At 42.8% G+C, this 72089-nt stretch overlaps 3 protein-coding genes across 5 annotated transcripts in view; 2 read left to right on the top strand and 1 right to left on the bottom strand.

Annotated features, from left to right (window-relative positions):
• agap1 (ArfGAP with GTPase domain, ankyrin repeat and PH domain 1) overlaps positions 1-13237 on the bottom strand; it is a 160089-nt gene extending 146852 nt beyond the window's left edge. For both annotated transcript variants that reach the window (XM_036540218.1, XM_036540219.1), the window contains exon 1: positions 12264-13237. In XM_036540218.1, the coding sequence (XP_036396111.1) occupies positions 12264-12426 (163 nt within the window). In that variant the 5' untranslated portion in view covers positions 12427-13237. The remainder of the gene's footprint in view (positions 1-12263) is intronic.
• Positions 13238-21827: 8590 nt separating this feature from the next.
• Positions 21828-50314, top strand: LOC118785507 (glycogen synthase kinase-3 beta-like). 2 transcript variants are annotated; one of them, XM_036540203.1, is made up of 11 exons: positions 21828-22709; positions 42253-42446; positions 43459-43542; positions 43985-44095; positions 45649-45779; positions 46183-46289; positions 46636-46733; positions 47193-47300; positions 49237-49423; positions 49947-50045; positions 50230-50314. In XM_036540203.1, the coding sequence occupies exons 1-11, from the start codon at positions 22622-22624 to the stop codon at positions 50292-50294; spliced, it is 1272 nt and encodes a 423-aa protein (XP_036396096.1). In that variant the 5' UTR covers positions 21828-22621; the 3' UTR covers positions 50295-50314. The 2 variants fall into 2 exon arrangements, with proteins under 2 accessions (XP_036396096.1, XP_036396097.1); XM_036540204.1 differs by having other exon boundaries at positions 21830-22709; positions 47193-47288.
• An 11049-nt stretch (positions 50315-61363) lies between these two features.
• LOC118786207 (OX-2 membrane glycoprotein-like) lies at positions 61364-70240 on the top strand. The gene is made up of 6 exons (XM_036541305.1): positions 61364-61432; positions 62938-63264; positions 64180-64509; positions 66654-66938; positions 67905-68006; positions 69619-70240. The coding sequence occupies exons 1-6, from the start codon at positions 61414-61416 to the stop codon at positions 69621-69623; spliced, it is 1068 nt and encodes a 355-aa protein (XP_036397198.1). The 5' UTR covers positions 61364-61413; the 3' UTR covers positions 69624-70240.
• The last annotated feature ends 1849 nt before the right edge of the window (positions 70241-72089 follow it).

Here is a 72089-nt window from a genome sequence, read left to right as displayed (position 1 = left end):
TTGCGTGGAAAAGCCCAACACGGTGGTCTCATATAATCATTATGAAAAACTGTAATCTGCTTCCCAAACACATTCTTCTCACGGCCTACGAGCTGCGAGGACCTCCTTGTGAGGCCTTTATTCATAGCCTGAACAGAGTTCTTGAGGGAAAAAAATCGTTTCCTGCATCTGGAATATGGGGGGAATTCCAGAGGATAATTTAGTCAGCGCTCATAGCACCACTCGCGTAGAAACCCCATCTGCCAATAGACCACTGCAATGTGACGGGATCTTAAAGTAAAATACATTTAATGGAAAGAAAACAAGTTGAATGCAAACATATGACCGTGCGGCACACTGCCACTTCAAGGCGTCACGTACGCAGATGTCAACATTTTCATTATTGGTGACGATGGCACGGGGACGAGCGCCACATGGCAGTCACGGTCCCAGCATGCACCGAGAGGGGTCGTGAGAGCCCAACCAGACTGCGAGTGACGGACGGCAGTGGGAAGTGACCATATTCCCGAGGGAGCCGGTGGGAGCGGAGAGGGGGGATGGCCCTCTCAATGGCCCGCAGCAGGAAAGCCAAGGTTCGGGGGCTATTTTTTACCTCCGGAGGATCTGCTGCGGACTATTGTTTGGACCGGGGGTCTGGCGCACAATCGGCGCTTCCTCTGGCGAGAGGAGTCTGAGAGCGGGGAGGGAGCGCAGTGACAGCGGGCAGGCTCACCGCGCAGCTGGCCCGGCCCCGCCTCTTCGGTGTGAGACCAGTGTCATCAGCACTGAGAACCGTCTGCACTGAAAGGAGACTTTCCCTGGGTTTCAGACAGAATCAGCAATTACATGCCTTCCACGCTGAACAGAAACTTTCCCTGGGTTTCAGACAGAATCATCACTGACACGCCTTCCACACTGAACAGAAACTTTCCCTGGGTTTCAGACAGAATCATCACTGAGACGCCTTCCACACTGAACAGAAACTTTCCCTCGGTTTCAGACAGAATCAGCGCTGACACGCCTTCCACTCAAAGGGGTAATGCACCTTATTTCTTATGCTTATGCCAGAGTGCATTGTAGGAAATGAATGTGTGAGCTGTCTGATGATCAATGCCACTAAACAGCACATCAGTAACTGTGACGGTCCTTGATGTCCCATGTGTCTCACCCCTGCTCCGACAGAACGTGCCCTTTGCGGACAGATCATTATGTTTGGTTAAACTAGCCAAGGGATTAGCACTCACCTCATTTATGTAATTGGCTATGCGAGACTGACCTCATAGATGCCAACAAATTCCACCACATTTTCTGTCCTTTTCCCCCATGTCTTTTGCTACTGAACACTGTCTTGAAATGCCACCTTAACTCCTGCTTTGCAGACTTTAAGCACCAGTCAGCATCCGTGTCATTGCAAGGCCAACCTCCCACAGAGGACGGATAGCAGAATGGGAAACTAGCTCTCTCTGCTACCTCAGCTGCGTCTATCTGAGGACATTGTTCTTCAGAGGCCCACGGCTGTTTTCCTCTCGCGCAACAGTAAATAATTGATGATATCGCAATCTGTTTCCATCTGTTACATGTTGGCCACTTTTTGGGTTAGCTCAATCCTCCAATCAGCAAAAAAGATTTTCTCTTCAAGTTTGTTTGCTTGCAGAAACTAAATTGACTCACACTTGCAGGAGGATTTTTTGATTGTCTATCAAAAGCACAGTTCGTACTGTCACTGTTCACTAGTTACATAACGGCAGCTCCTCAGCCTGAACGTACCATTATTTTTCAAATTAACATTTCAGGTGCCTCTCTTCTATATTTACTGCCCTTATTTGATTTTTTTTCCATGTATAACACGTTACACGTGTCATAACCAGCAGTTTCTATGTAACGCACTACGTCATGCAAACCCATTCATTCTCCCCTTTACATTGGAACATACAGGTGATTAGTCACTTCCCTTCAATTGATCTCCACTAAGTGGGCAATTTAAAAGACAAATAAAGAGCAGCCATTGCTGTGCTTTCGATTCTAACCTACAGGGCAAATATTGACATAGGGGCTATTGTGAGATAAGAACGAAGATAGCTAGCCCCACTGCTAAGAACAGCCCATTGTTTAGCAATACAGCCCTATTCAATGGTCGAGCACGTGGGCTGTGAAATTCATTAGTAGCGGGTGGGGGTATGGGGGGTGATGGTCCCAGGATGAAACTGTATAGAACACATTACTTCTAAAATAAGTTGTAACATCACTGCTACATACGTTCTTATATCTCCACCCATGTGAAAGACCTCAAGCAGACTGAGGTGTGCTTGCATTGTGAAGTGGTCGCCCCCATGCAGGTGCATCTCCATGGACTGTGGGTGCTGGATGTGTCTACGCGAGAGCTCTGCAGCCTGAGCGAGGTGTGGGAATCTGCGCTCGGAAGCTGAGGACACACCCACGTGTCTGCACGCCTCTGCCGCAGCCCTGCAGACTCAACGAGTCGATGTATCCATGGCGATAGCATGGAAGAGCAGGACCCTCTTTTCGATAAAATGAAGGACCCGGAGAGGCTCCAGCTCCCACCCACAATCCCTGACATCTGCACAATGGCTGTGTCTGGGCATGACTGTACATATGAACAGAGGTAGCAGTGCAGTGTAGTAGTAAGGAGCAGCAGTGCGGTGTAGTGGTAAGGAGCAGCAGCATGGTGTAGTGGTAAGGAGCAGCAGTGCAGTGTAGTGGTAAGGAGCAGCAGTGCGGTGTAGTGGTAAGGAGCAGGGCAGCAGTGTGGTGTAGTGGTAAGGAGCAGGGCAGCAGTGTGGTGTAGTGGTAAGGAGTAGCAGTGTGGTGTAGTGGTAAGGAGCAGCAGTGTGGTGTAGTGGTAAGCAGCAGCAGCATGGTGTAGTGGTAAGGAGCAGGGCAGCAGCATGGTGTAGTGGTAAGGAGCAGGGCAGCAGTGTGGTGTAGTGGTAAGGAGCAGGGCAGCAGTGTGGTGTACTGGTAAGGAGCAGCAGCATGGTGTAGTGGTAAGGAGCAGGGCAGCAGCATGGTGTAGTGGTAAGGAGCAGGGCAGCAGTGTGGTGTAGTGGTGAGGAGCAGCAGCATGGTGTAGTGGTAAGGAGCAGCAGTGTGGTGTAGTGGTAAGGAGCAGGGCAGCAGTGTGGTGTAGTGGTAAGGAGCAGCAGCATGGTGTAGTGGTAAGGAGCAGCAGTGTGGTGTAGTGGTAAGGAGCAGGGCAGCAGTGTGGTGTAGTGGTAAGGAGCAGCAGCATGGTGTAGTGGTAAGGAGCAGCAGTGCAGTTTAGTGTAGTAGTAAAGCAGGGCTCTTGACTAGGACTGCAGCAGTAAATTTCCTTACAGTGGTATTCGAAGAATGCCACCTTACGGTTTGCGGTAATACTGCAACCAAAACCCCTGTGTTTAATTGTTCATTCATTTGACGTTACTATCGCTACCACTATCGCTACTATCGCTAACACTACAGGCCTAAAAGCACTGAAAAAAGAACCAACAAAGACAGGACAAACTGTTTATTGGCTTTGTTGTTTCTTGTTTCTTTAAAACCTACAATTATTTTTGTGTTATTGTAAATAGGCTAATTCAGGCTTGAATTTTATTAAAAAAAAAACAAAAACAAACTAGGCCACCCCCTATTTTGACTAATGAACTGTTACACAATATAGCTAACCATCGCAGACTTGTTCCTGCCTCGTTCGCAATAACCAGCAAGGGATTTCATTTACGAGAAGTGGGGACACTAGGTCTATTTTAAAATGGGCTATATAAATTACTCACAGTTTTTAACTCCTTAAACTCCTTATGCTCAGCAGCTGCTGGCAATTTCAATGTAACAGAAGCAGAAAATATCTGTATTAAACAACAAATACGCCAAACCTAAAGAGTCATACAATCATTTGATGCGCAAACATCATTTCTACTGTTTTATCGCTTTCAAAAGACAATAATCCATCGATTGAGTTCGCCTAGGCTAATTGTACTAGTTTATTCATGGCGTGCATTTCAAACACCATATAAGATGCTAAACATTTGGTTGATTAATTTAAAACTAAAGAAATAGTTATTACACACTTTTAAAAGCATTTTACATGAATTTTGTTACGCATTATAATTAATAACCACGGGTATGGACAGGGGTTATCATACATTGAATGTTTTCCTCCATAACATTATTTGTTGACAGTTGCAGTTGCTCTCTAGTTTTCAACACCAGACTCGCAAACCGCTTCTCCTCAGTGTCAGTCATCTTGATCGATTTGACTGGTCTGTCAACCAGAAGGTTACAATGACGTGATGCGCTTGCTAAATGTTATGTGTATGCGCAGTGCAGACTGAAGAGGTCTGGGTGTTTTAGAATCGTTTTCTTGTGCTCATGTGGAAAGATTAAAAAAAACGTATGTACTGTGGACGTGATCCTTTTCAAAACTGATAGAAAAAAGTGAGTTTTCGAAAATATCCGGATACATGTAGATAAGGCCACAGACCAAGCCAAAAGCTACATGAGGATAGCAGCACTCTCAGATAAGGGGGAAAAAAAGCTGTTATGACGGTAATGGCGGTGACGGGCTCAACACCCCGCTACACCTCCTAATACCACGGTATGGCGGTGATGCGGTTATTGTTGCAGCCATACTCTTGACTAGGGGTCGACCAATTATCGGCCTGGTCGATTATCGGATCCGATATTCAGCATTTTTACGATTGTCGGATTTTTTTTTTCCCAATTGCCAATAAAATAAATTAATTTTCTACTTTGGCTCTGATGTAGCCACCTCTCTCTGTCTGTAGTCACCACTCTGTGGTCTCAAGCAATGTCCCGCCCACAGCACTATCTGATTGGTTACACACCATGAGTAACAGCCTATCAACACCGAAGGCTACTGTGCCACAGACAGGCACAGAGGAACGCATTTGCAGACTGGAGCAGCTCCGGTGAGTGAGCGGAGCTGTGTTTCAAAGGTAAGGCAGCAGATATTGCCGAAGTTGCAATAAACATCACAATCCTCTACGCTGAAGTTGCAAAAACACCACAATCTTATGATCTATTTCTATGATGACAAGCATGCCCAGTTCCCTAGTTACACTGAAAATGCCCAAATAATGCACTTTGTTGCAGTGATATACAGTTAACTATTACAAAATAATAGTTTATCTATGTAGCGATAGCTATATCTTTGAGTAGCGTTGGTGCCAGTGCAACTGGAACTTATTTTAGCTACCATATTGTGAACGTAACATTACTCGCCATATGAGTTGAGTTTTTACATGTTATGGGGTAGCCGATGGTCATAATAACGTAAGCTAATGTTGAGTCTCGTAGAGCTAACTTGAATGTGAACGTCAACAAGTTCATTTGTTGATCCATAATTTAGCCAGCGTAGTGGCTGAGCACGCTGAGCAGCTCTGCTTTCTGCACCACAATCTGGTACTGCTGAATTGGGACTACTAATTGAGACTCAAATTTCAGTACAAATTTAAGTTTTACTAGCTTTATTTATTTTTACTTTATTTACTTTATAAAACTTTGGGGAGCTATTTTGTTTATTTATTCATTTATTAAAATTTTCAATTGACTTTATAATAAATGCTACTGGGAGCTCCCTGCACTTTTTGTTTTAAGATAATGTTGAAAAGTTCTCTTTTAATTAAACATATGCTTAAAGGCATTTCAACAAAATTTTGTGTTGGAGTTAGTGTTATTCTAAATTTAGACACCAAGATTTTCATTTTTATTGCAAATGTATATCAGTTCCAAATATCGGTAATCATAATTATTAGTAATCCTTGATTACTAATAATCGGTATCGGTATCGGCCCTGAAAAAACCTTATCAGTCAACCCCTACTCTTGACTCCAAAGGTTGCTGGTTTGATTCCCAGGTGGACCACTCCTTTTGTATCTTTGTGCAATGTATGTAACTATAACTGCCTCAATATAAGTGTATAAGATATAAAAATGGTAAGCTACGGCTGTTAGTGTGGATAACAGCATCTGCAAGGCAAATGTAGTGTAAAGATATGGTCCAGCCTCTTAAACAGCTCTACAGTCAAACACAGACACGACTGTGATAAGAGCTCTTGCATGCCATAGGACTCATTTTTCCCCAGCAAAGGGTCCCCTGCATATACAGTTAAATAAATGGCTCCCCAGAAAAATCCCTTTCAACTGGCCACGCTTATGATCCTGTGAGATCGGGGCTGGTGCGTGGCCTCCCGCCCACCTGCTCCCCTTTCAGATCCACGTTTGATCTGGCAACCACAAGGTGACCAGTGTTCAAGGACAAATGCTGACGGCGCTCCTGTGAGTGCCACATTCATGTACTGAGTGCCTGGCAAAGCACGGTACTTTGGTCCTTGCATTTTGAGGGTCTAAACGGCCTACAGCGGGGCCAAACTGACCTCACATGAGTGTAGAAGCCTATTGTATACAGAAATTGGGCATTGTTTTCAAGCAAAGTGTGACTGCCGTTTCAGGAAATCAATGATTAACTAGTTTACTGGTTTACACTTTAAGGGCTGTCTGACTGATTGACTCAAAGATATTCCTAGAAACCTAAAAACTACAATGAATCTGTACATACTGAAATACAATCTAAAACTGTGATGTCTGGAAAGTTGCATGCAGATTAATAGCAGACCCTGACTGTTTGTTTAGCCAAGTTTATGAACTATTGTAAAAGTAAAAGTTATTTTATGGATACAGTGACAAGGTGGCACCAGGTAAGGTAAAAACATAAAATATGAACAACAGTTCAGTTGTTATAATCTGCAAACAATTACAATTCAAAATGTAAGTGTAAATAAAAATGCTTATCTAAGCTTTCCTGCATATTTTAAGACCTGTATCTGACATATGAAAACAAACAATAAATATAGCTGCAAGCAGCGATGAGGGGGCCAAGCAGTCCAACAGGGCAGAGTCGCCATGGCAGCTTGATCTAATCATGTTAAAACGCCATATTTGATGAAGATTGGACAAAATTTGTGGCCTGTGAAAATTTTCTTAATTTTTTTTCATAAAAAAAAAACAAAATGGCAGTTTTGTCAATTAAGTTGACCTGACAATTTGTCATGTCTCATCTTTGGGATCTCCAAAAATATCACCTGACACCACTGGCGATTTTAGACTCTTTTTAAGGGTACTCAAGCACACCGTCTTGATCCAAGGAACCCAATGCTCATTTTTGAAAATTGGGCGTATGGTTGAAAAGTTACGTGCGTAAACGTACCTCCAACTTTGAGCTGTTGGTGGCACTAGAGTGTTTGAGGCGCTAACGTCAAACTTGGTGAACAGAATCATGGCACTGTCCCCAATCAGTGTGCCAAATTTCAAAACTTTTTACCATACGGTTCTAGGGGCTACTGTAGACACCCTAGCCAGAAGAAGAAGAAAAACAATAATAAGAAAAGCTACAAACACAATGGGTGCCTACGCAGCTTCGCTGCTTTGCCCCCAAATAGGACTGTGAAATCCAAATCATTAAAAAGAAAAAGGAAGACATTAAAGAGATCTCATAGGATCCTAGTCTTAACAAAACAGCGAAATCGCACTAAAATATATATTTATATACATTGTTACTCTCCTTAAAATTTAATAACAGTGCCAACATTTCTCCAGGGAAATCCTGTAACAGTCATTTAATGCGTTTATGAAACCATTCTTCAAAGGGTTTATTATTAGGACCTCCCCGCTGGGCAACTGAAGTGACAACTGCAAATAAGTTTTTATTTCTCTTTTTTTCCAGCCATCAGAAACAGACGAACACAGGCTATCAGCAAGCACAGGAGGGATGTTATTACGAGGAAATTGGACTACATCCTCATTTGCTTTGAGATTGTGTTTCACCTTGTTTAACAAGAGGAAACGGTTTCATAATGAGATGTGTACAATGTTTTCCATTCCAGTTTCATACTCTAGCTACAATATCAATTTACTGCTAAACACAGAAATTTACTGTTAAAGCAGCCGTAGCATTGAGCTGCTGTTGACAAAGTGAATGATATTCACCCGAGTGCAGCAACTATAGGTGGTGAGAGCATATTTTTTAACGCTGAACTCAACTTTTATGCATGTCAGTAACCAGTTCATTTTTTCCAATTACATTTTCCATCATTATCTGCATCTCAAATCCCACTGTGCTGTGTTTAAGCAGAGCTATCATGTTCTTCGTATCAGTCTTTGGGGAACCTCACATGACAGCACTAGGGGCCTTTATGAACATGACTCCACTATCTCAGCATGAGAGAGTCTGGGAAGAATTTGGTGATGGGGACACTGGCTTGGAAGAGAACGCCAGCTCCTGGCTCAGCAGAAAGGCCAGAGAACTAAGACGGACACACTCTCCTTTATTGAGACTAAACTTCAACGTGGAGCGTACCTTCATCAGACTGCAACACACGACAGAGGACAGATTCGACTGCATAATGTCACCTGAATGAGGATCACAAGAGAGTGCACTCCTCCTCATTGCTTTATCAGCTCTGTCTGCATTCTGTCGGTCATCGTATCGAGAGCCTTCAATCCCTCTTTCTTCTGTATCCAAGCAGGGCTGAAGATCGGGACGGATGGTCCTGCTATGACACACAGGCTTCTCTCAGATGCTTGGAAACTGTAAGCCCTTGTGGTTGTGTAACACAGAACGTGGTTTAATTATCTAAAAGCACCTCTCGCATTCTCAGGCTATCGGCAGGCCATTACATAAACGGTGATGCTTGGCGTGTGATCGCTCTCAGTTCCGTGAATCTGCTGCGTGATCTCACTTTTTTTTTTCCACCTCCTCCCCCCCACCCCGTCCGCTCTCAGAGCAAAGTCACCCACCGCGGTAAGAAACACGCAGCTGTCCCGGGTTACAGCGCGAGGGATGCGTTTTATATTCGCCCGGTTTTGCAGATCAGGATTTGCCATCTGTCAATCCGAGGGATCAGAGAGGAGTCGCCGAAGGTCTCCGCGGTGAACGGGATCCATCTGCGCGGAAGGGCGCACCGTTACCACACACCGGGTCCTAAGCCCGGCACTGTCTGCAGTGATTGATTATTGGGCTTCTCATGCTTAAGCCCTGACGGTCAGAGCAGAACACAGTGCAGCTGGTTCACTTACAGGAATCACCTGTAAATTGAGAATGACAGCAGGTGGAGAGCAAACAGGAGCTAATCCCCTCTGAAAGCCGCAGGATAGCGAGCTTTTCCACTTCCCTGAGAATGATGGCATCACTTGCATTTCCACTGTCATTTATGAAGCAAAAATAGAAGGTTTGAGAAGCGAATGCAAATTTTATTACATGCGAGAGCTGTCGTCAATTTAATCCAGTGAACCATTATTTGTTATGCGTTACCAGTTAGACAATTGTTAACAAGTAAGCAAAAAGTCAGAGACTCCTTAACACACACATCCATGTATGAGTGTTTAAGTAGCACCGGGTATTGCTGTAGTACAGCTAAACACAAACAAAGGCATATGTATTAAAGAAGGGTAAACATCTTGCTTAAGGGTGTAACTGCACTGCCACTCTGAGGGATTCAAAACTGCAATCTCCTTGTTCCTACCTCAGATACCTGAATCCAATTCTATGATGACATCATTCCCTTTTTGAAGGTCATTCAGTTATTGCGTTCCTTTCTGTAGAAGGAGCAGTACACCAGGGGTAAAAGCAAGCCTTCATTATATCTCCCCATTTGTACCAATTATGGAGATTTTCAAACTGCAAAACAGTCAATGTTGTGCTTGAAATTGTAGCATAGGTGATGAAATATTTCAAACATGATACTTTTATCAAGACCCAACACTGCTTAGCATTTGCCCAGCCTCTGAAAGTCTAAAAAAGCCCCTACAGCATAATGTAATGCAGGAGGGGGGGAAAGCTTGCAACAAAAGGCTTCAGCCAAATATCACAACTCTTGTTGGGTGCAACATATCTAAGCAATGTTAGATAAACCTACCACACCAACACTGCAAAAAAGTCTATTTATATCACAAATTTAGCGAGATACGACCAAATCTGGTGGCGCACACTGAAGGACTTCTTTCTGAGAAACATCCAATTGCTTTTGGACTTTTTCTGGCAATAAACTTTCATTTCGGCCCCTGTGCCTCAAAGGAACGGCTCTGTTCCGAAACACAAGACCTGCTTTGAAGAGGGTTAACCCCGTTGCACTCAAGGAGCATCTGAAACCGGTAAACAAGCACGACTTACAAGAGCATCCATCTCAACGTTTGGCAAAGCCTGCTTGTGACCTCTTCAGGCAATCCAATTAAAACATACATGAGGGGACGAGATAAGCAGCAACCATACCACTATCAAGCACTGCAACAAAAACCCTACTCAACTGATTGATAAATGCCCAATTCCAACTGGAACAAGAACCATATCATTAGGCTTTTGAGGGTCCTTTCTAATGGATTGTGAAGAGTTTACATAATTTCATGCACTTGTGATATGCATTAGAAAAGACGCTATACATTTTAGTATATTTTAAAATGTAATGGGTGGCTATTTGATTATTTTCTGATAAATACATTATTTAAGCAATCTTTTGCACAAGCACTGTAAAAGTTTGAAATCAGTCTTGTTTGATGTAATTGCATCCATGGTAGGCTCTATTATGACAATATTTATTCTAATTAATTACCTGTTATGCTTAGGCCAACTATCATTACTCACATTTTTATATATATGATCCACTTTCAGCTGGATACTTACTGAAGCTCATACATTTTACAGTGGTACAACTGCAGTGCCCACCTTGGGATCTGAACCCAAAACCTCTTAGTTATTAGTCCTACACCACCACTGAACTACTGCGGTTTACCATAATACCCACTTCCTCCTCTGCCACCGTTCCTGTTCTATACTGACCCGCACATATTCTTGAGTACATTCCTTTTATTCTACAAATGTTAAGCAATATTGGTACAGGAGGAAAACAAAACTGTTTGCAATCTTACTGATGTTATCACGGTTCTCACACTCACACATAAACAATGAGTTCTGTCAGAACTGGTGACACATCAACTATCCCTTCGGTTTCCTGGGAACATCACGCCCAAATGCACTGCAGTAAAACTGGACAGATGGGTCCGATTGTGCGTGATCGATTCTTTTTTTATATGGCGGCTACTTAACATCTGCCCAGCTGCCGGAAAATTTGTGCTTTACGTGAGCTTCCAGGGCTTCTTGTGAATGGATCCCAAGGGAAGACTACCAACGCTGGACAAATCTAATCAGCAATGGTTATCAACGACTTGACAATGACTGCCAAATGACATTTTACGCAGAAAGCCGCACAATATTCCGACTCGGGCCTTCTTAAAGACATTACAGTTACAATTAGATGTAGGCAGCTAGATGACAGTGGATAGTGGATAAAATGCGACATGTTCAAGTGGAAATAACTGGACTACAACAGACAGCAAGAAGACAGTCATTTCCAACTAGAACTACACTGTGTTCTCTTAACGAAAAACAATCCTTTTGGGCGATTCTACCCCAACTTGACAAAAAATGCTTTTGCGTTGCAAGCTAGCTGTTTAGCTACCTACAAGCTGCATATAGCTAGCAAGCAAACAACCCGTTTGATAACGACGAGACAGCTAGACTAACTGAGTTAGACAAAAGTTGAGAATAGTTTGGAAACTATTTGTTTAGTCTCAATATAAAACAATTTAAGAGTCAATACAACTGAAATATGTATATTTCAATATTTTAAACAGGACTCGCTAGATAGCTGTGTCAGTGACAATACTTTGCATTGCGGACCAGGTTGCACAAAGTAGACACTAGCTAGCCATAGAGAAAATATTTCAGAAACAATTAAGGTTGACATGGCCGCATCGTAACTATCTTATAATATATAAGAAGGATATGTTGATGTGTGTTAAGATGACAGGTTTGGTGTGTTGATATTTACGTAGTTAGCTAGCTACAATTGCTGGACTAATCGCAAACAAAACGCACCACCGAGTCCACTAGGTAGCTACTTGTTTAAAAAGCTGAGTAGCGTGTACTGCCACACAACGACGACAAGCAACAACAAAGCCGTTAAGATAAAAGAAATGAGAGTCAATGTCCCACTAAGAATCGGAATCTCCAGACCTGAAACAAATTGAAACCACGAGCTATTACATATGACCAAGCGTAGCATGATTGTCATCTAGCTGGCTAACTGACCAACATCACACACTGGCCGGCTGGCTGAGTACCGAGCTAAATGGTGAGCCGTCTCTGCAGTCTGAATGTCGAGACCTGCTGGCTACAGATGCAATGCAAAATTCAGATAACAAATGCTGCCTTACCTTCGATGGCGATTACATGCTCTCGGATCTGATTCTGCAGAATCGGCTCCTCAACTCGCTCCAAGAGTTCGTAAATAGAGTAGATGTTCGGGTGGACGGACTCGAACCTCTGGATCTCGGCTCGAATAGCAGCCGAGTTGGCAAGGTGTTGTTGGTAATTCATTTTATCAGTCGTTTTTTGTCCTTGTATTGTTCGTAATTTACATCCAAGTAGACAGTCTGCTTGCTAGCAAGATGGACGTTTTAGGAAAACGCCGTTGTTTGCAAGCTAGCTAAAAATCACCAATCGATTAGCTAGCTTGGTACTCCTGACAGCGACCTATCCAGTAACCTGATTAGCTAGCTAGCTGACCATCAACCAAGCCAGCTAGCTAGTTGGCGAACGCGCACACACAAGTGCGGGCTTGTATCGTTTGCGAATATTTCTGCTTCTCAGATGTTAAGTGCCTGAGAGTGTGTGCACAATGTTGTAATTCCAAACAGCAGATCCCAAAATAGAAGCCCTAACGCTGGGGGAAGAAACGGCGCCCCCCTGTTCCCAGTTCTTCGGAGCGACAGTATTCCACAGTCGGCCCGATTCTGCTTCCCCATATCCACTCTCCGCCTTTCACATGGATTACAAGAACGACCAATCGCAAATTCTTAAGCGTTAGGTTCCCGGCTACAGAGCTTAAAAAAGCAAATATTGCCTTATCTTGCCTACGGGGTAGAAGGCCCTCCGACTCCGACTAACACTGCTGGACAAGGAGGCAAAACTCCTGGTGACTCAGCCGACCCGTTGTCATGCCTCGTAGCTAACTAGTCCTGCTTGCTACACAGCAAGCTATCGTCGGCTAGCTACTCCAGCTCCGATTCCGTCCCACATGGCACAAGCGCGAGAACGCAGACTTCAGATGATCATGATAATTCCAGCTACTAATTACAATAGTAACAGTGTTTCCTCTGCCTTCCCCGTATGCAGTGGATGGGTGGAATTTTCTTCCTCCAACGTCTGACATCACTGCGCCTGCTCATTCCTTGGACGACTCCTGGTATACTGTATTTGTTCACGAGGATCAGCGCTGCGCAGGCGCTGCGCAGGACTTGTACAATTTTCCCAGAAAAATTGTGTTGTCTGCCAAGGAGTGGGGTTTGCGGCCTGGGCAAAGGGTGGTCGACATAATAAGTTGCGATCGGACGTTTTCGAGTCGTAGTCTCATTGCGCGTATTTCATTTGAGAGTATATTTCAACGTGCGACAGCACTCTCTTGTAGTGCACCTGTGATCTTCCTGCATAACTGATTAGGTTACCAGGAAAAACGTAGCCTACATAGTAGCTCAACATTGCATGCTGCTGGCATATAGATCTCGGGTACACTGCAGGAGAGAGATTCATTAATAACAATCACTATTGTTGTTGATTGGAAGAAAACCATGTTTTTTTCTTCCTCTGACCAGCTATGACGCAAATATTTAAAAAGACGACTTGCTACATAATTTAGGTAATGGTGGTAAATTCAGATCATGTTAATTAGCCTCTTAGTAACCTGACCAGCTAGCTGTTGTGGGCTTTCATAGCAGTTGTTCATTATTCAGTATTAGTTTGAACATTACACGCAAGGGACTGTTGATAACTCTGGAGTTCAGTGAACTGCCTAGTAGCTACTCTACATAACGTGTAAACAGTCCCTCTTTGAGAGACTTAAAAATGGCATCTTTGAAGTGCCAAGAATGTTATTGAAGATTGGCTGGGAGTGTGACAAGCAGTGCCAGTTAAAGGTTGTCCACTGTCGGGCATCTAGCTTTGGACTTCCCCTCTCTGCCTGTGCACAGACATCACAACAACCCTTCAGTCAAGTGACTTCAACAAAGGAAATAAGACAAAACGGCTGTGTAGCTAACTATAATTATAGATGGAAAACACATCGGGTGGCATAAAACCACTACTGCTGACACCCATAATTCATCTACAAAGAAGGACAGAAAAAATAACTATATGAAGCCCTGAATGCTCACTCTTTATTCTTACCACAGAAAAATATTCTCCCCAGACACCAAATGAAAGTTACTGAATCACCATGGAAATTCAATCACAAACTTTAACTTAGCCTATTTACTCTTTTACTTTTAATGGCATATGTTCAGAAAACAAAAAATTATGCTCCTTCATGAAATCAATTAGAAAACTGAGTAAATCAAGAAATTATCTGATCAGTTTATAATGGGTACCAGTTTTTGTTTTTTCCCTCTTAATTTTGTTAGAATTTTCTTCCAAAAATTGGGCAGATTAATTAACATTCAAATCACAACTTCAGTTCATGAATGTGGATAGACCTCTAAAAAATCAGACTTTACTCTTAGTTTTAATTACTAGTATGAATTACACATATTCATCAGTGACACTGCATTGTAATACCACACCAGGTCTAGATGAATATATTACTTAGTGTGCATGGTCCTAGGTAAACCAATTGGACAAAATAATAATTATAAACATGTTAATAATAATAAACATTTCAGGTGTGGATGAGAAACAGAAACTTGTTTATGTTGGAAAGATCACTTCCTGCCACACATGCTAAACTGTCCCCCTGTCCTCACAGGCCCCCTAGTGGTGAAACCAGCTACTTGCACCCGTCTGAACTGCAGAATCATTGAGTGGGCATCTCTCTCGCAAGCACCTGTTCAGACTTTGCTTTGGCTCCAAGAATTTGCACATGTCTTCAAGTCTAACATCCAGCATCTGCTCACTCCAGCATTTCAGTGAAATCTGACACGCTGTAATGTGAGTTTAGGCACTGTTAGTATAGCGGTATGGTGCAAGCTAACCTTTAGCATTATTTGGCATCATTCCAAATGGAATTTCAGTTCATTTTGCCTTTATAGATTATTATTATGCACTTTGTATGATATAAGTACATTGCTCTGAAGGATAATTGGTAGGCACAATCTGTATTGTAATACAATTACTTTTATGTGCTTACTCTGTATCTGGTATTTTATGCTCATTTGCAATGTGAAGGGCTATTCTGTTCTTAGCCTCTTATTCTTGTCACTCCACTTATATGCGATTAAATGGAATGTTTTACAACAACTTTGTAAGTAATTGTAATCTACTTTTTTATCAGCACAACCTTTGTGATATTACAGTGTGAAAACAAAAGCCACTACATGAAATAGAACTGGGTAACTAGTAGACTTACTCCAGATAACTTAGCGTCTGTGACCTGAGAGGACCCTTCTAATCTGGTACACACGTCTAGCTGGGTTTGCTGTCTTTGATTAACAGGATATTGCTGGTTTGATGGAATTACACACTTAAAACCAGGCCTCATCAGATTAAATACACACAAGTACCAACACAAACGTCTCTTCTGGGCTCATGTTCCAGCTCAGTTCATCTCAGTTTCTCAGGGCCATCTCAGTGCCAAGTGGTTAGATGACCAACATGCTAAAAGATACTAGAGCAATAACGTCATGAGTCATGCTCAAGATTCTACAGTTTATTGGCATTGCTGTAACAATTTATTATTGTAATAAATTATTTAGGTTTTAATATATTTCAATATTTTTATAACGCATTTGTGGAATATTGGCCACTAAATTTTATAATGAACAATGGTTTAAGTTTTATACTGACCTCTAATTTTATGTATGATTCCATATGTTATTTCACAATGTAAGGCAATTATTGTACTGTATATCAAATTTATGGAGCTAAATAAATAACCATAGCCATCAACTTTGCTTGATAGTTTAGGGATAACATTTGCAGTGTCGCCTGAAAGTGGTGAACATTGCACAAATTTCTTCTCTGAGCCATTCACAACTATCATCCTGCAAAACTGTGTGGTCTGTGAGTAATTATCTCTGTTAAGCATAGAGCTTTTATCCAGTAAGTTTACCTAGGCAGGCACATGGCCAGTGAACAAAACAAAGTCATGACATGTATGTCTTGTGCACATTACATTACATTATTGTCATTTAACAGATACTCTTATCCGGAGCAACTCTGATGTAAAACAAGTGGAGCAACTACATAAGTTACACTTTTATCCTTTCATACAGCTGAATATCTACTGAGGCAATTGTAGATTAAGTACATTCCCCAAGGATACAACAGCAGTACCCCAGCAGGGAAATTGGACAAGCAACCTTTTGGTTACGAGTCCTGCTCCTTACCACTACACCACACTGTGCACCTTGTCAGTTAACCACAATGGCATTCGACATCATCCCAGAAGGGGGCGTTTTCACATTATGGTTACATTAAATAGGGCAGATAATGATATATTATACCAACTCAACCAAAAATGGGGCAGTTCCCTCATACGGCACTCTCCCAAAAAATTGTCTATTATTTGCATTCCCTGGGGTTGAAAAATCATATGTATTCACCCCCACAAATAATTGTCAAATTTCTGGTCCACAGGAAAAACAGATCTTCACTTACAAATTCCCTTGGGGTTTCCCTCTCAATATGCTACAGTCATCAGCAGCACCTTGGTGGTATCGTAAGGTACAGGGTTTCCTAGGGAAAAATAAGGTCCTAAACATTTTTCATATAAATCCAGAGGAAACATTAAAAAACATTATTTACACCATATCTATATCACACTTTTTATTTTATTTGGTGCAAGGATACAAAAAGATACGTAAGGACACATAATTTCTCAAAGAGCTTGTGACGATAGTCTTAATAAAAAAATCAAACGTTTGCTATCTGGCTCCCCCTGCTGGTCTAAATGAAAATTGAAAATGACTTCAAGATAGCCTACTGGATACTGTAAGTTTCCTGCTTTAGAAGCAATTTACTGGCCGTAGATATTGAGTAAAATTAATACCAATGTTACACATTGCCTGTGCTTGTTACTGAATGGTCAGGAATCCTGAAATGTAAATTTGTTTTGTTGGTAAACTTGAACAACATCTAACACTCTTTACATTAGTGATGCATTCACAAAGCAAACATTCCGTGGGAAAATGCCTCTTCAAAATACTTGGGCTGGCAGGAAGAATGTCCATTTCCTGTGCTGTGAGATGTTCTCAGCTTCAGGGTACAGCATCATCGTCATCAACAGTTTACTTCCAGGCATCAGCTTGTATCGGCAGCTTGTTCCTTGTGGCTTCCCATGACTTTTAGCACACAAAAGGGAGGAATGCAGAAGCCTCATTGGCTGATGTACTTCTGCTCTCCCCCGCCTGGGCCATGTGCTGTGTGGTGATTCTCCCTCCCTTGTGTTAGTGATCAGCAGTGCTTTGGCATTAGGGACAGTATTCTGGTTATATAGTTAGCACATGGGTAAAACAGTGGACAAATAGACAACCTTTGGGTAACATGCTCTTTACCAGCACACCACACTATCTGCTCCCTACCACTACACCACACTGTTACCTTGCTTCTAACTACTACACCACACTGCTGCACCTTACCAACACAGTACACTGCTGTTCCTTATCATTACACTGCACTGCTGTTCCTTACCACTACGCCGCACTGCTGCTCCTTACCACTACACCGCACTGCTGCTCCTTACCACTACACCGCACTGCTGCTCCTTACCACTACACCGCACTGCTGCTCCTTACCACTACACCACACTGCTGCTCCTTACCACTACATCACACTGCTGCTCCTTACCACTACACCGCACCGCTGCTCCTTACCACTATACTGCACTGCTGCTCCTTACCACTATACTGCACTGCTGCTTCTTACCACTACACCACACCGCTGCTCCTTACCACTATACTGCACTGCTGCTCATCACAATAACAATCACTGTTGCCTTCAGAGTGAAGGAACACAATGCTTCCAACCCTGCTAAGCTGCTCCAGCCAGCTCAAACTTATCTTGAGAGGGATACTTTGCATGTGTATTCTGCATGAAGGGCTAATCCAGCCATCATTTCAAGGGAGCAAATACTCTCGCATTTGATAGGCTGACATGCACAAACATTACATTTTGAGGGTGAATATTTAATATAAACATTTTACTACATTTAATTCATTTTATCAATTGATTTATTCAGCAGGATTTTAGCCACTGAAGCAGGACAGGACAAATGTATTTGTCAAGGATACAGCAACTGTGTCCTGCCCGGGCACTGATCCTGAAACCCTCTGGGCAACAGCGCCAGCTCTGCACCACATTGCACCACATTACCCATAAGCCCTCTGCAGCATGCACCAATCAGGAGTCAGAGCTTCAAATACAAGAGAAAGGAAAGCACTTTTTCCAAATCTGGATCTCACTGTCTTTGAATATGGAGGATCTCACAAAGGTCGACAATTATAAAATACCCACTCCAGGGGTTTTACATCCTTTTAAACCGCAACAGTGACCTAAATGTGACATTCTGTAATGTTTTCAGTGCCAAATTTGCATGATAAAGATGTAAAAAAAAATTACTTTAGATTCTGACAGTGAGAAAGAGCAAATTATTATTATTAGAGGGCAAATTATTATTCATTAGTATAAATATTAATCTAAAATGTAAAGTATATAGGACAGCACTGAGGTGTAGTGACTGGGGAACTGGGCTTGTAGCCAAAAGATTGCAAGATCAGCGTGTTTTTAGCAGGATTCTGCTATAAATGGGGGACAGTGTCAGTTTGCCTCCATGGCCGTGGGTCCTAACCTCACTTGCCACCTTTCTTATGCTGCAAGAGTTTATCTTTAGCTGACTCTACATAGTGTCACACTGCCCCATTACATACTGCACCCAAACTGCATGGTCATCCTATTCTAATTGCTACCCCCCCCCCCCCCTTTCTCTCCCTCCCTTTCTCTCTCCTTTCCTTTCTGTCCCTTTCTCTCTCTCTCTCTCACCCCCCATCTCTCTCACCCTCTCTCTCTCTCTCTCTCTTTCTCCCTCATGCAGTCTGAGCAGCAACTCCTGCAGGCCAGTCCCCTGCTGAGTAGTGTTTCCCTGCCATCACTGCAGTATAAAACTCATGACATCCATAACTATAGGTGTGTATCAACCAATGAGGTCACATTTGTCAACTGGATTACAATATGTTGGTAAAGTATTTATGTTAGATACACAACAATGGGACCTCTGTACGCTACATGGTTCATTATGGCAAGCATATCCATTTGCTCAACCTTTGCTTCAGCTATGTGTGCATTCTGTGGTTTGCACTCTGTAAAACCACTCTGTGGTTTTAAGGTGTATGGGTAATGTCTTTCCTTTACCAAAAACAATCTCTGGCAAGCTATCTTTGAAAAATGGTGATATGGCTATTCATTGCCTCATACAAAACATATTTGAATTATAGTCACCATTTGTATTGTTTTTATAGGAAATAATTCCATGCCAGAGGACCATTCAAACACTTCAATATTAAATCTGAGATGGGCTGGCCAAACAGTGAATTAAATATTTGAGAGGTTCAGTTACATATTTATTTGCCAAATTTTGTCATTGTTAATGTCACACCTCAGCATTTATGTGCAAATATTATGTGCAACAAATTTTGTGTAAATGGGTGCAGTGATTCATGAGAAGCTGTCTTTTACTAATTATTAAAATATAACAATTTAATTTTTCTGGAAATATTAAGTATTTTAAGTATTAAATATTTCTTTATTTAATTTAGTATTTCATTTGATTGTATTATTGCATGTAATAGGTATACAGTATATGTATAGTATGTAAAAGGGTGTTTTTCTGCCACTGTGCAAGATTTGAAGGCTATATGTATTTACAAAATTAGAAAAAAATCTTTCAATCAGTTTGCCATGTATTCTCCATACTCCACATTGCTACCAAGGATCATGATATAGCCAATACAAATGAACCTTTCAAAGTATGTCTTTGTACGATCTGAAGAGGCAGATCAAGACATAAGCCAATAATCACACAAACACATGTTCATCATCATACATGCTACATTGATAAGGGGCAGGGAACAGTATTAGCACCAAGTCATATGACTCAACAGATTCTGTTTAAATACATAAAGTGCAAGAGATTCTGATTCTACTTGCAATACTTAAGGGTGGTACAATTCACAAATGAGGAAAAAGGACTTTTGTGCACATATCCAACATGGCCACCAGATCATTTTAGAAGAATATTCCAACATCTATCAAATGGATGCCACATTATGGCCCAATATGAAAGATAATAAATCTGATTCAGTGTTACATCCAGAGAGACAGATTCAAACTAATTTAACAAATATTTGACAAATGCAACATAGATGTCAATGCATGCAACCTTACCAATGGATTTCTGTGGTAAAATGATCAAAGTAATGTCACATTATTATCCTTTTCAAGATGCGAAGAATATCCAAGTAACAAATCAAGAGAAATTGTCAAAATGATAATAATGACAGCAGTATGCATTATATAACATTTGCTATGTGACATGTAAGTCAATATAAATGGAGAAAAACTAGATTAAAACATGAAATCATAGTTTGGCTCTCGTTTCTGAGTGGGATGCCTTGCCTGTTTGCGTTTCCATGAGGTGACACTTCCGTGGTTTTTCACAGAATCTTGCACAGTGTAGGCTGCGGAATTCTGCATTTCTTAAGACCATTGTAAGATAGTCTTAAAATAGTCTTTTCATCTCAAGAAAGCCTCTTTCTTGTTCCTGTCATGCCGACTGGCCTCCGGGCACTGAGCTAAACTGCACAACCTTTCAGTTAGGTGCTTTGGTAATTAGCACAGATAAGAGATTGTGTTGAAATTCTAACGCTTTTTCATTTGTTATGCGCCGTTGAACCCAGTGAGTACCGTAATATGCGTTGTAAGTGAACCCAAATTGATTTTGACGAATTTATTTTTACTTACCTATATAGTGGTACCTCTGTTTGTTTTTGCTTGATTTTTACTGTGGAATGTTTGAACAGCCTAAGTAAGCAATAGGAATTATTCTGTACCACTATTTTGTTTTTTCACAACATGCCGTTCATGCTTACGTCAATATTTCTTATGAAACAGTGTTTTCCAAGAAAGCAGTTTCATTTATTGTAAAAATATTATTTGACGGCAACCATAAAGTGTGGTTATAGCATGAAACTAATATTGTCCATTTCCTTAGCACGTGACATAACCACAATTTACTACTTAATTCGACTTCCATTATTTTATGTCACTAGTGACTTTTATTTTTTTTAATATATACATTTTCCGTTCTATACAGAGATCATGGGCGGTTCTGGGGTGCATTATTTTTACATACAAACACAAGTTGTATCATTTTTGTATTTCTGCCTAAGCTGTAGTGTAGCAACAGTATTGCAGACTAGTTGAATGTACGGCCAATGCTATTTTGTATCGCTTTGAAGCAACCATTCCCCAGCTAAATTATGCTCGTTACTAGGAAGTGCAAGGGCGATGACGAAAGCACTTTCCTGGCGTATTTTCGTAATGTGAGACGGAGGAACCAAAAGCCCATTGGCCTATGAGGCGTAGGTCTCTCCACCCATCTCCTAGGGATTCGCCGTGGATTGGTTGACACAACATTCTCAATGTTTGCCTGCGCGTGCACAATTTCCGATTCTTCCCGCAGCAATTGGCGTAGTTCCCTGCTGTGCTCCTGCACTACCACAACATTTGACCGTAATTTACGTAAATGACGTTTGATCGTTCGGAGTGACAAAGAGAGCGAGCAAAGGCTGACGGAGCAGGCATAAAAAGAAATCCAGATTTGTGGAGCCGTATTAAAATTGTGATTTTCTACGGATAGAGACACCCAGTTTAGTTTTTCGACCCAGAGTCCGACTGCAGAGGGTTTCGATTACCTAATCCGTGTTTATGGGGTCGGACCGGTTTGGCGTGCCGTGGAAATCATTTGATTCAAAATCTGGAAATTCGAAAAATTTCACTTGAATTGCTGCCTGGGCTGAACAGGGCAGCCGCCATGGCTGGTGCCGTCGGATCATTGAGTCTCCACCTCAGTATATGAAGAATTATTTTATAGTGGCATTTTAATGACTGGTTTTTATATTTTAGCAAATACAATTGACATAGTCTACTTTTCTTATTTTAAATTATTTGGCGACGCTTTTATAAATCACTACATGGACACTCCGCTAAATAAGTTATTTAATATAGAGGAAATTGGGGAAAGGCCATTTTCATGAGACATTTGGTAATGCAAGATATTCTGTCGAAGGTGAAGAAGAAGAAGACAGTTAATCAAATCTGGAAAAGGATGATTTGAGAAAAGACTTGGAGGACGGGAGTAGCTAAAAGACAACGATAGGGAAGGAATTCGGACGGACGGTGGGGTTTGTGTTTTTTTATTTTTAAATCAATACCTATACTGACTAGTATAGAGTCGAAAGACGAAACACAAAAACAACGAAAAGATCTAAAAGCAAGAGACGGGGACGAAGAACCGGTCTTGAATAGGAATATGTCGGGTCGGCCTAGAACCACCTCATTTGCAGAGAGCTGCAAGCCAGTGCCGCAGCCTTCGGCGTTTGGGAGCATGAAAGTCAGCAGTAAGTATAATTTTGGATCATTTTCTTCAATTAAAAGAATGTGTACGTGTTGGTTGAAGTTAGGTTGGTTCCCAACCTTTGTGGGTTTCGCTGCTAGCTAAATATACTAATAGATCAGTCGTTCCTCCTTTAATTCTGACCAAATTCCCTAGATGAAGTGCCATCTTCATGTATTGGGGGATAAATGTGACGTTCCGCATCGGAAAATGGTTAAAATTTTATACGGGCCCTCCGTATGACAGCGCAAGTCCTGTACCGTAGTCTGGCACTAGCGAGCCAGCATATACTGACGTGACCGATACCTGTAGTTCCTAGCTAGCTCGATACTGGACGGATACCTATCAGATAGTGAAGAATTGCATAATTAGTTCAGGCAAGGCTGGTCTTTCTAACTTCCCTTGTCAATTAGGCAGATCAGTACATTGTATTCATCTGCCATAGGCTACATAAACTGATAGGCTTGCTTGCTTTGGTATTTACACTGTACAAAATCTTTGTGAATTTTCGAAGGACGCTCGTCTCTATTTTAAAGGATTGTCCCTTTGTATTGTCAGTGGAGATTAGTGCACGTTTCCCATGTTCAACGTTGATGAGACAATCCGGTCCTGACCTCCACAGAAGTACGCCATCTGAGTGTCTGACACTGTTTTCCATATATTTTTAGTAGTTGTGGATCCACTACTCTAAATAATTTATTGACAAATTTAGCATAATGTTAGGCGAGTATATGTAGGATGGTGCAGTGATTGGGCTGAGGATATGATTTGTTCACAGCAGAAAAATTTGAAGCAGACCTTCAGAGTTCCTGCAGAATTAAAAAAAAAAAATAGTTGGCTGTGACTCTGGCTAACTTCGATACCTTTGCTGTTGATTGTAGAATTTATCTGTGCACATGCGAAAGACCAAATGATACATCTTGGAATGAGCTGACAGTTCTCCCATGTTGCTGAGTGTAAGAAGCTGTCTCTGCTGATGCTGGGACAATAACTCCACAATGGTGCAGTATTTTGGTCTCCTCCTCCAGTCCATTTTAATGGGCAATTTGTGTCCTTTTAAAGGACAAATTATCCTGGAAAAAATTAGTAGAGGACAGACATAACCTCAAGAGTATCTGGGAAATTCAAACAGACCCTGAGAAAGTGTGTATGTTTACACAACTCAAAAGAAAGAGTGAAACAGTCATGGAGAAAAGGGAGGGGGGGAGGTTCTGTCAGCTAGCAAGTCAGCAAGGTAACTGTAGCATAAAATAGGATGTTACATTTGGTCATTTAGCAGATGCTCTTATCCAGAGCGACTTGCAAGTGTCCCTACAAAAAGGCTAGGCTAAGCACAGAGACTATACCAAATCATCAGTGTCACTGCCGACTGTAGGAGTCCTTACATGGCCAGATGTGAATTCAGATTTCAGAGAAAAACACAAAAGACCCATTTATTGTAGTGCTTGCATATTATTCTGTGAAAGCTGTTAATGCTGCACTTTATATTAACTTGTTTATAATAATAGGTATATTAACAAGGCAAATTATAATATCTTATATGTAACCTGATGGAATACTATACTGTGTTCATGTTATAGTTGTGCACACTCCTTTCAGCTCAAATACGTAGTGTTATAGGTCACCACTTATGACACAGCTGTTGGTATGATAGTGTTTTATTGAGTCCTGTGGTATACTGCAGTAAGTATTATAATTTCCTGCAGAATTTTATATTATTTTCTTCATGTGACTTTTGCTATAGTTGGATTTCCCAACAGCAGAGAAAGCGGGGGGGAATTTGGCAACAGTTGTTTGTATCAAGCTTGGCAATTTCATATCAGGGCATTCCATGTATAATAACATGCATAATAACACTAACAGTATAATGTTGTAATTGCGCTTACCTGAACAGTGCTGTATAACAAATTGTATCCAATGTCATTAACTATCCGGACGAGTGTAGCATGAGTCATTGTGAATTGCAATAACTCCTGTGCTGTAATATTACTTTAGAAAGAAGACGGTGAGAGTGAAAGCAGATTGATTCAGTGTAGCAGTCAGCTAATGACTGTGTTGGGACAATGATGTTGAACAAAGCTCCATTACAGCTAGCTGTAGCTAGCTGGATGCCGATTATTCAGCTATAGAGTAAGATAGAGTTACAGACAAGCGTCAGGCTTCTCAGCAAGATGTCAAAACAGTGTAGACTGGACTGAACCCCAGCATGCTGTGACCAGGTGAAAAGGTCTACCCAGCAAGACCACATCCAGCCTGACGGTCTCTGCTGCACTGAGGTGTGATAAAACCAGTGGGAGGGAAATCTCCTAAAGGATCGGCCTCCAGATGTGTGTACACAAGCTAGCAGCACATTGCTGGCTAGCTGCTATTTGTTAGCTGCCTATCTTGGTATCAGTACAGTTGCAAGCTAGATAACTACCACCATCATCAGCTGTCACCTCAGTGAAGTAGGAATTAGCTAAGGATGGCAGGTTAGGTAGCTAAGCTGACTGGATATTAATGATTTACCTGCAGTGGGGTAGTTTGCTAACTGTAGCAAGTACACTACAGTACTGACACATTTTTATGAATAAACTTGGCAACAGAAATGTGGAAAAGGCTAGCTGCTATGAGAAGGTATCTGACTAGCTATTTAGCTAATAACAGTTGTTCACACAAAGTAGCTAGCCAGCTTGCTACAAGTTTGTTTTAGCAAAGTGCAGCATCCAGATAGCTGATAAGTTACAATAGTGTATGGGTAGCTAGCTGGGTAGTAAAAACATAAAGCTAAGCAACACTAATTACATCTCCTGTTGGCTCGCAAGCCTTACAGTTTTTAAGATTGACAGTGCCAAGCACAATATTTCAAATGCTTGGCTAGACTGGTCTAGAATTGTCTCATAATGGTGGGGGAATGTGTACCTTCTTAAAAACTAAAGTTTATCAAAAAAAAGGATCTGTTGCACACAAAGGTGAATACTGTACAGTAAGTAGCTGGTATGTGAACTAAGTGAATGTACTCTGCAAAGCAGCAGCAGGAGTTTACAGTTTAATTTTTAAAGGAAACTATAGACAAATGTAATACTGACAGGTGACAGTAATCTTGGAACGTTGCCCGTATGGAGGCTGAAAATGAAAATGAGGGATGCAGTTGCAGTAGCATGTGGTGAATGGCCACAGCTTTGCCCGGTGATCTGGTGCACTCCTGCACCTTCGGGCGGGGCTAGTCAGACAGTGTTGATGCCCACTACGCATTGTTTTGCAGCAAAGTCGGTACTTCTTAAATTAAGGGAAAAGCCCCAACAAACTGGCAGAGATGGGGAACCCTGTATAGTCAGTGCACAGTCACATCAGTCCATTTAAAGACTTCAGCACACGCAGTTTGGTTGCCTTAATTTGTCTGTGCTTGGTTGAGTGCAGCAAGTTGATGGCGGTTAGGTGAGTTCTGGCTCTGCTCTGTACTGGAAGAGGTTAAGTAAGCACTCCATTGAAACAGGAATAAGTGACTTAGCACTGTAAATTTAAGAAATCCCTTGACTTCTGTCTTAACAATTGATATCAAGCTCAGTTTAAAGGGCAACAGTCAATGGAAAACTAACAGTTTACTCAATGACGTTCCTATGTGACAGTGTTTTAGGTAACCATGAATTTGCAAGTTAAGCATCAGAGGATGAGCTAGGGTGATGAAATGCGATAACGCCTTAATTAGGCAATTACACAGTTAAAGTCCATCAAACACCACCTTGGATATTTTTATACCCTGATGCCGAGGGAAGAGAAAAGTTTGTGCATATTTTAGCCCTTTTGGCTTGTTCCCCTTTTGAAACAGAGGTGTTCTGGCTCTGATGCATCCCATAAGTTCTGATTCCAAGATTATCCTTTTTAACATTGATGGGTGAACCTTGTGCCAGTTCTTTTGCCTTCTGCCAGTTCATAACGGATACTACGTTGAAGTATTTCCCATCCTTCCCAAGCAGACGTTGTTTCTCTTTTCTCCTTCGTTATGTTTTTAAACACATTTAAAACTTGAGTTATCCGAACCCTTTGACTATATGAATAATGCAGTGACAGAAGTGGTAAGCGAAGACCTTATCCAGCTAAGATGATATACACATCCGTGTATTGTGACTGCTGGATGTGAGTAAGACCTTTGCACAGCAGTCCACTTCCGGCCTTCCCTCTGACACTTATGAGGTCCTGTTACTCAAAGGAGGAAATCCCAGCAGCACGGTGGCCTAGACCAGTGGCTCATGACCTTTTTTTGCTCCTGTGCCCCGTGTATAACTTTGTCACATCTCAAGTAGTCCTAATAAGACCCGATAAATGAGAGGTAAGAGAAATATATTTTTTTCCCATAGTCCAGGGGTTTTTTTTTCGTTAATTTTGTTAATTTTTTAGCAAGCAGATTTAGGTTTTCCAGTCACATTCACAACAGGGGATGAGTCAGACGTGATTGTATGCTGTACCTTTCATGAATTTTCTTTTATTTCCACAATATAGTGATAACCCTGCGTACCTCCCGAGACATTGCCGTGTCCTCCTAGAGATATGTGTACCCCCGATTGAAGAGCACTGGCCTAGAGGGATTCAAACCTACAGCCTAGTGGTGTGGTGTAGCTCTGTAACTGTTGGACCTTGTCATGTGCTGTGTTATACTTGGAACAGTGAGGTCAGTTTCAGATCCACCAGGAGAGTACTCGTTTAATTTCCTGTGGAAGATATGAATAAAGTCTGTTTGTGGGCAGATAACTTGCTAATGAAATCATTATATGCTAGGATCAGGTGTTCTACATATTTAATTGACAATACTTGTCAGAGTGCTACAGAATTGTGTGAATGTGTGTTATATTGGTAGATTCATTACAAAAAATCTATTTAATTGGTAGATTCATTGACAACGAGTTTTTTTATCTGTAAATTCTGTGAGAGGGAGTGTTTCAGTAGTAGTTTCAGCTCAGAAGCTGGACATTGTGTTGAGGAACATGAGATGCAGGGTATGTAGCAAAAAGCTTAGCATGTTCTAAGGCAGGAATATTTAGGGTTGCTTTTAGCTTCAGTCCCCTGATTACAAATAATGTAGAAGCTGTAGGAAAGTACAGAGAAGAGCAACAAGTTTTGGCTTCTGGTCGTACAGTTTCGGCTTATGAAGAGAAGTCTGTAAGGCACTTAATCTCTTTTAATGCAGTAAAATGAGACTGAGGGGATTTGAAGTATTTTGGGTTTTGTAAAGGGATTAATGAGGCAAACCACAGAGACCTTTTCAGGATTAGTTCCTTGAACAGACCCAGACAGTACAGGTGGAAATGATCATTTCAGTTTCAGAATATATCCATTCATTGTAGATGTAATTTCGTTATTATATTTGTAATTTCTTATGTATCATTCATTTTGACACAGTTAACCAGAAATATTTACACGTTGTTGTTTAAACATGTAGGTGACCTTGTGAAAACCTGAATATATTAACAAATGTTTTACTGTGAGTACATATTTAAAAGTCCAGTCAAAAGGTTTGTAGTGGTTTTAACACAATACCCAACATATGTCTGTACAAATAACATTTGGTTTAGCTACAGTATTTAATTGGACAATCTCAGATTTTTGTCCAAATAAAACCAGATGTCATCATTAGCTACCTGTGCATCAGGGCTGGAGTCCATTTCAGTTCAGTCAGTTCAATAAATGAATTGGAATTCAGTTGATGAACTGAAAATCACCCCATCATCTTCCATGAAAAATTTTCAAATCATGAGTTCTGCTTCATTCTCTGAATTGAAATGGAATTGACCCCAACTCTGCTGTGTGTATGAGGTGTCATGACCTAATCCTACAAAGGAAAAATCAGTTGAAATTAGAATCTCTTCTTCCTTTGAATTTGAACATATTGTCAGGTTTTTGTGTGTTACATTCATTTATTGCATTGTTATCAGGGGCATAGCACCAAATTTTGGGCCCCAGACGCAGTAGTGTCTTCAGCTACATCAGAACATGAAGAGGAGCCTGCTCTTTCTCCCTCTGCAGCTGCTCCCTGAACTAACAGTATGTTTTTTACAGGTTAGCTGCTGGGCTAAGGCTAACTTCCCTTGGTTATGATTACAAAAACACTTTCTGTTACATTAACTATTAATAAAGCTTGTTAGCAAGCTAGCTTATGTTACTGCAACATGTTTACTGTTTGGCACTTTAGGCTCACCGGTTTTCTGAAAGAAACTCGTCCACAGTTGCTTGCATTCTTTTCGCTTTCTCTCTCACTCTCTGCGCTCCTTGCGCTTCTGAAATCCTGATTTTGATTTTGGTTTCAGAATTGGCGAAAGCCACTGACTGCTCTCTTTAGCCACGTTATTTACACTAGAACCCTGGTTAGTCAGGTCCACCATTACCCGCGGTCTGACACCCCTGATTGTTATTATTGTACTTGATTTGTCAAGTTAATATTCATTCTGAAACATAAAATGTCTGCTTGGCTCTGATTGAGGATTTTTCATCTCAGTAGGACTTTCTGTTAAAGTAAAGGATAAATAAAATTGCTTTGTGGGTTGCATGGAGGACTTAATAGTTACTCCTCACAAGGATTAAAAAGGTAATTAATGTCAACCAGAACTCATTTTAAGGGGCTCCCGAGTAGCTCAGTGGTTAAGGCATTCACTTTGAACGGAAGCTGAGATTTATGGCACAGGTTTGATCCCAACAATGACTGGGGGCCCACAGCAGTGGAACAAATTGGCTTCAGTCTGCCTGGGATGGGGTTGGGTCAGTTAGCCAGGGTTTCCTCAACTCGCCTTTTCAGATACGCTGTGATTGGTTAGGTGCCTACGAGTTGCTTGGATGACATCAGCAGAGTAGTGCCTGTCCTCCAATGAGCACTCACTCCTCTGCAGTGTGCAGTGTGACTTGTAGTGTGAAAAACAGCCGTTGGCTGTGTGTGAGTGGATCAGAGGACTACATTCATCTTGCCTCAGTGCTCCTGAGCGAATGAAAGACCAGTGGTTGTTTTTGTGGTCAGAGGAGCCTAATAATCAATTGGCCGTTCCATAACAGGGTTGCCTAAGGGTGGACAAAGGGCCAAAAAATATAAAGAAGACTGTAGTCAACTCAGCCTTCAAACAGCAGGTTTACAGGCCTGAGATAAATGAATAGATAACCTTATTTTAACCAAGCCTGTGAGATTTTTAAATCATCATATCTAAAGAAACACCGACAGAAATTGTACACAGTTTATAACAGTCTCTCCTGATGATGAATCCTCCCGTTATATATGATCATTCTAAAGTTGGGCAGTACAGAAAGCCCGTTGAAAGCAGAACAAGAACACAAAATTCAAGAGGAAGAAAGAGTTTTGGTATAGCCTGATCTTATTCAGACCTTGGTTACAAAATATGTTGTAATCCATAATGTTCCAGACAAAGCAAACATATGCCTGACAACAAAAATCCCCCCTACCAAAAAAATGCAGTATGTCGTCTTCAATCTGACATGTGAAAGATTGTCTCCAAGTACAAACAGGCTGAACCCAGTACCCTGGATCAGTTTGTGTCAGCAGAGTGCCTACAGGCAAAATAAGCAGATGGGACCCATACTGATCTGAGTACAGGCACACAGGAAAGAAAACATTCTTGTGACTCCCATGCCCAGTTGGTGATGAGCATTGGTAATGAAATGGCCGTGATGGTGTATGTGTGCCGTTAAAATGTAGACAGTGTCACTGCTGTGTCTTTTCTCTATCTAAAACCAAAAGATCTCCACATTGGCCACATGAATTAGGCACAGCCCAAACATTTAGCAAGATGAATAAAATTCTCAGAAAATCTCTTATGTAACCAATTGTCTGTTTTCAGAAAAAACAGGCAATCATTTTAAAATGAGGTACAAGTTCTGCATAGACAGCAAACGCTTTGACCCTTGACCTTAAAGGCCAACTGGCACTATAGGTAGGAGGTTATTATGGTATGAAGGGATTTCATGGTTGGCCTAATGAAATGGTGATGTAATAAACAAAATGGTGCACATTAATAGATTATGATGTCATAACGGGACAACTGTAGCAAAGGCCTACTCAAATGTAGAAATAAATCAGAAGCGCACAGCCGCCACACACATGCAGTTCCTGTTTGAATGCTTAAGTCTTAAAGCATTACATAGCAAAATGCACACAAATGTCATAGCTTGCCAACTGCAGTCAGCCAGCAAATTTACAGCAGCCACACTGGCATGGCTAGCTCCAGTCAGTACTCACTTTCTGTTCTGTGAATATGTGAGTATGTCCACTGTACCACACAGTGATAGGATGGAACACAGTTGGCTAAATCTTCAGTTGTGACACATGAGAGTGAATAGCGGTTAATGCATTGTGGAGGGTCTGTTTTTTTATATGAACGGATAGACAGTAGCTGTACTGTGAGACGGCAAAAGAATGGATCTAAGATGATGGAAGAGGAGGCTTCAGTAGGAATTTAATCTCTTTTGCCACTGCCTTGGCAGGGCGGCCTCTCTTAGGTGGTGAGGCTAGCTGAACCCTAGTGCTGCACGCATGCATAAACTGATGCCAGTGCTGAGCTCTGCAGTGGCAGAAAATGTCAAAAATGCGAAATGTTGCAAAATTAGCCAAGAGTGTCCTCTGCAGCCCTGCCTCTTGTCCGTGGCAAATATCCCTGACCTCTGACCTGCAGTTTGAGTGCTCTGAGTGCCAGCGAGGACCGTATTAGCATTGAGTCTGCTTGACACGTGGTTAGCTGTGTCCACGATTGCCCGGGAAATTCTTTTTTAATGGAGAAAAGACAGAAGGCCAACCCAAAAACATAACTCCCCCACCACCCCTACGACTGGCACCATCCTCCTCTCATTGGCTCGGCCTGGCAAGGCTGCTGCTAATCATTAGCGAAGCAGCTCCTGGGAGAAGAGCTCTATGCAAATGCCCAACGGGAGCGATTCATGGAAGCGACAGACCCATGCCCTGCTCGGAAGGCAGCATCTCCACAGAGCCCTGATGAAAAAATCTCGGCAAACATTTCGAAACCAGCTTGCCAGTTTGGCTGGGCAAAGCTTCGCTCCGACAGCCTGACCGAGAAACCCCTATGTGGTAGAATAAGCCTCTCCTCTCAACAGCTACAACCATGTTAGTTGTCACTGATTTCGCAAGCCCCGCCAATGACATTTTACCCCAAGTCATAGGCAGAGACTTGATAGGTTCAGAGTTTACAAAGGGTGGTGAAGTATGACTAACTCTGACTAACCTCAGGAGAATGGCGAGCGCTAGCGTGAAGGGAAGCTCGTTCGCCCGGCCTGATCGATGGCCTCACCCTGACAGTGCCGGGGGAGCCCATGAGCGCCTTTCTTCCCTTTAAGCCGTTGATAACTGATAATACCATGACTTAGTTACATTCTAGCCTCGTCTTAAGTCAGCTCAATTCATTGATCTACTGAAAAGATAAGTTGGATTTTGGCTTAAAGGTCATCTTTGGTAGCTATCAGAGGACAGAGCTGGGGCATTGCACTTTTCTTGTTACAGTTTATACTACTGGGGTGTATTTATCTGTTGCTTTGACCTCATGAGAATAAATCCATATCTTCACTAGCTAATACCATTCTTACTGTATTATAATAATATCGTAAGTCCATATAATTGTAATGTGGTGTGTCAGGGTGTCTGGGTGTCTGTGAACTAATGCTTTCATATCCCATTTCTTTTAGTGGTGTAGTTTCTTTTTTGGTGGGTGAATTATGTTTTTAGTATGGTTGCTTTTCTCTTCCTCTTGATTTCATGTTATATATCTTATGAACTATATAAACTGTGTTTTTGCTGCACTTTGTGAAGTACTTTGTGGGGAAGCAGTGTGACTTCTCGGGAACCAGTTTGGTGTAGTGGTAAGGAGCAGGGCTTGTAACCAAACAGTTTCTGGTTCGATTCCCCGCTGGAGCACTGATGCTGTATCGTTGGGCAAGCTACTTGACACACAGTTGGCTCAAGGAAATATCCAACTGTATAAATGGTTAACATATAAAAATTGTAACCTCTGTAAGTCCCTCTGGATAAGAGCATCTGCTATATGACAATAATGTGATGTAAATGTAATGTAGCCTACTCTGTTAGGAGGACTCCATCAGGTCAAGCCTGATAGAATTCATAGAGCTTTTGCCACGCACAAAACAATCGCTGTGTATTTTTATAGCAAGTATTGTGAAGGGGGATGGAAATGTGCCTTCCTGCTGCTGGATCAGCCCAGCCTGCCTTTATCTCCAGTCTGCCGACCGGCTCAGCAAAGCCTGGCCTAACACAAACGCGGAGTTTGGACTTGAGACCTGGACACTCAGCTGATAGGTGGTGATCCACACACATTGCGCTGCCACACTGCTCAGACCTCCAAAGCACGTTCTCAGAGGTCATGCTGAACACGCAGAGCTCATCATGGGGCATACAGTCAGCACTGTAAAGACCGCAGAATGAGCCTGTCACATGAGGTCAGAATCACAATGGTCTCTCTCACTACAAAGGTGATTCCAGTCCAGGGGAGCAGGGTGCTTAAGACTGTTTAGGCCTGTACTGTAGAAGGTTTGACACAGTTCTCCCCATATTTTCCACAACTTCTCTTCCTTACAACTATTAATTTATCTGGCTTTTGTAAGAAGTTTAACAGTGGTGTGATTAAGTTATTGAGACTGAAGTTCTGCTGTACAGTTCCATTGTGCAGAAATGGACATCCTCCATCTTGAATCAATTTTTATGTGGGGAGCTGATTTTGCCATTGATTGCACACTGGTGTTAGGGGAAGAGAGCATGCTTTTAGAGAGTATGCTGCAGACCAGCGGTAAAAAGCCCCTCTTATTTCACTGGCAGTTGTTGCTCAGTACTTAAGTACTGCAGAGACTGCTCCATAGAACTAAATGTGATCTACAGTTTGTTGTGTATTTTTTTTGACTCAGCAGAACAGATTGAGGCATTGACAACATTCCAGTCACCACTTCCAGGACCCCTGGAGTTCAGTGTTTCAGTGATAAATAAACATTCTGGGTTTAATTCATTATTGTGTCTTTTTTTTTTTTTTGAAAAGTATTCAAGAAAACATTTGACTCAAACCTAGGAATAGTGTTCTGTTGGACATACAGTAGAAGGACCGCGCCCATAGGCTATTCTCCCTTGCCTTTCAGTGTACGAGTGGCAGGGCCTGAAGCTCAGTGCTAAGGAGTGTTTAAGGAAAGGCAGTGGGTGGTCTCATGCTGGAAGCTCTAATGGTGGCTGCCTTTCTCCTCGAAAATGCTCTGAGCCACATCTCTGGCTCTGTGCTTCCCTTCCCACTGAAAATAATAACTTCCACATTCTGTGAACTCAGTCACAAGTCTAATTTGTGGAAACACATCAACCACCCTGTCATCCAATCAAACAGCTTCCCTTGGCATCATACCCTCCCATATCTATCTTTAGGTGCTTTTTCAGGTGTGAGACTTGTGGAGGTGTGCTAGGGAGGGTAAAGCCAGCTCCTTGTTTGAATTCATGCTCATACTGCAGTGCGCTAGCCCCGCCTTTCCCCCCTTGGGCCACGCCCAATGACATACACGGGGTCTGTCGTCATGCCACTGTGAAGCAAGGCTGATAAAGGCATGCATTGAATGCGATGAAATCGCATACCATTTCTGAATGAATCATAGCGAGCGTTAGCTAGAAAATTATTGCGATTATGCACTGTCTGCGTAAGGAAACTGCTTCATCCTTCTCTCACCTGTCAATCACCTGATCTCTCTTGCCTTGATACAAGTTCAGGGATATTAGTGTCCTCAGGCTGAATGCTGAAAAGGGCAAATTCATACTATTGAATCTCTTTTCCAACCACTAATTAAGACATAACTTTGCTGGCTTAATTTTAAGGGCCGTAAAACATTTTTGCCTGGAATGAGGAATCTTGGAACCAGATCAGGAGCTGTCATGCTTTTGCCACATCAGAATGACTTGTGATCTCCTGGAATGTGATTACCTGGAATGTGTGCTCCTTTATCCTGGAGATCTTGTGCGTGTCCGAGGCCTGCTGTGTGTGTCCTCACTGTCACGTTTGTGTGTGCTCTTTCACATCTTCGTCATGCCTCTAACGTGTAGCACAAGTTTATTATCTTGTCCCCTCAAGTATCTAATTCCCTCAAGCTATGTCTGTTTCTACCCAGTCATAAAGTAGTCATTTTAAAGCTCTGTGTGTACTGGTGGTTTTCGAGACTTGCTGGTGCTGGTAGTTCAGCCTAACTGGCATTAACGTTAACATTGGTATGCTTTGGTTTTAACACTGTTGTGACTGGTTCCATGTAGCATTGTGCTGTTGATACTGTTGCCCAGTTGACTTCAAGATTTGTTTCCTGTAGCCAGGTAGTGTGTTGTCAAGGGTAGTGAAACAGTGCATCGGAAGATGAAAGGGCCTAGTGATATTAACAGGGCATCTGTAACAGCACTCCAGGCAATCTCTGCTTCACCAGCATATGACAGAAGCCGTTTTGATTGGCTAAAAGACGCCGTGTCCCTGATACCTCGGGCCTCTCTCCCTGTGAATCTCTGACAGACGGATGGTGTTAAAAATAGAAGAATGTCAGTCACCTCAGAACACTGTTTATGGCTTGTGTATCCCGATCTATCATTTCAGAGCCGGTTGAAAACAGGCTTTATTTTTCAAAGTGGTGGTTTGAGAGAGGACAATGAAGAAATTTTGGTACGTTTGCAGCCAGAGTGAAATGAGACCTGCTGCCTTTGTGAACCTTTTTTTTTTTTTTTTTTTAATGAAAATTCAAATCCACAATCCATTCAAATTCTGGCCTCATTGAAAAAATGGCCATTTTTATACCCCACCCTCAACAGTTGGATCTGTGCCACGCCCGGTACGCATATTGGGCAGGTATGAACAGTTCTGCTGCTGGAGGGTGCCAGGACAGGATGTGTGGCTGTGACGTCATGCTCGTTTTGGGTGAGGATGGCCCTGGGGTTCAGGCCAGCTCGCCCTGGCAGAGAGGGCGGTCCCAGTGAATCACCGTGAGGGGGTGTCTGGGGCCGTCTCCGCACCCCGTCAGGACAGGTTGCTCACGAAAGTGGGTGTGCAGGGGTCATGACCTCGCCTTTAACCATGCCCCGTTACTTAAGAATTTTTTTCCATTGGCCACATTGACCTGTAGGTCAATGACCCCAGTGGTCACAGGTCAATCTAATAAATAAACCACGCTTCCTTATGTTACCATGTTAGCGATTCGCTTACCCTGTACCTCCTCCTGGGGGACCAGGTGGTCGGCAGTTATCTTTGGCATTCCTCTGATTACTTTCTGTGTCGTTCATCTACACTGGTAGGTGGATAGCACACGGTTCGCCTCTCCGGACAAGGCCTAGAGGGGGCAGATTCGATCTGCACATCTACTGGATGTAAATCGAGGGCTTCTCTCCTATCCTCCCCCCATCCCCGGCTCTGCTGCGGCCCCTGGAGATCAAACGTGTATGGAGGGGGAGCAGGAGCGGCTCTGTGCTGAGCTCATCTCTCCTGGGCCCCTCGTTAAGCACGGAGGGCCTGTCTGTGGCTGCTCCTCCTCATTATTCAGCGTTCGCACGGTGCGCCTGCTGTGTCACACTACCCCCCTCCCCCCCTCCTCCCCACCCCACCCCCCCCTTCCGAAACGCATTGCTCGTCAGCTGCTCAAATCTGTGGAGAGGACTTGGGGAGGACTGTGCTCTCTCAGCCTAGGAAAGAAGCCAGACACTTCAGCACTAAAAGAGCAAGCCTCATGGGGGGGTTTAACACACCCTGCCTAAAAGCACCATGGGATAGGGGTTAGGGTAATGACTGTCTTGGAGCTTATCCACATTTCTTTGGTATGAATTGGCTGATATATGTATATCTATGCAGCTATATATGTAAAATACATTGATTTATAAACTTTAAAGTATTATGTGATGAATTAACTGTTTTTTATAAATTATAAGTTATCATTAGCTGTCTTTGCATTTTAATTGTATTGATATTTCTACAGTGGTACTATTTTTAAATTGTATGTTTTTTAGTGATGATGTCTGTTACTGAATTGCTTTGGCAGCATGTAAAATGCCAGTAAGGCTTGTTGAATTCAATTGATGTACTCCCAGGATAGGAGAGCAGACATTTTCAATACCCACAATCCAGAGGCCATTACCCACAATCCATCTCTTTGATGCTGAATGTCAAGAGGAGGTGTGTTGGTTGAATGTTCTATATGGCTTAGGTCAGGCAGTAAGCTGACCTGCGGATGCAGTGGACTCTAACTACAAGGCCAGTGAACCCACAAACGATTGGATGAGCTGAAATGCAAAATAGATGTGCGGACACACACACACACACACACACACAAGCACCCTGCACTGCACTGCACTGCAGCACAGCAGACACCAAGTGTTCTGCCTTCTCTGCAGGGGTAATTAAAAAGGGAGGCTTGCTAACTGTGTGTCAGGGTTTCCCATGTGAAAGTGCAGTTTCAGGTTCTGTTATGACTGCGCTGTTTCTGTGCATCTCTCTGACGGTCCCTGGGAAAGCGGTTGCAGGTTGGCAGTAAACGTCGCTGCCGCAGCCATGTCCCCACGGCCCTGCAATCGATGGCCCCCCTGCAGTGGCGTGTCACCTCGCTCCGCCGGTGCTCTGACGGCAGAGTGATTTGTGACCGGTGAGCTGTTGGATGAGTGGCAGCAAGCAGCCTGCTGACGATGGTCTCAGCAGACAGATGGCGCTAGTCTCTTGCGTGGCCTCCCCTGTCCGCGCACGGGCAGTGGCCGGTGACCTTGGACCATGTGACCTGTTAAAAACAAGCTAGCGCTCCCCGTGAGCATGAGGGGAGAGGCCAAGAGTGTTTGCAGAGCTTGTGTTTTGTTTTGCCCCCTGTTTTCATCACACTAGGCTTCGCCAAACCTGACAGAATGGCCTGCATACCCCGTGACTGTGCACTGTGAGCAAGCCTTCTTTGTTTACCAGTACCTTTTTTAAAGTCTGTTTTTGAAAATTGAATGTGAAGGGGGAGGAAATAGCTGACACATTGGTGACTGTTCTGAGACCTGCAGTTCCTTAAAAATGAAGTTTTTCTCCTTCCTTTTGTGTGCAGGGGGTAGATTTTGGGAGTTGCTCTTTTAAAAGTTGCACTGCTGCATTCTGGGAGTGCTGCTCTGTCTCCAGGCCTCTGAATACTTTTTGCTCTGTTTCCCTGGTCTTCCAGCACTGATTTCCTTTTTTTAAATTCTTTTTCAATGGACTGGTATAAGCATTGACTGCTAATTCAGTAGTGGTTGGTTTATTTTCTAAAATGCTACAGCTTTGCCATTTTCAGTTTTTCCCCAAGCAAGCATCTGAATAGAGCTTGCACTGTAATCGCCCTCTCTGTGTGGAATCAGGTTGTGTTCATAAATATTTCCAGGCATCTGCCCTCATCTTTTATGAAGGTTGTTTTATTTTTCTGCGTTTACAAGCCAATATCCTGTTCCCCTGACTGCGACCTTGAGTGAACTCTGTGTGTTTGGTAATTTTGCATGTCAGCCCAGTCCCTGTTCGTCCTGGTTCTGCTTATTTGCGTGTTGGTTTACCCCAGCGCAAGAGGTCCATTTCGGTGCCAGTGGGCTTGCCCCAAAGAGACGAGACGAGCTATTAGGGGCGTCCTACTGGTGCCGTTTCATGATGGCTTGCTGCACTATGTAACATTGCGGTTGGTGGATGAAGTGTCGTCTGATAAACGGTCGCCGCTTTTCATACCAGTGCAAATACAGCGGCTTTGTGAATCATAAGGTAATGACAAGGCACTAAAGATGTAGAATTGGGTCATGCATAGTTTCGTGTGATTCAGCAGAGAATGCGAATGACTCAGATGTACGCATTTATGCGCGCGGAAGTTCACGAGCCTTTGAACCCCACCTAGAAAACGCCCATTTGCCACAAACGGAACTTGCGCCTTAAATGGAAATCTATTCATGCGCTGCAGAGTATAATACAGCACAAAGCTCAAACACTGAAAACAAAAGTACATCTCTGCTTTTTAAACGACAGTGAATGTTGTCTGGGTACAACCAACAAAACATGTTGTTTAATTGTCTTTGGCAGCCGACGGTGAGAAAGCATGCTGTTTGGTGGAAAATGACTTGTACTTTTATTTTTGGTCAGATACTGAAAAACAACGAAAACAAGTGGTTCCGATTAGAATGGATGCAAGAACCGCGCAGAGTCGCTTCCCAAAGGGGAAGAGGGTCAACTGTGAAGCTCGAGCCTCATAGCAGAGTGTGACGATGACTATTCCCTCTATTCCGCGCTATTCCCTGCAACGGGCCCGTCTCAGGCTGTGTCCCCAATTGCACATTGTTATACTATGTAGTACACTTATCAAGTATACTTGGCCATGTTGTATGTTCACACCAGGTAGTGTGGATAGTGTAGTATGCTCGAAAATGCCCAGATGCTGCAAACGCCGAAAAAGAAGCGTACATTGGCTACGCACTGTCCAGAAAGTGTTTCATGTCTTCTGTCCCAGTATTCATAGCAAAGTAGAAGGGGCGTGGCTTATGGTCAGCTTCAAAGATATGTGGGCTAAATAAAGTATGCTAGTATGCCATTTGGGACACAGGCTTAGTTTATGTTTGCAACAACATAAAAAAAAGCAGATCAGGAATACAGAAATATGTAGACTACACACCATATAAGCAACCAGAGGAGTACAAAGAGTACAATGACAAATCACAGTACGAATAAATTGTATGTAGCCTACATCTTATGCATCTTTTGCTTGAGATTGGCCTAGTTCGTGAAGAAGTGACGTAACATTTTACATTTTCAATAAAACATTTTTAATATTAATTTTATGGATGAAAAGATTTATTTCGAAAATAGTTAGGTCTAAATTAACTAGCTGTCACTGCAGGAGTGACTGAAAAATAACAATGCCACCGCTGTTTAAATGATTAGTTTACCCACGGTGGTATATGAACAGTTGCAGACGATTTCAGTCGCATATTTACAAAAACCACATCCACCCTGCATATTTGGTTTATATTTAAAGAAAACGACATGGATAACATTTAAGGATGAATTTAAAATAAGCTTTTTCGGACCACTGTAACGTCCCACAGTTTTTATCTGTCTAAAGAAAGTTATCCTAGCATCTTTCTGGAAACAACTGTTTCACTTTTGTGATGTATTTTTAAAAGCGATTGTGTTCATGTGTATCACATGGATTTGCCAAAATATACACGGGGTTCACTGTCAGTACGGTTCCTGTGTATAATTTATCTAGTCATCAACCTTGCTACGTAAGATGAACTAGGCTAGAAGTAGGCCGACATTACGTTTACCATAGGCTAACGGCATATAAACGAACACATTTCTTCTTTGCATTTAGCCCAACCGGCACATTCTCCATAGATTTTTAATCAAATGGCTGTAAACCACGTAAGTCTTTTTCACTCTTCCCCTATTGCTTATTCTGCGTCAGTATGTGTCTAGCTGTGAGTCGTTTTAAAAATAACATATTAATAGCTTTGAAGTGCGAGCCATTGCGAATGATGGGGGCGGCTGAGTACTTTAAATGCCGCGTCCCTACTTTTGAATGTGCTCGTAGGTGAAAGCCTCCGATTGCCAAAATGAAGAGCAGACAGGCGGGCTGGGATATATAACCATGTCACATTGCAGTTATACGGAAGGAATCCGTAGTACCGCGATGGATTACATACAGAGTGTAAACGAATACTTCTGATGCTGTAGAAGTTAAGGGAATGATGTGAGCTGATGTGAAGGTGTCGCTTGTCTTGAGCGGATAGGTTTGCTTTGCCACATTGCTGCATTTCCTGCGTAAGGGAGAGCGCAGTGTGGAAGGAAGCCGTGCGTCAGTAAGAGCTGGAATGCGCACAAACGGCTCACGGAACATTACAGGACGTGGTGTTAAGGTTTGTATGCCCTTCAAGAGCTGTGACCGTCAGAGCAGCATTTGTCGTTTGGCTCAACCAACTGCTTTGAAAAGCTTACTGTTGCTGTAACAAGGTTGGTTGGGGTGAAAACAGTGACGTCTGACTGGTAGCCTCTTTAACTGAGACAATGCAATGCAGGGACGAACAAGGGGAAAAGGGGAGGGGAGGGGAGGGGAGGAGGTACGCGATAGAGCAGCAACTATGGCAACACTGTGTGTAAAGCAGGGTGTCAAAGGTCTCACAGCCCCCAGGGAATTTTTGTGTCAGGCGAGTGCGGCTTTGAGGCTTTTTTTTTTTGCCCAAGCTCGTGCAGGTGTTAGTCGTCTCAGACTCTACAGATTGTTGATTACCACAGGTGACGCAAGATATTTGTGCACATGCACTTCACTCCGTGTGAAAGGTCGTGGCAACCTAAAAAGGAGACACTGTGAGGAGATGGCAGGTGGCAGTGCCATTTCCCGTGGGGCTCTGTACTGTGAGCATGATTCACTCTGCAATTTCCTTTTTTTGCAAAGTTTAGGCTGAAAGATCTGAACATGCTGCCTTCTTTAGTGAAAGACCTTGGGGAAAGTCTTTATATACCAGCTCTAACTGGAGAACACCAGCATTGAGCATGATTCTGTTCAAAAAATGTTTCTAATTAGTCCAATCATTTTCTCAGTTTGACATTAGTTTGTCTATATTTAATACATTTCAGCCGAATATTGTGTTTCTACCCTTTGCTCAGGAAACGCTTATCTGGAGTGCATTTTGGGAAACATTAGGCAAGAGTGAATACGTGTAATATACTACTCTGTCCATTCAAACCAGGGCAATCTGCTGGAATAAAAGCCACCATACATAACAGCCCTCCATGAATTGAAGCTCTTGTCTGTGACAGCATTGCCGGTTCTGTGTTACACACTGACCCATATTTATAGTGCTGTGTCCCATATGCAAGAGTACTATGGAGAGAAAAACTATACTGGATTTTTAGGGTAGTTGTCACCTCAACAGACTCCAGCAGTGTTGAATGCTCCCATCACTAGAGAGGATCATGACTGATCTCACCAGTTATCTCTGTTATTTTTGCAAAGGGAATGGGAATGGTGGTTTGTGAACATGTGGCGCCAGCCCCCTTCAGATGAACTTGGGAAATGTTCCATCTGCCATGTTAGATTTATACTGAAATGTCCATCACCTGTGTGGACTCCCTTTCACCCCCCAGACCCATAATAATGTTAATATAATCTTTTATGTTTCTTATCTGCATGTAGGCACAGTCACAGTTTCACATCAGAGATATAGTAGGATCTCTTGCAGCTTTTCCTGAATATAGGAGTTCAAGGAAGTGTAAGAAATACAGTATCCCCGATAATTTTTTGGCTAAATTCCAGCAACTTGCAGAGTATATGAAAAATGAGTTTACCAGGTAACAAACAGTCTCCTATACAATGTTGTGCATATGCTATACAGTTAAAATAATGGGGATTTGCTGCACATTTAAAACAACTAAATCGTGAAATAGATTTTAAGATAGTGGTTATTAATGTAGTAAAATGCTTGCAGGCCTGGCTTTGACGACCTCAGCTACGTGTGCACTGGAAGAGCTTGCACAGTGCCACCTTTTCCCTGATGGCTGACAGCTGTTCTCTCCCCTTCTCCCTCTGCCCAGGGGACAAAGATGGCAGCAAGGTGACCACGGTGGTGGCCACGCCGGGCCAGGGCCCTGACCGGCCACAGGAGGTCAGCTACACGGACACCAAGGTGATCGGGAATGGCTCCTTCGGCGTGGTCTACCAGGCCAAGCTGTGCGACTCCGGGGAGCTGGTGGCCATCAAGAAGGTGCTGCAGGACAAGAGGTTCAAGGTGAGGGTTTGGAATTGGAATCAGAATCTGAATGGAAATTGGAATTGAATCGGAATAGCAATTGGTCATAACATGGTGGGAGCTATCCCATAATGCCTGATTGCTTTTTATGTGTGTTTCCTCTGTACAGAGTGCGGGGGGTCTGGTTTGGGACCTGAAAGTTGGGGACCGGTCAATACATTGATTTGTTTCTGAGACTTAAAATGACCCTTCACAAGTTGTGAGGAGAGGTTTGAGGGCAGGACCCTGATTTAGGGGAAAGTACAATGACCTTGTCCTGCTGAAATGCAGAATTCTTTTGAAATGGGGTTGAGTGTTTCATGCCTCTGAAGAACTTCAGTTTGGTCCCACCTCCTTTGGGCAGTTCAAAGTAACGCTCAGCTTCCTCTCACCAAGTTGTGCTGATGCTGACGAACTTACATTCTCATTAGCACACATTCGGTCTGTCACTCCCCACAACCTTTTCTCTCACCTCTTGCTGGAACAGTCTTCGCAGATGAAGACTCAGACTCCTGAGTCATTCACAAACCGAAGGACTTGTGTGCAAATCCCTCTGAGCTCTCCCGTGCTTTTGGGTCGCCCCTCTTCCCTGCTGTGACACGTGTAGTTAAATCATGGCCGCCTCAGCCCTCGCAGCTTTGCTGAAGTGATTATTTAAATGAATTGCTCTTCACTGCACACTGAATTATCCTGCTTCACACCAAGGGCTTTGATGGAGTTACGAGAGAATAATAAAATGAAAGAGGACTGCTTTTTTTTTTTTTGAAGCAGCAAGCTGTTAAAAGCACATAATCTCCTAATTGCTGCCTTCTAGAGTGAAAAGGGGAGAGCACGTATCTCCTGATTGAAATGCATACGTATGGTGTGAACGGGATGAGGCGCCGTGTGGTTACGTGGTGTTCCCATGAAGCGGAGAGGTTAGAGGCGGGAAGGTTTGCGCGTGCGGAGACTGCTGGTCCACAGCGGTGCCTGACCTGACCCTTTTGTCTCGTTATTCCCTTTTCTCTCCCAGAACCGTGAGCTTCAGATCATGAGGAAGCTGGACCACTGCAACATCGTGCGCCTGCGATACTTCTTCTACTCCAGCGGGGACAAGGTGGGCCGTCACCTGTCTCTGCCCCTGCTGTCCCTCTCTGTGACCGACACAATACATTTAGTCTCACACCACAGACAGTAACTAGCAAGTACAAGGGTGATGGTCCGTGTCATGCACTAGCAATCTCTAGCAAAAATGTTTTCTTTTTTTTTCTTCACTCAACATACCTTTCAGCCTGTTTCTCTCTCAAATGATATCTGTGTCAAACAATACTCATTGGTTATACACATTTTAAAGGTTGGATACTGTGTACAAATTGTCCTGAAATGTATCTGAATAGGAGTTGTCACTATAGCTGTAGGTCATGCTGTTAGTTCTTGTTGTGGTGTGGGGAGCTCACAAACACACACACACCCGCGAATGCCGTCCCTCAACTCTTTTCTCTCTTTGTCACTCTTCCTTCTTCTCTTTTTTTTCCTCTCTCTTTCTCTGTCCCTGACAGAAAGATGAGGTGTACCTGAACCTGGTGCTGGACTATGTCCCTGAGACGGTGTACCGAGTGGCCCGACACTACAGCCGAGCCAAGCAGACCCTCCCCATGGTCTACGTCAAGGTATCCAACACTGAGAAGCATGTGTACTGGCACTCTGTGTGCTAAGCCAGTATCCCCACTGGGGGCATTAAGCAGGCTGAGAGGTGTCTGACCTTTGCACAAGGCACTGTGGGAAAACAAGCACTGAGCAGGTGCTGCTCAACCGCTGTGACCTCTAGTGAGGAGACACTGTTACTGCAGGTCAGACTCAGTCGGTTAGTTGGTCAGGAAGTTGGTAAGAGGGAGACACCATTGTTCATGGGAATGGCTCCTCCCTTAAGAAATGAAAAATAAAAAAACACATACTTAGAAGCTAAATATGCTATACTATAACATATAGGAGTATTGGAGCATATATGTTGTACATTGACATGTAATGCACAGAGACTGATGAACATTGTTGGCTCTCCAGTAATATTGACCAGTTTACAACTTGACAGTTGTATATTCGTACAATCTGGTGAATAGCAGATCATTTCTGGGTCATTTACACAATTTTAAATGCCACCTCAGGCTGACGAGGGATTCTCAATATTGCACCTAAATGAAAAGTCAGCCTTTCCACAATCAATAGTTCATCTCCTTATACTCTGTGTACTCAAGTCCTGTATTTCATTGTGCTTTCTAACAGTGCTTCTTTTAACCCTAAACCAGCACATTTTGTTGCCTGTTACAGAGGCTTGCAGCTGACTCAGGTGTTTCTGTTAATCTAAAGCCTGGCTCTTACAGCGGACTCAGACAGAGGGCAGCTGATTTAGCTGTCAGGTCAATACAATAACAGCACATTACTGTACAGCCTGCGGTAGAACCTATTAGCTCTCTGACAAGCAAACAAACGGCTTATATACATTTCACAACTTAATTAGTGTTATGTGGGCTTTTTTGTTCAGCTGTTTTGTTATCTGGCCTGCAAAAAAGGTGGGAAAGATTACAGTTGCTCAGTAATGCCAACTAATATTCCATCCCAGTGCTAGCTCTCCAGCTGCATACAGAAACAAGGGCACCGTTACATGATTTTTGCTCCAGGCTGCATTTAGTGAAGCACCATAATAAAATTCACTGTTTAGCTGATGCTGATAAAGTGAAAATTGCTTACTAATTCTCTCCACCCGAACCTGTGTGCTTAACAAATATTCTTGTCCCCACCTAGTGTTCAGAAGTGTGAACAGCAATGCTTGTGTGCTGAGTTACATGAGGAAAATCCAGATCATCCTCCATTGGTCCTCTTTTGGGACATGTTGTGCATTAAACTGGCAAATAGGCTGAATAAAAGCAGATAATTTCTACACATAACCTTCAGTAAGTCTAAAAGAAAGAGGTGTTATGACAGAAAGGACGTCAACAGCGGTCAGGTGGAAATGGCAGAGTGAGGCTCCATAATTAGGATGACTCCGCTTGCTGTCGGTCACTCACCCATGTGAACCAATCAAGAGACTTTGCTCTCCGTAGCAAAGGCGTGATTGGTTCAGCGCTGTTGGAGAATCCATGAAGCCTCATGCTCCCATGGCTAATAACAGGCTTATGGCCCGTGCCATGCTGCTGTTGACACATTCTCTGCCCTCCTGTCGCCACAGCTGTACATGTACCAGCTGTTCCGGAGTCTGGCGTACATCCACTCCTTCGGGATCTGCCATCGGGACATCAAGCCCCAGAACCTGCTGCTGGACCCGGAGACGGCCGTCCTCAAGCTGTGTGACTTTGGGAGGTGAGGCAGGGGCGGGGTCTGGAGCAGGCAGAGCAGAGTGAATGCAGGCACAGGATAAAGATCTGATCACTAAGACACCCAGAGTCACAGTGTCAGGGGCAGTGTGTTGCCTGCACATGATGTGTTTTACTGTTCAGAAACGGATTATGCACTAGACGTAATGGTGCAGGGTGTGTCCTGATGTGATGGAGACTGTGATCATGATGAAGACAATTGTGATTTTTGGTGATGGTGATTGTCGTAATGATTGTGATTATTGTCACAATGATGGTGAAGATTGTGGTGATGACTGCCGTGATGGTTTTGGTGATGGTTGTGATGAGTGCGGTGATTATGGTGTTGGTGATGCGGATGGTGCTGGTGTTGAGGATGACCCTGTGCTGAGGCTGAGCTCTGTGTGCAGTGCGAAGCAGCTGGTGCGCGGGGAGCCCAACGTGTCCTACATCTGCTCCCGCTACTACAGAGCCCCCGAGCTCATCTTCGGAGCCACAGACTACACCTCCAGCATAGGTGCGTATGCTTCAGTATGCATTACTCCTCTACCATAGGCACATATGCTTCATTACACTATATACCTGTACCATAGGTATGTATGCCTCATTGTAGATTGAGGTTGACTTATTTAATATTGTATACAGTGTTTTTATTTCTTCATACATGTAATTGTTATTAATTAATTAGCTAAATGTAGAATTTTGTATATAGTAAAAAAAAAAAAAAAAAAAAAACAAGAAAGAGGTAGAACAGGAAACCTTGCAAATGAAACACAGTATACTGCACACAGAGAATGAAGCCACCCAGAAATGTCAGCTGAGCCCTTGTGCACTCGAGCTTGTGCCTTTGTTCCTCCTCACAGACGTGTGGTCCGCTGGCTGCGTGCTAGCGGAGCTGTTGCTAGGGCAGCCCATATTTCCTGGCGACAGTGGAGTCGATCAGCTGGTCGAGATCATCAAGGTAAAGCGTTGCCTGCCAGCGTGCATGTGCGCATATGTGTCCGCGCACATGGTGTAACTGTGGTACAATAATGCAAACTGATACTTATGTCATTGTTTACGGTGTATCGGTACTCTGACTGTGTATGTGTGTGTCCTCGTGGTTGTATATTTGTGTTTGCACCAATGCATGGTGCATACTTCTACACACATCTCCACAATCGGTGGTCGGACTGTACACTGTAGTGCTGGGTAGCACTGAGCTTAGCTTTATTGAACTGATGTGTCTTTCTGTTGGGACCTTCTTTTAATTGGGGGAGCGAATATGATGCTATACCCCTAATCTGTTCTGTAGGCAGACAAAAATATGGCAGTTATGACCAGGTCAGGAGCTGTAAGTGTAGAAATGAAGTCCTTTTTGTTTCCTTTTTTGTCTCTCTCCCTCTCCCTCCCCTCCCTGATCTGTCCCCTTCCTCCCCAGGTCTTGGGGACCCCCACAAGGGAACAGATCCGCGAGATGAACCCCAACTACACCGAGTTCAAGTTCCCGCAGATCAAGGCACACCCGTGGACTAAGGTGAGTCTGCAGGTACAGGAAACGATTTACTACTTTCGGCTCCGCCCCTCTCTGACCCCGCTTCGCCTAGCCTCGCTAACATGGCCACATCCCGTTCCTCTAAGGCGGCTGGTGAGAAACAGACATGGAAAGCAGAGCACTTCCTCTTAACAGGCACAGGATAGATATCCATTTCTTTATATTGGTGGATACCTGGTCACATAGAATGGGTTCAGCCTCCTCTTGGCCTCTGCAGGTAAAGTCAGATAAAAATGCTGAAATGAAAGCAACAGATGGTTTTAGGTCAGATAACAATCTCCCATCTCTGTATGGACAGCTATTTTATACAATGCAATATCTTGGTTGTAAAAAGACGATGTAGTGTGTGAAGTGCGAGATGGTAATACTAGCACATTGGATACAGAGGGGGGGGAGAAGGAACCATTTGCTGATAGGTGATTGTTACTGAGATTGGCAAGTGTGTTCACAAAATTGCAGGTGCAAAGGTGAATTTGGGGGTAGGTTCTCTGCTTTTAGTTGCTCACTGGCTGCCACCGCTCCTGTCCCCCATCTGCCACCCCTGTCCCCCTTTCTCTGACGCGCTGGTGAAAATGTCCCCTTCTGGCCTGGCCCAGAGGGTGATGTCACGGTTTACACCTGCCCTGTAGCTCATGGATGAGACCCAGTGACACTGTTCATTCAGCAGTGCTTAGCTGGACGGCGGGTCATTATTATTTATCATCATCTCGGCATGTTGTGACAAGTCGATCTCTGAGTGAATCCGTTTGTCAGGGAAGTGAGGGTGAATTTATATTGCAAGAAGGAAAGTCACTCTGAGAGATCTCATTTTGAAGGTTTCAGCTAATGGGGTTTGTCATTGTGGAGTCTGAAGGTCTGTTTCTTGTTCCCTTTCTTAATTGTACAGTGACAGCTGGCAGTGTGAGTAAAGGCCGCTGCAGAGACGCAGTTCTGTTAGCCACTAGCCAGCATCACTCCTGCGGCATGTCCAGGGTGCTGACGTTTCAGGGTCCAACACAGTTATGTATGTTTCAGTAGCAGTTGTTTCACTTGCTTTTTGATTTGCAGATTTCACTGTACTTGAAAGTGTATTTCCATTTTTCTCTGTAAGCGCCTTAATGTTCCCTTTGAACAGCATGTTTTATCCAGTTAGGGGAGCTGTACTGAATGTGTCGGTCAGTGGTGGAAGTCTTGGCTTGGACAGGAAGTGACATTACGTGACATTCCGCTCTTGACTGTGGCACCCCCATGGTCTGAGCTGCTTGCTTCTGCTGGAACTTTTCTCTGCTGCTCCCATGTGCTTTGCTTGGCTGTCTGTCTGTGCGTGAGGTCTGTAGGCACTGATCTGTCTAAGAAGGCAGCCTCCTGTATGTCCTTTTTACCTAACCTCTACATGTAATTAGAGTCAGCGTTACAACAGAGTAAGGGTTAGGGTTGTAAGGGTTAGAATACAGTCGAGGTTAGGGTCAGGGTTAGAGTTAGAATGGAGTGAGGGTTAGAGTCTGGGTGGGAGTAAGAATGGAGTAAGGGTTAATGACAAGGTTAAAGTTAGAATAGGGTTAGTGTTCGGGTTTTAGGATTAGGGTTAGGGTTAAGGTTTGAATAGAATAAGGTTAGGGTCAGGGTTGGAATGGAACTGGGATGAGAATGAGGTTAGGGTCTGGATTAGATTAGAATCCAATAAGGGGATGGAGTCGGTGTTAGTGACTTCTTTTCCTGTGATGAGTTGCCCTTCTTGGACAGACCAGCATGTCTGCGGTCGTGCCCTTCCCCTGTGCAAGGCAATTGTGTCTCCGTCTCTCCGCGTCTCCAGCAGCGGTGGAAGTGAACCCAGCAGTGACGGGCCTTGCCCTTCTTGTGTGTGTGTGTGTGTGTGTGTGTGTGTGTGTGTGTGTGCGCGTGCGCGTGTGTGCATGTGTGCATGTGTGCGGGCGGGCTGGCTGGCTTTCAGGTGTTCCGGCCACGCACGCCCCCGGAGGCCATCGCCCTGTGCTCTCGGCTGCTGGAGTACACGCCCACGGCCCGCCTCACCCCGCTGGAGGCCTGCGCGCACTCCTTCTTCGATGAGCTGCGGGACCCCAGCATCAAGCTGCCCAACGGCCGCGAGGCACCTTCACTCTTCAACTTCACCACCCAAGGTAGCACCCTACAGCCGCTTGCCCCCTACCCTCTGCCTCACATCAACTTCTCTCTCTGTCCATCTGTCTCTCTCCCTCTCTTTCTCTGTCCCTTTTCTCTCTCTCTCTCTCTATCCCTTCCCCCCTCTCTCTATTCCTTCCCTCTCCCTCACTATCCCTCTCCCTCTCTGTCTACCACTTCCTTCCCTCTGTCTGTCTCCCTCCTTCCGACCAGCTTCATCTCTGACCATCTATTTATCTCCCTCCCTCTATCTATCCCTTCCCTCTCTCTCTTTCTCTATCACCTCCCTCTCTGTCTCTCTGGTTTTTCCCTCTCCACCTCTGCCTATCTCCACTGCTGTAAACACATTTGCCACACAAGCTCACCACTGCAGGTAGCAAAAGTGTCCATGGACAGTTAGCTATAGCATCTGTGGACAAGGTTGTACAGTGTTCATGTGTTGCGTCTGCATGTGGATGAAGTAGTGGATTTTGGTCTCTTTAGCTGTTGATGTTGAATCTTTGAACTTCCTGTTTCCTCAAGAACTTTCCAGTAATCCATCCCTGGCCTCCATCCTCATCCCCGCCCACGCCCGGAACCAGGCTGGAGCCACCGCCCCTGCAAACGCCTCTGCCACTTCAGGTGAGATCTCTCCCTCCTTCCTTTCCCTCTTTCTTCTTCTGTCTCCCCACTATTCGTTCCCCACCCCACCCTCAAACTTGGCGTTACATGCCTGTCCATCCATCTTCCTCCCTCACCCTGTCTGTCCAAATCGCAGAATCTTGCTGCTTTTTATAATATTTGTCTCTCTCCCCTCTAATTCCAGATGCCAACATTGGAGATTGCGGTCAGAGCACTAACGCAGCCTCTGCGTCGGCTTCCAACACCTGAACGACCCCATGCCCCCCCCACCCCCCACCCCCACCCCCCCCCCAGCCCTCTTCCACCCCCTGTCCCCATCCCCAACCGGGGCCACACCTCCCCAGATGCTTGCAAACCACACCCATTTCCTGAGAAAACGAAGGATGGAGGTTTATCAGACTGACACTTAATTCATCTTATATACCCTGTATTCACTCCTGGTCTTTTTTTTTTAACAAAATACTGAGCATTGGTATGCAGACTGCATATACATATACATGTATACATATACAGTAAATGCTAAAAAAATATTTTTGCTTCTCCCTTGACAATCTCTTTATGGAAGCATGATTGTAGCCGTGCCCTCCTGCCACCCACTGCTCGTCTTTGAATTCGGGAGAGACTCTTCCACCCCTCCTCCGCACCGTAGCCCTGTACTGTACCCCTCTCACGGGGCTCCTCCTGGTCCTCCACAAGTGCATGGCTTGAATTTGGTTGGGAGCATGGAAAATTCCAGGGTCAGTATTTGGTCAGCTCACAAAAAAATTGAATATTTCAGACAACCTCAAAACCTAACGTAACCTCAGTTTCCTCGGACTGCTTGGTGTGTGGAAAGACAAGCAGGAAGGACCCTTTAGCAGCATGTATAGATGTTTCTTTTTCATATTATTATTAATATAAAACATTTGAAGATACCAGGTCCTTAGGAAGGATTTCAGAGCTGTCAAAGTTTTTACATGAATAAATAGCAAGCATTTTAATTGTTTGGGGTTGAGAGTGGAGGGTAGGGAGCCTGTTATGGGAATTTGTAATTGTGCCATGTATCTACACCTGTGTGTGTGTGTGTGTGGTTGTGTGTGTATATGTGTTTGTGTGTGGTTGTGTGTGTATATGTGTTTGTGTGTATGTGTATGTATGTCTATATGTACATACACATATGTACATTCCTTTGCATTATGCAAAATATAAGTATATATCTAGTCACATTTGAAAGTGCAGTGGCAATATTTGCTGCTGTCTATAGAAGCTGAGTTGGGCTGGAGTTTTTCTGCCTTTCCAGTGAGAGCTTCTTTTCTCATTTATCCATATATTTTTTCAACTGGTTATAATCTCATGGGTTACTTTATATGCCCTTGTAACCATCTTATTTATTGCTGCATGTGTCTCGCTGACACCGATGACTCCAGGTTGCATCTCAATGGCTGAACCCCCACCTGCATGCTGTGGGACAAAATGGATGCAGTCAGTGCGGATTCATCAGTGTGCAGTTACTATTACAATTTACTCAATGCTAACCCTCAAGTTTGTCACATTGTGCAGGTCAGGTATCTTGTTATGTCTCTCTGTTTTACTCTCAGGCACTCACTTGTCTAAAAGGTTTTAAGAAAATTCCCAAATTTTCATAGGTGGAAAACAGAGCAGTTAAGAGCACGCGCTTAACATTTTCCAGCTATGTGCAGGCAGTGTGATGAATGGGCCATCAGAATATCTGCCTTCCCTCACAACAGCCGTCTGCGTGGCTGCGGTTCCAAAAACAAGGTCTGCAAGATCTTTAAAATGATCTTGAAATGATTCAGCATCCAAACAGCACTTCCTCTGGACTCTCAGTGAAATCCCTCCCCAGGTCATATAGCTGTGAATGCAGGGTCTTGTGGGTAGTCAGTGGGGTGTAGCTGTAGGGGTGTGACATGGTCCTGCAACTACTAAACGGGCCCCTGCATCTGGCTGGGGGTTTGATTGCCCCTTTGAAGTGGGTGGGGTTCCAGTACCTGCTCACCACTACAGAACCTTATAAAGTCTGGCCAGCAGGGGCAGTGTTTTTAGCTTTATTCTAAAGCTGGTCCCAGCTGACCAGGCAAAGCAGCACCAAACATAAATGCTTCTGCAGTTCCTAATTGGTCCTTGCCCATCAAGGTTCAGCAGCATGATTGGCCAACCTACCGTCTGGCTGGCGGTGGCTGCATGAGAAGAGTTGTAAAGGGCTAGGAGCACTGAGAATAATAACATCTGATGATAAGTCATGGTCATGTCAGATAGCATTTATCCCACCTTATCCATTTCTTTTAAGTGTCATTTTTAATAGTATTTTATCTCTAACGCTGTTTAAAAAAATATTGTCGTTTTTATTCCCCTCTCGCTGGTGTGGCGAACTCCATTTGTTTGAATGGTAAGGACTGAGAAATTTGTAGTAGCCACAGTTGCTCTCATTCTTGTTTAGAGTGTGTCTGGTCTTAAGCCTCCAACATTTAACGGGGAAGGGTGTGTCCTGTCAGTTCCAAAGAGAGGGGGAAAAATGGTCTGTCATTATTATTATTATTATTATTATTATTTTTACCTCATATTACTCCCCTAAACCGTTGTCAACCTGTGGGTCCTTCCATCCCTTTACTTTTATTTATTTACTTTTTTTTGGTTTAGGAAGATGAGAGCTAGACTGAGGGAGCTTGCTGGCTGCTCCTGCGGGCTGTTTTCTTCAGCTTTTATTATTTTAAACCAGCTACTGAAGGGGTCTGTCTGCTTGTTCTCTAGCCTTCTCACCTGCTTTACCTCCACCTATTAGCCGGCCACCCTGTAATATGACACCACTACCACCACCCTTCCTGTACAATCTGCCAAACATGTCTTACTTCAAAGAGTTACAACAGAACAACAGGAAAAACACTATAAAGAGAAATGTGTGTATATAGTTGCTCCTCACCAAATTCTGGCTTGTACTTATCTCTTTTTTGTGTATGGTATGTAAATATGTGGACCCAAGAACTGTTAATGAGCAAAAACAAAATAAAAAAAAAACCAACAAAAAAAAGTAATAATCAGGGCAAATATAATTGTTTATTCTAAAATGTAGATTAGCTGTTTTTCAGCCATATAGTTCAATCTTAACTGTACAGTAGGTGCCAGCTATCTTATTGTAACTATAATTAGTAATGTATAGTGTATCTATAGTTTGGAGTGCCTTTGCTGCCATGAGTTCTCTCCTGTTCCATCTCCTCCTTGCCTTTGGGAGCGCTGTTTAATCGCCAGCCCCTCACGCCTCTGCAAATCTGCCACTTCCATGTTCAAGACTGGGTTTTTTGTCAGACATTTTTCTATGCGCCTAGTTTCTTTTCCCACCCATGTGAGAGAGACATTTTGCCACTTAGCTATTTAAATCTCACCTTGGTCCAGCTCTATGTGAGGCCACATTGTACATACAAGGTCTTTTTTTATCTAGAGAACTGTATCAGTACTGTACAGGCTCCACCCCCCTCCCTATGAGGAGAGTTTTTAAGTTGTGTTTTAGCTGGGGTGCTCCCTCCCTCTTTATCTATCTGTTTGTCTCACACACACACACAGACACACACACACTCACACTCACATACACGCACGCACAAAGAGCAATGACACGTCCTGAACTCTGCTCGTATGGCGGATTAACATAATTTATCAGTCGGAAGGTGAAAAAAGATGCACATGTTGTTTTTCCAATTCCTGCCCCTATACCAAAGTGAATGGAATGCATCGTGACCCAGTGGCAGAGTCTTTGGAATGGTGAACTCCATGGACTTTTCCCCCTCTCTGACAGTGTTGTATCACACGGGCAACCGCACACAGAGGGAGAAATAAATATCGTGTAGCCTCCCTCCACTCTATACGTACCTGCTTGTAATATTTGCGTTCATAGGTGTGTTGCTATCCAATCACTTGGCCTGTAAAATGAACCATGTGACCACTTCTTGTGACGAAAAGTTTAAAAAGAGTAAAGTATATATAAATATATATAAAAACACAAAGTTCAAAATGTAATTTTAAAAATATGACTGGTTTGTACACAGACTATCACATACACTTGTGAAGAAAAGCTGTCTTGACTCAAAATAAAAAGTGCAACAAAAAGCAACCTGTATATCATTACTACTACTTGAATGCCTCTGTTTGTAACTGACATTTTTATTTTATTTTAAATATAAACTTTTTTTCTGTGAAAGTATGCTAATTGTTTCCCTCTCCCTGTAAATATGTCCACTTTGTTCCTCTGTGTGAGTTGGTTCAAAGAAATAGTTACCTGGTACTGTAATTTGCATTAAATAAATAGTAGTTTAGCCTGAAAATGAACAAATGGTTTCATCTTCTCTTTGTGTTACCAAAAATGTTTTTGCCTGAACTTTGAATATTTGGGTGTGTGCATGTGTGATGTAAGCTGTCCTAAATCTGAGAATATCTTAAATATTTCACACATGAAATCAGTTTTAAAAAGCATTATGTGTGTGTGATTTGATTGATTCTATGCTATTACTTCTCCTAGCCTTACTCAACAGCTGTGTCTTTGGCCTGTCTGAGGGAGAACACTATGAATGTGTCATCTTTCCTCCAGTCAGTCGTGTTTGTGGGCAGGATAAACAGCTGTCCTTACAGAAAGATGGACCCCATTTCGACCCAGTGTTGCCATTAGTTGCACTGGCATTACAAACTGAACCAGGCTTCCTTTTTCACAGTATTGGGTCTCATGGACTGAGTTCAGGGAGAGGTGATTCGGAAAAATAGAGACCAAATTTCAAATCTCTACGGCTTATAAGGTCATTACACACCCAAGGAATTCAACCACTTCCTTTAATTTTAAACTTTGCCCTGGTGGCAAACTGATATGTACTGTCAGGCATTTCTCATGTTAAAGAATCACACTGATTCAGTTTGGAATGCTACACCATATTGGTCTAGCCTCAGAGTGTTGCTTACCAGTGATAGGATGACCTTTCTGAGCCAAGGTACAGTTGCAGTGGCTGAATTTCCTGGTGTTTCTACATCAGTGCCCAGAGGACACTAATTATTAACCAGGACAATAACTAATCGGACACCTCACAGTAAATTCAAGTGTATAAAGAACTGTCACATGAAAACATGGTGGGCCAAATACTTTCAATTTGTATTGGTAAAACATATTATAAACAAGTAGTATGTTACCCATGACACAGATGCAGAAGATGGCAATAGCTGTTATTTATCGCTTACAGATTTGATTAAAACATTACTGCTCCTTCATGTTTGTATCTCATTTGTGGTAAATGATAAGTGTAGAACAGGTAAGTGCTAATCAAACAAAACAACACTTAAAGAAATGAATTTTTCTACAGTCAGTCCCAATTCAGAAACTGACAAGACTAACCGTGCATTAAGAAAAAAGAAAATGATCAAGTTTATTCACAGCACTATGATATGTAGCATAACATTATGCTGGAGTTGCACATTTTGATGCATGTTAATACTTTTTTTTGTTTGTGTCTCAGTAATCAAAAGGCTCAACAGGTCCATTTGCTCCTTATGCCAGTAGTTGAAAGGCCCTGCCCCACACTATACAGTACAGTATCAGATTTTTCATTATCTGCGGTTGTGCTTTGTTTAACAAAAATAGTCTTTACAGTCAACTGAAGCCTTTGTTATGTGTCACTGTCATCAACAGTCAAAATGTCCTTTAACTGTTTCAAGTATATATCATTCACTCCCACCCTTACACCGTGTCCTGACTTTGCAAGGCCTTAACGGAAAGGTGATGTGCTCTTCCGGATATATCGCAACCTTCGGAGCTGTAGGTGGCAGAAATGTCTGCATTGGCCGGGTAATCTGACATTGCTACGCGAATTGAAGAAGAAGAAAAACGACATCATTCCGTACTGACGTTTTGTGATTCTAGGCATTGTGAAGTAATTTTTAGCGGGGTGTCTTCTTAAACTAGGTAGATAGTTCTACATTGCACATGAACACAAACTATTAGAAAGAAAAAATACTGTAGGAATACATATTGTAACTTTAAAATACATATAAACTTTAAAAGACATGCTCGCTTGTTTGCTTTAATGTTTCGGACAATAGTTACACAGCTAGCTACCGAGCTAAGGGTACACGTGAATGATTCTATCCCTTGAGCTGGCCAGCTGCTTGTTGCAATGAAATTGGGTTTGCTAACCAGCAAGCCTGCAAGCCTGTCACATTCCATTCTCCATAGCTGACCAGGTAATTATATTCATGACGTCGAACTCCTTCGCCTTCATGCATAACTACACTGTGTTAGTGTTGGCCATGTTCAGGTTGTGGTATTGTTTATTTGTGGCATTTATCATAGCTGTGTAACATTAATAAACATTAATAATTACTTTCAGGAACCAACTCATCGCTAATTAAAAGCTTAAAGTCATCCAGGGGTATTAAACAGTCAAGATGTATTTCAAAAACTCACAGTATTTTTTTTTCCTTTTGCCTCCGTGTCTCCAGTGATCACTCTGAAAATGAAAAATAAAATAAAAAATTGTCAGTGACCACTAACATTACACCCCAGGTATTAGTCACAATTCTACTGTGATTATCGATTTATGACTCACGGCAATGGTTATGTGATCAGGCATTAAATTCATGATCCGGACAAGACTTCATTCATACATTGAATCCTAAACATTTTTTGCTGCTCTTTTGTTTCCAGCTTTCCATGATTCACTACCTGTCATAACTCTAGACACTTTGTAGGTGATTACTGTCAGGACTCAGGTGACTAACCTAATTTCTAGCCAGTGCAGTACTAGTAATTTAACTGGGAATGGCAGACCAACCATGCCCTTGTTTCAATGGCTCTCCATCCCATCCCATGGAGAGCCATCCCATAAGTCTGCAACAAGCAAAGGCACGAAACCTGGCAAAAATGACAAAGGAGGAGAGCAAGCTGGGAGGCCACGCCTTCCCCTGGGAACTGTATGACTGCACTATTCTACTTTAATGCCAGTAATTTGCTCAAACCCTAATTTTGAGCAAATTACCGGCTTACCCCCATGACTGCATTTACACAATTGCATAAACCTATGCTGATCTGTGGACCAAGAAAGATGTGTTTGATGAAATGATGCAGCTGCAAAGACTGGGTGAGGAAGAGGTCATCCTGACCAGAGAGATGGAGCAGCACCGGCAGCAACTGAAACAATCTGCACAAAGTCGGAGACGCCTGCTAAAGCAAATACATAGCTCTGTAACTGCAGTGAGTTACTATTCTCTTATTCTGGTCTGGCTTTGGTCCATCTCCTCCCCACAGTGATGTCTTTCACATGAATATAGAATAAAACAGAATAGAAGATGAAAAAAAGCAGAACAGATTAGAAAATCTTTATTGTCTGTAGCTGTTATACAGTAAGTAACTGAAAAGCAAATGCTGCAAGGCTTTCTCAAAAATAAAATCAGGGATTCTAAGATTCAGTACTATCCTTGTCACTTGTCTGGGTGTTTTCCTGCCTGTCCTTTGCAATACATTTTCTCCATGAAACATCTGTGCATTCAGTTTGCTGTGGACATTCTGCTATATGTCCAAAATGGTTTTTGAATATTCTCACAGCTCTCTGTTTTTGAATAACCCCAGAGGAAGTATTCCAGTATGCACTGAGCACCTGCTGCATTTCATGTAGTGGTCACTCTCCCAGGCTGCACTTACCAAACCCCTCCTTGTAGGTTTCATCCTTTAAAGACCTCCCTGTGGGGCTGCAGGAGCACACAGCCAATAGGCTGTTTTATGAGAAAATTCAATACCCAGAAGGTCAGGGTCAAGTGAGTGTACAGCAGGGTCATAGGCTGGGACATGACATTTCTGGGTGAGCACAGTGAAGAGGAGGACGAGGACAATGGAGATGAAGAAGGCAGCACAGAGGAAGAGGATCGTTAAATGTTGTGATGACAAATAAACCATGAACCGATGGGCAAACCATGAGTCCACGTTCTGCGATTTACAGACTTTAAACGGTTAGACTCGCTTAATTTCCAGGCCAACAAATGTAGCTAATTTTCTGAGATTTTCTTTAAACGCAAGATACTAACAAAGGTTTGCTTGTGTTGGTACACTAACCATAAATGCATTGAACTATTGTCCGTGTCATAGATTTGTGCAGTTAGCCACAAGTTCTTAATCAAATGGACATAAATGATATGAATGGTTTATTATTGTAGATTACTACTCTCAGATGATTTGTTGTTTTAATTGTTTACGGATAGCCTTTAACAGAAGACACCTTGAACTCATGTGACACAAGATGTCAGTAATTGATCATTTGAGTACTTCATATTGGTTATAGAATACTCAAATATCATCAATAGTAATACACATCTCTGCTATTTTCCCATTTAGTTATACCATGATACTAACACTCAGAGGGAACTGTGGTTCACAGTACAGTCACATAAATATAATTACAGAGACCACATTTGCACACATGAGGATACACAGAAGTTAGCCACAGTGCTTTATGCGCCCATGGGTCCCTTTGATCTCAGCCACGGTGACTCGAGAGCAGATCTTGCGCCATAATGTGGCTGAACCGCCTGACCACTGCCTCACACGCTGTTCATTAGACTCCTAGACTCGTATACACAGTAGATAAAAGCACGATGTCTGATATGCAACACTTTAGATAAATTAAATAAAACTGAATTAAACTTTTAAACTATGTTCAAAACGCTTTGTTATATGTTCAGTTTCTGTTGCTTACACTTTGTTTAAAACAGGTCTACGTTGTTTTAAAAAGTATCCACAATCAGGTCTCTCAGCCCCTCCCTTTACTGATACAAACTCTCGTAGTCGTAAATGTCCTTTCCCACTTACTGTCAGAGAAAATGACTCGAAAAACTATTGCACGATCATGCAAACACTGACGGCCTACGTTTACAATACCGGGCTTTGTCTTGCTCAGTCTTTGTCCACCTTTACAGAGTTACAGAGGGAAATGCTATAAAATAATACCCGTGTAACGTTTCAGAGCAATTCTTGGTCGGTAAAGAATCTATCGAACAGACGGTCTCACTCAACATATAATGTTTTGGGAAATACCACTAGAGGTCAGTGGTGTATCTATCAAACAGAGCGCGGCCTGGATTACTGCATGTGAGTATAATGACACGTCTGGGTATGCTGAATATTCGATTAATCAGAACAGCGCCTTGTAATTGCGAACATTCTGTAAGAGTGACATCCATTATTTTCTGTATTTTAAGCATAAAACAAAGTGGCAGCATTTTAAAAATTCACCGTCTACGAAAACAGTGCACAAATTAGCACCAATAGTTAGGGTACACATCGAAGAGGTTGGCATTTACCCGTTCAAGCTAATGTGGGTTTAATATTACTGTATTTACAAGCAAAAAAAAATCAAAAGTCAAAAGCTTCATAGATCAAGATAGTACTATATTTTTTTCTGTCAAGTAGTTGTTATCACATATGTAAAGACAGAACAAAGTATGTTAACACGGAAAGGGGCAGAACATTGGGTTCATTATGCAAAATGCATCCACGGATGGCACTGTTACGTAATGATGCTGGCGCGTTCCCGTTGCGGACATGTAGTCTGGAAGGTGAGTCCTAATAAATAGTAATTGGTAGTAACTATTATGACTACGACCCAGTCGAAGCGATAGCATTACGGATTTTCATAACGAAAGAGTCTATCTGGCCGTTTGGCGTCATAAGTGGTGGATGTCTAGCGGGCTGCATGCTTCGGCGCCGCATGCAGGGGATGCCTGTTCAACTTTCCATCTGAGAACTGAATGCGTTTCACACGTTCTGCACCGGCACGAGCGTTTTAAGACCACTTCCTTATGGGGAACCGCATGTTCTGCACGGTACGATAAAAACTAACTCTAGTTTTAAAAGTGCTTCAGATTTCTGTATTATATATTCACATTTTCAGTGAATGATACCAGATGCAAGACATATATTTGCATCACCCAAAGAAGGGTGTGTATTTTTACGAGCAAAGCAAGCAGATGTATAGTTTTTGGAGTTTGATTTGAATTAGGAAACTTATCCAACTTATTCTCAACAGGACAAGATCTCGTCTGTGTATATCAAGAGAGTCTGTTTAGTGTGTTGAGATCATTTAATTAGTTATTTTTAAAATTAATTCACACTAAAATTCAATTCTAAAATGCTCAATGGTTACCTCAACGGCAGAAATGGCTGTGACTGACTTCACTGACTCTGTAGAAGACAAAAAAATTATAGTCAGCCGGTATGATTGTATTTAAATTATTGTGGTCACTTTAATCGGTTACACTTCGACACTTCCTTCGTGAAAACCGCAATGCAAAACGCCGTCCCAGCATTGCGTTTCCAGTTCCTTAGCTCGCCTGAGGCTTTGTCTTTTAAAAGCAGGTCTTTGTATGTTTAATTGAATTTGCTTTGATGTTTAGCTGCAAGAGCCCGAACAACTGTGTTATTTCCCGATGGAATGTGTGCTAAAGCCTAGTGTGTATTTCAGCACTTCTGAACCAATGGACAAGTGGTTTGTTCTGCAAGGTAAACAGGAAGTCATGGGAAATAATCTCTAAAATTAGGTATCAACGATGAGGAGTACAGCTCCGTCTGTTCAGGTGTCAAGGTGATGTTTCAGGAAGACACAGCAGACACCAGAGGTATTTTGCAAAGCAGGTGGTTTCCTGTTGGTTTATCTAATTAACTGCAAATCACATGTGAACAAGAAAGAAAGGAAGTTCGAACAATGGCACTACCTTGAAAAAGACTGAAACGCCTGTCTTTTGTACGAAACTGAAGGTTATTTCCCCTGACGTTAATACAATTGCCCGGTAAAAGGTATTTCCCTTGCAAGCTAAACATTCAGCCCATTAGTCAAAATCATGTCTTCTTCCCCTCCCAGCTGAGATCAGATCCTATCTGCATCAGAACTGAGCAGGCTGCTCCTCACATGTTGAATGCTGCAGCTGGGGCACAAAATATTAATGCCAGATATTATGCTGCAATAATTATGTAATGTATGAGCGTAATATGAGCATGAGTGTGTTTTTCCTATTGTAGGATGACTGGGATGTAAGTGACAGGGTGTAAAGACCTGCCTTGGGTGGTTGAATCCGGGATGAAATCGGATGCCATTGCACGAGTCATCCCATGATTATGAACCATCTGAGGCAAAAAGCAAAAGGTGAAGAAATGTCTGTATGTGGTATGCATCAGTTACTTAAGAAGGTGATGGGAAATATTTGCTCTTTTTTTTGTCTGTGTTGGCTCTTTAAAGTCCTCGTTATCAGGCTGATGATGAACATGAATAGCATGGGTCTTCTTTCCTCGATGAAGACAAAGATGAAGATGTTTGATACGGCCCTGCCATGGTGTCTGTCGCTCTGCCTGTCGCTGGTGATGGTGGCAACACTGCGAGGTGCCATTTTTAAAATTTAATTTCAGTATAACCATAGGACTCAAAGCCATCTTCCCTTTGTGATTTGCTGAGACAATGCTCTGTTCAGCATGTCTGTCTAGGGGCTGGTTTCCATGACTCGTTTTTACATGAAAACATGACAGGTTATAATTGCTTAATGTAAATCCGTCACTGCATGGGGCTTAATGAGTAAAGCCAAAAAGAAAGAACATACAAAATGGAGTATGAGGCACAAACTACATTAAGACATAATAATGAATGCAGTGGAGTCACTTGCCACTTCATGGTAGATAACCATTTTAAGATGCTGTGAATTAAAATACAAACACTGGTGAACCCGGTAATTAAAAGGATTTCTGGCCATGGCATGCTAAACCATGCACCCCATTGTCTTTGCACGACTACTTGAATATTAGAGTTCACCCATATCATCTGCGTAATATTAATAGGAACATAAAATTATGGTAATTACAATCATAATTAAAATAAAAAATAGTCAAATGTCATGAATAACTGCATATATCTAGTTTTCTCCAGCGGTCGAGGCTGATCATCTTGTTTGGAGAAATGCAGTTATAGATTTCATCTGAGGTGATGTAATTATTACTGGCCTTAAGATACTTTGCCCGTTATCAAGCTGGATCTGATTTTCCAGTAATTAACTTGTCAGCTTTGTTAACATTCACTCACATCTGTTTAATGTTGAAATATTAAAGGTTATCATAGTTACTGTATATGTAATTATCAGCTAATACTTATAATTTTTAGCTAATGAATTGTTAATGTGTGCCACCCATTGCATCCATCCAAGTTCTGTTTTAGACTGTAAAGGAAGAAAAGCCAACACTTACAGTTTGCAGCGACTTGCTGAAGACGTCATATCCAAAGTGTCCTTTTGCACATAATGCAGAGGCCCATAAAATGCCATAAGAATAATAAAAAGTAACACTTTTTCATAATTGTGACTGTTAACATTTCTTCTTTGCTTCATGATTAATCATTTAGCTTTAATACCAGTCAAGGCACTTTCAAATTAATTTTTTTCTGCAAGCTAAGCATGTTTTTGAAACTTTGTTTCTTAAGAGTAACTGCATGATTTTCTGTTTTAGACATATGTTCTTAGCAAATAAATCAGCTTTACACTTCAATTAATATGTGTTTTTAGATTTATGTCTTTTGTTTTTGTAAATTCCACTATTGGGACTTATTGTCCTCTAATGATGAATTTAGGTTCTCATTACACAGCCTATATGAGTTTTATAAGGATGAGTGAAACTTAAACCCCCTAATGCGTGGAGTTTCCATGTGTTGTTGTTTGAATGAATCAGAACACTTGCTTATCGACAACAAAACACCATGAGTGGTTCAACTCAGGAATGCAACAGCACATTCCAATCAACTATAGGGCAGCATTTAGCACTTATATGTTTTGGCAGAACTGATAACTATAATTAAGTCTTGCTAGTACTTGGTAAACTGAGCAGTGTTTATTTTGCTTGGTCCAGGTGTTTCAGGTAAGGTCACCGCTCCCTCGAGCGTGCAGGCCCAGCTTAACCTCCCCTTCACCCTGGGCTGCAACCTGACGACGCGGAGGGGTGATGTCCTGAAGCAGGTGCGGTGGCTGGACGGCCAGAACACCACGCTCCTGACGTACGTGCCGGGCCAGCCCGCCACCATTGGCGACCACCGCGTGGAGCAGGCGACGATGCGCCGGCACACCACCGCCATCACCATCAAACGGGTGGGTCCCAAGGACGAGGGCTGCTACCGCTGCACATTTGACATCCAGCCAGGGGGCATGCAGGAGGGACGGACTTGCCTGACCGTCACAGGTGAGCCTACCTATGGCAGCCTGGCAGTGCCAAAAAATACCAAAAACGCAGCAAGAAAAGTCATGCATTTACCTTCTCACATAAGGTTTGTGAAAAGCTTGAAAAGTTATACCTGAAGGTTTAATTCCAGGTTTGGTCAATTTTTATATATTTTTAAAACTATGAATGTACAGTGGTTTTATAACTGTTTTGTGTGTTACTAAGCCAAAGTTTGTCTCATCTGTGGAAATAAAAATGGATTACATGGAATATTCAATTACTGAAATATTCAGCCATCACGTAACAAGGTGAGTCCTTATGTCAGAATGTTAAAATGTTTGTCAAAAAATGAAGAATATTCCAGTTTATTCATCTTCATTAATATTCACGAAACATAGCGTAAGAGCCCTGCTATTCTTTTTCTGCCTGAAAGTTTGGGTGCATTAAGAGAACATGCCATTAGCAGTCTTTTTAAACAGTAAACCGAGAGTTCCAGTTGGAGCCGTAGAATATTAATATAAGGTTTCATTTAAACATGCATTCCTCAAGGAAGCTCTCACAATGTTACTGTAAACTCTTACATTCCTGCCTTAACTAATTTGTGTTATGTAAATGGGGGAAATCCTCAGGTAAACTGGCCAGATCCCACAGACCACCTGGATGAACTGTATATTAGTGAGTTGGGCATCTCATTTTTGATAAAGCTTCTTTCTCTTAGTGTGATGCAGAATGATGTGTGTTGTCATATTTGACTACCTGCCATGTCTTAATCCTTCCCTCCCTCAAAGCACAGAGAAGTATCTACAATCTGTTTCCTGGAATATTCCAGAGAATTCTGGCCCGCTCTGCACTGCAGCACGGACACATCAGGGGTGTGAGTGACCTAATGTGCTCGGTGCGTGCGGCCCATTGCGTGTGTGTAAATGTGCCTCACAGCGACGGTGAGCGCAGAGGGGAACAGGACGGCGCGGAGTGGGACGCTGGTCACCCTGTCCTGCAGGTACGGCCTGCCCCAGAAAGTGCTGCAGGTGCTGTGGAGGAAGGTGTCAGGGCGGGGCCAGGCAGGCGACGTGGCCTCGTACGGCCAGCGGGGGGACCCCGTGATCGAGGAGCCGCTGCGGGGGCGCGTGGCGCTCAGCCACACGCTGGGAGAGTCCCGGCTGCACATCTGGGGCGCGCGGCCGGACGACGAAGGCTGCTACACCTGCGAGTTCCACTCCCTCTCCGAGGGCAGCAAGAGCGCCGTGGCCTGCCTCACCATCTACGGTACAAGCGCCCTCCACCGGAGAGGCCCTGCCCCTTTCCCTGCCCCTTGCCCTGCCTCTCACCATGCTCTCACACCCCACCCAGTTCCTGCACGTGGGACTGTTCAGCCAGAGCTGCAGCCCACCCATCTGGGAATCTAACACAAAATGAAAAAAACACTGAAGTTCTCAAAATTTGCTTATTTCAGCAATAAAGTCCAAATTTTTATTGCATCCAGATTCAGTAACCCTTTTTGAGCTGCAAAGGCAGGAAAAAGTGAAAAAAGCTCTCTCTGAGTGCTACTGATGATCTCTGCAGGGGGTCTTTAGCAGTGATGCACCATGGCAGCAATGTCTGTGTCGAGTTAACCGAAGGTTTGGACTCAGATCTGAGCACTGTAAGAATGTGCCAGAGTAGGAACCCATAGGAGCAGCTGCACCTTTTTGTAAAAACACATGTAAAACTCATGTAGTGTAAAAACGCATTAACGCAGTGTGGCAGCAGTGTGGTGTACTGGTTAGGAGCAGGGCTCTTAACCCAAAGATTGCCATACTGCTCTTGTAAACTTGTAAAAGGTGTGTAACCCATACTGGCCAAGTAAATCCAGCTGTGTCTTACATAGCTTACATATAAAAATGTTCCTATGGCTCAATTGGTGGAGCATGGCACTAGCAACACCAAAGTTGTCGGTTTGATTTTCCAGCTAATGCACATAATAACGAAATGTATACCTCCAATGTACTGTAAGTTGCTTTGGATAAAAGCATCTGCAAAATCAATAACTGTAAGTCACTTTAGGGAAGGTCTTCTTGGCTGTTGTAATGCTGTTTTGCTGTGGCTAAGATAAAATGCTGCAGGTCAAAGCCCTGCATTCCAGGCAGGCAGAGTAGGCTGGGCTGAGTGCGTGGGTCCGAGCCATTAGGCTGTTGTCATTATGAATGACATTCCAGTCACATTATGCACGTGGAACACAGGGCCTCCTTAATGCATTTTACCCCTGCAAAGAACTGCCTGACAGAGGTACAAAGGCACACAAGTAGCAGAATTGACAAATTATACTCCACAGGATTACTTTACCCACTGTGACCAGTGGATATTCCCGCTCTCACTGTACAAAATTATCCATCAGCTGAACCTGCGAACATTAGGGCCAAGTGGTGGAGCTGACGGAGCAGGGCTTTGAGAGCGCTTCACAGGGGGGAGGGTGATTAATTCAGACTGGCTTCCATGCTATCACAGCGTTACTGTTCTCCGAACAGTGCCCATCTCTGTGCGTCTTCCGCTGTAATCTCCACCGAACAGCGGAGCCTTTGTCTGCAGTGAGAATGCCTCTGGCTCCTACACCAACACAAAAAGATGCGTCACACAGCATTGTGCTTTCCCTCTCTCTCTCTGCGCATGACTGCACCACTGGAAAGCAGCACTTTAGGGAGGTGTCTAAAACATAGAATGTCCGCCTTCTGAGGGCGTCTCTCCTGCTACAGTCTGCCTTAGCCCTTAGCCCTTTCTGGGGGGGTGGTGGGTGGGGTCACTTTTTTCCTGTTTGAGATGAAACCAAGGCTGAGACATCATTGTCCGTGACTGACAGACAGAACTAGCCTGCCTACTAATAGTTTTTTCCTCCTAGGGAGTGGTTTAGATTAGTGTTCCCCCAAACAAACTCCCCTCACCAGACCCGATGCTGGGGAGTCAGCACTCATTTCACTCCCACAGAGTTCTCAGTTCATTTTTATTCAGCTGTTATCTGAATACTGATCTGATCTAGACATTACATGACCAGTATCAGTTCTCAGTCCTTTTTTTCTTACCAATGTTGGTTGTTTATTCAAAACAAAATAATTATAATAACAGTTAAAGGTGTTTCTGTATGTTACCTTGATTCATTTGAGCCTGTCAGATGTGCAATAGAGAGCTTTTCTTCTTTATTTTTTATGGTTTATCAATCTATGTATTGATTTTGAGTGGTTGTTAGTACTTTTAGAATAACTAATTTACTACTAATTCAGTTTAATTAATGGACAGCTGTTGTCAACATATGTAAACGTACATAAAGCCCTTTTATAATAGCACAAATACAAAATCACAAATATGAAATCATAGCAGTTTTACAGTCAGCTGTGTTCTCGCAGTGGTCCCTGACTTTTCTGTGTTTCCTGTCCCCCCAGTTCTGCCCCGACCCCAGATGAGCTACAGGACTACGGCACAGGGGGCGATCGAGGCCAACTGCACTGCGCTGGCGCGGCCCCCGGCGGAGATCGTCTGGAACGTGGAGGGGGACAACCGGACGCTGGGCCCGCCCGTGACCACGTCCGTCGCGCAGGAAGATGGGACCACCCTAGTGGTCAGCACCCTGACCGTGCAGGCCGCGCTCCTCAGGGACAAGTCTGTCAAGTGCCTGGTGCACCACCGTGGCCTGGAGTCGCCCATCTCCATCTCCATGAACACCAAGTGTGAGTGCCACACCCTACTGCAACCACCAGAGAGCACTGACACTGACAGAACGCTGTGTGTGTGTGTGTGTGTGTGTGTGTGTGTGTGTGTACATGTGTGTGTATTAGTATATTAAGCATGAGGCAAAATATCCTAACATTGAAATTCCTGATATCAAAAAAGTTTTGTGACCCTGAAAATATGGAATAAAAGCAAATTACCATGTGACTTTATTAACACTTTATTAATATTAAAACTGGCTAAAATGTCAAAATGACATTTTGTGACCTATCGACTGTCATGTGAGTAGAATTTTTACTTGCTTTACTCATTTTGTCCATTACCCCAAGGCAGTGTTATCACAAAAAATACTTCCTTAGTTCCAATGCATTGTTCCTAGTGATCAATTTGTATCCCAGTTGTAACAATATTCACCAAAGTACCATGGATAAATGGATTATTCAAAAATCATTTAATAGCATTGCACATTGGAAAACAGGAGTATTGTAAATGATCCATTCCACATCACATTGATGTGGCAATATTGTCTTAACAACCTAGGTACCACTTTCATTGGTGGTTTCATGTAATCAATACAACTTGTTAAATTTGGTCTCTTGTCTTACTTCATGTAGCTAAGTAGCTAACCATAAGCCAACTATGGATCCATTTTATGAGAATGAGAAGGCACTCAAACCCACAGTATATCATGCATACAGGCATGAAGAAAATTGTTCAATCATGTTCTATTTTTGTTTTCCTCTCAGCATTGTTTCTCAGGAGAATATAGTTTCCTGACTATGTCATATACTGCACTCCATTTTGTGAAACATATCTTGAGCTGAATGCATCATGTCATATCTAGTGTGTATGTATGTTGTGTGTGTGTGTGTTTGTCTGTGTATGCATGCATATTTAGCAGTGGGTTATTGCTGTGTTGGCATTTCTGTGCAGCTGACTGTCTGTTGTGTGGGTTTGTGTTGCAGTGGTGACAGCCCTTGCCATCCTCATCTCAGTGACCAGCGGTGCCACGCTGCTCCTCGTCTCCATGTGCATCTGCCTGTTCAAGTGCGTCCTGCGCAAGGACAGTGAGTACACAGCCTACGTCATCACAGTCACTTCATGTGTGTGTGTGTGTGTGTGTGTGTGTGTGTGTTTGTTAGAAGCAACTGGAAATGTGCAGTCAGAAGGTACGGTAGTTTTTCCAGATAATAGATGTACCAGCAATTTATTAATTTTGCCATGAAAACATGCCCTGAATTGAATTTTTTCCTCTGAAGATCTTAAGAAAATCAGCTTCTTTGAGCCTAGCCAATATTGCTTTCACAACAAACATGAAACAACAAGCAAGAAAACTAAATCTAGGCAACAGTGCTGGAGAGATATCTGAAGAGAAGTGAAATTTGCATGTCTTGTGTTTTGTTTGTCATCCATCTTTTAGAGGCATGTGAAGAAGCTGACTGATGCTTCTCCGACAAAAAATACAGAATTGGAGTTAACCAGCATTTTCGTTTCTCTGTAACCACTCATTAAAGCCCATGGGAACTGTAGGCTGTCTCCCCACAGTTGTAGTTTCAATGGCATTGATGATTGACTGCCTCTCGTACTGTTTTAGAATGCACTGTACATGAATCTTTGTGTGTGTTTGTGTGAGCTTTTGTAAGTTAATCTGTGTGTGCATTTGTTTCAGTCTGAGTGTCACCACATGTAAAAGAACTTGGAGCAAAACACAAGCAAACTATGGCACCATTTTCTGATGATTATTCTACCATCTCTCTCTGTCTTTCTCTCCTTTCCTCTCTCTCTCTCTCTCTTTCTCTCTCTGTTTTATTTCTATTAATGAATTCTCTCTCGGTTTTTTTTTCAAATAGAAATTTGAAACAAGAACAAAAGAGGTAACAAATGAACAAATAGACAAGTAACAGCTACAAATGTAAACCATTGAACTAGTGATTAATATCTTGGTTATAAGTTGATTAATAATAATTAGTGGTTACTCAGTTCAGTTCAATTCAGTGTGGTTTATTGGCTTGAAAAATATATACATTTTCATATTGCCAAAGCATGATTCCAAGAAATAAACATGAGATATTGATAACATAAGGGGTACTTAGTAATGGTATAAAAATAGATAATTAGGTAATTAAATTAACAAATTGTTTAATATGATGGAACAACAGGAGAATAACTGTGATTTCAACACAGATAACACATATTTAAATTGAAATGGTAATTCATTTATGGTCCCTCAGTCGGTGGCAGGCTGTGATGTGCTGCAATTATCAGTGAGTAAAATGGGAAGCTTTGCTGTGTCAGTTATGTTTTGAAAAGTTTCACGTTTGTTTAACTTTTGGGGAAATAATCGTCTCTGATCTCGTGAAATTTTTCACATTTTGTGAGGACGTGCAGCTGTGCTTCGGACTCGGTGAGGGAGCAGTGAGAGCACACCCTTTCCACGCTCCTCTGTGTCGGCCTTTCGCTATGGCTGTGCTCACTGAGTCTGTACTTTGTAAAGGCTTTTCTTCATTTTTGATCAGTCACCATGGTGGGGTAGTTTGCCATTGCATATGGTCTTTTGCATTTTACTTTGTGTTTTGTATTTGTGTTTCCCATAGATGATGTATCTGTGTTTGGATTGTAGATTGTTATTCATACTCTCTCTCCCTTTCTCTCTCTTTCCCTGCGTCTCTTTCGCTGCAGGTTGATCTGCTCAGAGGAAGCAGCTGGCAGTAAGAATCTCAGTTTCACTTGGCCTACATAAAGCACCTTGCACAGAAAGATGGCATATCTGTGAGCACCATCCGTGATAAACTCCTGCAACAAAGACCGCAGAAAGTGGACATTGCACACCATCACCCTGTTAATACCATTCTGCACCATCAGGACTGAAGCTGTGCAGTTGTAAAACTTTAATGGTTAAACCTTAAATGTGACTGTGTGCACAGTATGCGTAGCTACAAAGCCTAATGCTTAACGTGGCCAGAATTAAAATCAAAACCACAGAGACCTCTATGGTACTAGTTTGGAGGGATGTTGCTGCGACAGAGACTGAGCCGGAACTGTATGAGGCAACAGGGGAATTCTGCGATGGCTCGTTACCCTTTGACGAGGTGAGGTGCAGCTGGAAATGCACTGTACACAGAACTGTTTGCAGTTTTCCAAATATGGTATGAAACAGTGACTGTCTACCCTCAGACATCCTGCTGATCAGGTGCTCACCTTGCTACTACAGCTGTTGCCATCCCTGTCTCTCTGTGATGTCACCACTGGATGAGGCCCCATAAAGCAACACTCTTGGATCTTAATATGCCTTAACACTACTACAAGCACAGTTAAACATTATGATATAAAACACATTATTTAAAATTATAGCATTTATATGTAATAACTTAGTCTTTGTATTTAGGCAGTGTTCTGTTTTTTGCAAGGGAGACATCTTCTCCAGTGTATTTCTTATAGAAACATTTTGGTGATTTGCTGATTACTTGAACACACAGAATGCACACACAGAGGTTCTGGTAACAGAGGGCCGCTGGGAAGGTCCCAAGTGCTTGTGTGTACCTCTTTGTATGTGTGCCCACACATGTGTTTGTGTGTCTGTATGGTTGTGTCTGTGTGTGTGTGTGTGTGTGTGTGTGTCCATAAGCAGTCTGCTGTATGTTCTGCCCGTATGGTGCAGGCATGCATTGAGTCATACAAGGTCGGATATGTGTGGTCAAAAGTGGGACATGGCACATATGCTGAGAATCTGCGGATTAGCCCATCACTGCCCCTGTCCTGTGTAGAGGCAATCCCACTGGGCTGTGATCAGCAAAGTTTTGCAAGAAATCACTCATGAAAACCGACGATACTGTAGCAGTGCCACGTTAGCAAACAACGTTTAAGTTTTTGTATCCAGTACTGTGTTTGAAAAGGATGGTATGCATTATTAATTTTATGCATTAATCATGGTGTGTGTAAAGTATATGTATATGTATATATAAATTCATTGATGACTGTAAAATACAGTCATTGTTTAAATGAGTGATATTATGTATCTGTAACAAAGTTTGGTCTTAACAGGAAGTGATGTCCTTTCATTTGTGATATAGCTGACAGGATGCAACATTGTATACACCCAACCCCATGCAGGAAAGGTTTTTTTATTTCAGTTCCTCAGTTTGTCACACTTGCTTGTCACAACACTTCTTGTGTTACGCAGGTGAGATTGTGTTATGATCTGTTGGCCCCATGTGCGCAGGGCTTAATGGAGTAGTACTGTCCCATTTCCTATTGCCGCCATGTTACGCTCTGCAATCACATCCCATCTACCCATAGCCAGAGTGTATGTTATTACAGTTTTGTAACACACAATGGCAATAATGCATGAAACATTATGGCAGTAATAATGGCAATTATATGAAATAAAACCATACAGGTTACAACAGGACCTGCCCCTTGCTACACCTAAAAAAAAGAAGCAGCATCGCTAGGATTACAGCATAGCATTGTGCCTGACCAGGTAGGATACCTCTAGTCTGTACAAACAAGTGGTTCAGGACTGCATGACTGTTTTAGGTTCAGACTTATTCGTGTAGTGTTCATTCATTGTCATCTAAACCTTTCTAGTATATTTTAAGCTGAGATCACACAAAATCGAAATCCAGTCTGGATCTGTAAAAGTCATTCATACAGGGCATTGCATTTTCCTTCCACTGTTCCTTGAATGCTGCTCTCTCTTTCCTGTGGCAAAAGGAAAGCCCTACATCATCCAAGGAAAATGGAAACTGCCAACAATCTGGTGACAGACTTTATGGTGGGATAGAACAGGATCACTATGTGGGCTGTAACCAGTAGGAACTGTTTGAGGACAGATCCCATTCATCTGTGCATGACCTGTCCTCCTTCAATCAAAAAGTAAATTCGTGTTTTTGTTGACTCTCAGAATATATTATGCTCCTGTCATTTGTGTTGCACATGTCACATACCTTTGAGGTATGGTCTTTCCTGTTCTATGGGATGCATTCTATAGGTAGTTGTTTGAAACTTCAGTAAGGCAGGGATTCTGTGAGTTTACACTTTGAGTTGCTAGTTAAATATTTCACAGGCTTGCCTTACAATCATTTCAGGGGTAGACAGGAGGCTAAAATGTATTTTGTTGTACAACACTACAAAACAAGCTTTTTCCCTAA

This window comes from Megalops cyprinoides, chromosome 11, assembly GCF_013368585.1.
Source record: "Megalops cyprinoides isolate fMegCyp1 chromosome 11, fMegCyp1.pri, whole genome shotgun sequence".
NCBI lineage: Eukaryota > Metazoa > Chordata > Actinopteri > Elopiformes > Megalopidae > Megalops > Megalops cyprinoides.
The sequence above is the reverse complement of the archived record's forward strand: the minus strand, read 5'-3'. Positions and strand labels throughout refer to the sequence as shown.

Bases quoted from the DNA above. Each gene is read 5' to 3' on its own strand.
- LOC118785507 (XM_036540203.1), top strand. From the start codon at position 22,622: ATGTCGGGTCGGCCTAGAACCACCTCATTTGCAGAGAGCTGCAAGCCA. The intron at 22,710-42,252 runs GTAAGTATAATT...CCCTCTGCCCAG, and splicing joins TGGGAGCATGAAAGTCAGCA to GGGACAAAGATGGCAGCAAG. The intron at 50,046-50,229 runs GTGAGATCTCTC...CTCTAATTCCAG, and splicing joins AAACGCCTCTGCCACTTCAG to ATGCCAACATTGGAGATTGC.
- LOC118786207 (XM_036541305.1), top strand. The intron at 63,265-64,179 runs GTGAGCCTACCT...TGTGCCTCACAG, and splicing joins GACTTGCCTGACCGTCACAG to CGACGGTGAGCGCAGAGGGG. The intron at 64,510-66,653 runs GTACAAGCGCCC...CTGTCCCCCCAG, and splicing joins GGCCTGCCTCACCATCTACG to TTCTGCCCCGACCCCAGATG.